Consider the following 72,089-nt stretch of genomic DNA (forward strand, 5'->3'; position numbering starts at 1 on the left):
GTCCACAACGCCCACGAGTGATTAATCTCACAGTCCGCCCTGTGAAAATGAGAACATTGCATTTCATCGTTATAATGTCTTTGTTTCAGACCATTATATGACGATCTTAATAATAAACTTCATTAAATCATAGGTCAGCCATTTCTGTTTTGTCCCTATGTATTTTTCTTGGCTTGATAAAGATTTCAGTGTTCAAAAATATCAGGGGTACTCGTATGGTAGGATATTATTTAATACACATCCTAATTATTTGGCTGCTCCACATTTTTATCATCTGGGCAAAGAAAAAGAACTTTCAATTAACTTTTAAAAAACCGCTCTAAATCTGTTAAGCACGATTGGAACTTAACTGCAGAGGTGAAGTTTCTGTAGGTAACCTTTGTAGCTGACGGATACTGTTGCGTTAGAGATGCACTGGATAATGGATTTTGTTACTAATCCCTCTGATTTAGTTACAAATGTCCTCCACACTCATTGCCAGGGGTTAGCTTTTAATACACTGTAAAGTACCGTAACAGTATATTGGAAATTATGAGCCAGTTCACTTCTGGAAACACTGGTGCCTCACAGTCTCCTATTGAACAATGAACAAAGACTGGTTGTTAATATCCGTAAAGGTGTTTTAAGTATAGTATTGTTTATCTTAGTATAATTCTAGGTTCATCAATACGACAAAAGTGTTTTTTTTCTTCTTCTTACGCAGCTGCGAATATGTAAGCCACTAAGTGGTAGAAGGGAAGGTGGCCGCTGGCTGGTGTGGTGAGAGGGGAGGGGGAGGAATTAACTAGGTGGTGTGGTGAGAGGGGAGGGGGAGATGTTCACTGGCCATAAAAAGGGCGCAAAAGACCACTCTCCTCTCAGTGCTCAGCTGCTGCTTCACGCTGTTAGTCCCATACTAGTCTCACCTGCACCCCCACACCCTGACGGTGAGTCATGTGGCACAGTGCTGTGTAACCATAAGCAGTAGGTCTGTGTTAATAATCTCTCTCGCATTTACACTTCTGCGTAGCTTACTTTTCCGAATGAGATCGTCTATGATCATTATCGGACGAATGATTCACAATTATGCATTCTAGTTCCCAAAGATAGCAGATGTCTGCTAAACTTAGACACTGAAGAATAATTTAGTCCAATAATAAATGCAAACCAGTCGTTAAAGAGGTTTATTAGCTGCGATGCGATAAAGATAACAAAAAAAAGTCACTATATATTGCACTATAGATATTGGCCAGTTCCCATAATTAGATAATTATCAACCAATTACTGGGGAAAACATACCGTACCATAACAGTTGTGAAACCCTCGCTTGGCTCGTATAATTATGAGGAACTTCATGCACAAGAGATAATATTCAAGGAAACTGAGAGCTTTAATTTCTTTCTGTAATTATTTTTCAAAAACTTTGATTGTAGTGACAAAAGAATGTGTAAATAGAAAGGATGGTGGGGGAGAGCTCAATTACAGTATTTTAATTGGGCATTTTATAGCACAGCGGAATATGCCAAATACTTGATGAGATTGTGTCCTATCGTAGGGGAGAGTGAAACGTGAGGTTGCTACCAGCTGCCATCCAATATTCAGTTAGGCAGTATCCTGATGCCATTACACAACTGACTGGAAAACTAATGCATTCGGATGGATTCATATTTTGGCTGTTGACTGGAACACGTTCACGAATTCGTCATGTTATAAAAAGGTCTAACTAAATATTTAACATTACATACCACAGCGGCCAAAACTGGTAGATAACTGGGTCTGGTGAGTAAGGCCCAAGATCGAAACCACCAACGGCCACCTGGTTTGTTTCACCCCTGGGGGTAGGGGGGCTTCAAGAATACTCCCCCAGTATCCCTGCTTGTCGTACGAGGCGACTAAAAGGGATGGTGGTGGGTTAGTGCCCCACCCCGTAAAAAGAACTAACTAAAAAAGCAAACAAAGCGCCTCGGACCCGGATGGACCAAACGTTGACGACTAAGGAACGGACGAAGGACATTCTTAGGGTGGGAACGTGGAATGTGAGAGGAGTGAATGATGAAGTGAAAGAGAGAGAGATTGTTCAGGTGCTTGAGGATGCAAAAGTGGATATATGTGGATTGACTGAAACTAAATGGAAAAGTGAAAGGGTGAGAGAATGGGAATATGGTTTTGGTATATGTGCGGGAGTCAATGAAAATGAGAGGGCAAGAGAGGGAGTATGTCTGATGATAAGCAAGAAGTGGAAGGGGAATATAAGAGAGCATGGAACAGTGGGTGCAAGGATTGTATGGGTGAGGATGAAAGTAGGTATACAAGCGTGGGCGATTGTATGTGTGTATGCCCCGACAGAGGATCGAGTGGCATGAGTGAAAGATGAGTTTTGGGCGAGTGTAGAAGAGTGTATGGACAAGTTTGAGAGGAGCGAGAGAGTGCTGTTGACTGGAGACATGAATGGCAAAGTTGGGAATGTACGAGTGGATGGAGTGGTTGGCCAGTGGGGTGTGCCAGCTGACGTAGATGGGAATGGAAGTGCTTTGGTGGACATCTGTGCTGGAAAGGGGTTGGCAATAGCCAACACCTACTTTCGGCATAAGATGATCCACCGGTATACATGAAGAGTAATGAGGAGGATGGATGGTGAACTTGTTGAACGAAAGGCAATGATAGACTACGTGTGTGTGGATGAGCGAATGAGAAGACAAGTGTTGGATGCAAGAGCGTGGAGAGGGTGGGGGAATGGAGTCTCGGACCATCACTTAGTGATGGCCAAGGTAGAGCTGCAGAGAAAGTGGTTGAGGAGACGAAGGGGAAGACAGGAGGAAGCAACTCCTGTGAGAAGAGTGGAGAAATTGCAAGATAGTGAGAAAACGACAGAGTACAAGAGCATAGTGGAAGAAAGACTGGGAAGGTATAAGCTAGAGCAGATGGAAGGGGTGGAAGACGTATGTAAGATATTCACGGAAGAGATAGGCGCAGCGTGTGAGGCGGTTTGTGGAGTGAGGAGGAGATGCAAGGGTGTGCAAGGGACAGCATGGTGGAATGATGAGGTGAAACGAGCTGTGGAACGAAAGAAGAAGGCATATAGTGAATGGTTAGCGAGTAGAGGTAGGGGAGAAGATGAGAGAGAGAAGAGAGAGGTATATGTGAGCAGGAGAAGGGAGGTTAAGAGACTGGTGAAGGAGAGTAAAAAGAAAGTGGACGAGGAGTTTAGGAGGAATCTGAGTGTGAAATGGAGGGAGAGTAAGAAATTGTTTTGGAAGGAGGTAAAGAAAGTAAGGCGGTATGAAAGGGGAAATAGTAGGGGAGTGAAAGATAGGAATAATAGATTGTTGGTGGAGAAGAGAGAGAAACTGAGGAGATGGAAGGAGCACTTTGAGGATTTGTTGAATGTGGAGAGTGAGAGCAATGCGAGTATAAGTGGTTGGGGAATGGCTGGGAGAAGAAGAGATGAGAGGAGGGAGGAAGAGATCAGTAGGTCGGAAGTAGTGGAAGCGATGAAGAATATTAAGTTGGGAAAGGCCCCAGGAATTGATGGAGTGTGTGGTGAAATGCTTAGGTATGGGGGTGAGATTGTTGTGGAGTGGATATGGAAGTTGTGTAGATTGGCTTGGGAAGAGGGAAGGGTTCCAGAGGACTGGAAATCAGGTATAATTGTTCCTTTATACAAAAGGAAAGGAGAGAGAGAAGTATGTGGTAACCTTAAGGGTATTTGCCTACTTAGTGTGACTGGTAAAATATATGGTAGAATACTCATTGATAGGGTTAGGCATATGACAGAGGAGCTAGTTGGAGAAGAACAAGGGGGATTTAGGAAGGGAAAAGGGTGTGTAGATCAGATATTTGTTCTAAGATGTTTAGTGGAGAAGTATCTAGAGAAGGGAAGGAAAGTGTATGCTGTCTTCATGGACTTGGAGAAAGCTTATGACAGAATAGATAGGCAAGGTATGTGGAAGGTATTGATAATATATGGAGTGGAGGGGAAATTGTTGAGTGCTGTGAAGAGTATGTACGAGGGAGCTAGGGTTACGGTGCGAGTGGATGGTGAGCTGAGTGAGTTCTTTGATCTCAATGTGGGACTGAAACAGGGTTGTGTGATGTCTCCATGGCTGTTTGATATATACATGGATGAGGTTGTAAAGGAGGTGCAGGGTAGGGCAGTGGATGTGGGGGTGGCTCTAATGAATGAAGGTGAGATTTGGAAGCTTCCGGTGTTGCTGTTTGCTGATGATACAGTATTGTTGAGTGAAGATGAATGGGAGTTGCAAGGTTTGGTGAATGAATTTGAGACAGTGTGTAGGAGGAGGAATCTGAAAGTTAATATGAACAAAAGTTAAGTTATGGTGTTTGAGAGGAATGAAGTCACAGAGTGTGCAGTGAGGTTGGATGGTGAGGATATGGAGAATGTGAGTACATTCAAGTACTTGGGTAGTGTGATGAGTAAGGATGGAACTTTGGGGGAAGAAGTGCGTGAAAGGGTACAGCAGGGAAGAAAGGTTGTTCGTACACTGAAAGCAGTGATGAGAAATAGGGAGGTGAGTATGGAAGTTAAGAAGTCACTGCATGATGGTATTGTGATCCCTACCCTGACGTATGGAAGCGAGGCATGGACCTTGCAAGAGGGGAACAAGTCAAGAGTGAGAGCAGTGGAAATGAGTTACTTGAGAGGAGCATGTGGAGTGACATGGAGGGACAGGTTGACGAATGAAGAAGTGAAGGAACGCTGTGGGGTGGATGTGGATGTGGTTGAGAAGATTAAGAGAAATACACTGAGGTGGTTTGGACATGTGAAGAGAATGGAGAATGAAAGACTGACAAAGAGGGTGTATGTAGGTGAGGTGGAGGGAGGGAGAGGGAGAGGTAGACCGAGGATGAGGTGGAGGGATGGAGTTGAGAGGTATATGAGGGAGGGGGGGTGAGCTGGGGGGAGGGTAGTCAAATGGTGGGTGACAGAGCGACTTGGAGGTGTTTTGTCTGCGGCCACCCTTTGCAGGATTAGGGCGTCGGGCTATAGATAGATAGATAGATAGACATACCTTCTCTCTCTCCTTTAACACTCAAACTGTAGTATCTTGCATACTACACTAGACACGGCGATTTGGTCTGAAGTGCAATTGTGGAAGTCCTTCAATGGTAACAAGATTTTATATGAAGGCCATTTTAGTAGTATATTCTATAGCCGTGCGATATATCAGTATGGTCATCGGTGTAGAAAGGATGTATATTTTGTTGAACAATTTTCAGAACATGGGAGTACAGCGGCCATCACGATCAACTTCCCTGACAGAACGCAGCAGCTTTATCTGGATGTGGGTGGGGGGCCTGTCAGCTCGTGCCATAGGTAGGTTGGCCGGGTGTAGCGCAACCACTGTCTGCAGGTGGCTCAATCGGTGGAAGCAGGAGGGACACGTTGAGGACAGGCCGCGCACAGGCAGACCTAGAAAGGAAGGTCTCTTCATTACCAATCATAACCGTATCAAAACATATCGTCCTATAGCACTTCACCCTGATGAGTTACGTGTGTTTGATATGAATCGCAGAACAGCACATACAGGGTTTCAGCATAACTGTGGATGCATTGAATACCCTAATCTTCGTTTTGACTGAGCTTAACACAATGCCGAAATGACGCACGGTTTGGTAGAAAAATAGTTCTATCCATAGTTAACTTTGCAGACTTCTAGAGTTTTGAAATACCCTTGCCAACAGAATTAATCTGACAGTGTGTTACTCTAACGTGGACCTCATATTCCAAGAGAGCAGTACTGGGTAGAAACGTAGTTCCTCGTTGACATTTGGTGAAAAATAATGTATCCACGGTAGGAACACTTAAGTACAAGACAAGAGAACGGTATCAAAATGTACACTGTAGTAACTTTCGCTTACGTTAATAAAGGGCTGATTTGTCTTTCGTTTGATCTGAATGTATATAGAATCACCAGCAAATGGGCTGTACTCACTCTCACAGACTTTAACAAGATTAACCATTTATGTTGTGAATTCCATCCATCCATTGCCAGACGCCACGTATCCCAAACAGGGTGGTCAAGGGCTTAGAGTTAATTGTTTTACAGGGAGGGGCACTAATCCTCCACCAACCCCACTTGACACGTAGGGATGCCAACAGCATCTGGTGTTCCCAGGCGGTCACCCATCCAAGTACTAACCAGACCCAACGTTGCTTAAGTTAAGATATATTATTTAAGCTTATAATTTGGAAAAATTAGTTACATTTGTCTTTATATATCACTGGTAAGATGTATTGGTCAAACAATACTTCTCCTTTTACTTGACCAGCTTACTGTCTTGAAAATTTATGTTTTCGATTTCTTGCAAGGACGCGTCCTTGAATATCATGCTTGGTTAAGAAAGCAATGCACGCTTTGTAGTTTGTGGTTTGCCAGAATCGTTATTCTCGATGTTCATTATGACTTGCCACGCTTTAAACTTACATTTCATTTTTTTTTTTTTTTGGATAAAAATAAATACTAAAGAAGCCGCAACGTGACTTTCATTCAACTATAACATTACATCAAAATACCATTTCCCTCACTTAATACCAAATAGATTATCTTACACCAAGGTAGAAGTGGCTTGGGAGGAGCTAGACAGGATTAACAAATACATCTTACAATGTATTCATGTATTCATGCAAACAAACGTGCTACATTCATATCACTTCACGCCTGGTGTTGTGCTAGTCAGAACGCCCACTTGGAGTGAAGGCTCTACCGGAATAAAAGGGATCAGTCAAAATGTAATTGGGATTTTATAAGTGTATAAGGGTAACCTAAATGTGTAATGGACTTCGTTGGCTTTGCCTTGGTTCCGTGCTCCCCAAAGGAGTAATATGGGATTGGCTATTCCAGGACTCTAATCACTAATTATCTAAGCCCCTGAAGGGACACTGGCACTAGCCGTTACCCATTTATACTGTAGATGATAATCTTAAAATGTTACCAACATCATGGCCTGCCACCCAGATTGTTGAGAAAACAATAGTCAGATTTGTCACGCATTCTTTTAAGAGTAAGTGAAAATGAACAGTTCTTGCCTTCAGGAAGTAGCTGTTAAACATAAAATCATAAAACTGGGGTCACATTTGAAACTCAGTGGTGTATGTTTCTTATGACTACATACGAGTCATTGATGAAATAAGCATAATATTAGTGATAATATTAGCTGCAGCTAAGGCATGAAATTTCTTTACACCTTCCAAACACATAAAATAACCTTGTTAAAATAACCAATAATAATATGGCATATTTCTGAGTTTAGTCTCCCACTTGTAAGAAAGACTGCACAACAGTTCAGTGCTTAGTACACAATGGGTATCTTATTGATACCTGTCTGTCTTATATTTTAAAAAGAATGCATATCCTTAACATGCAGTAACTGAAGAAAACATACACCATTTACACACAGTAATTCTTATCCAAAGTTCGTGGTGGTGTGATGGCGGCTGCTGCAATGAGACTGTGGCTTAGTCTGGGAGTTACCTGCCTTCTGGTACATGCCCACCTGCTTCATACCTCAGGCAAGTTGGCCCTTGTTGTAATTAATGGGAATCGATGAAATTAATAATTTCAGAATTTTCATCTTAGCATACCTCTTGTGTATCATCAAAATACTAGTCATATCTGGATTGTATATAATTATTTACAATCATCTAATACAAATAAACCTGCTCTTCTTGACCTGTATTCTGTAGAAAAAAAAATGTTTTTAATCTGTGACAAAATTAAGGATAATGAAAATTAGGTATAAGAAATGTGCGACATCTCAGGTAATACCATTTTTATAACATTTGCTTTTCCATACCTAAGTTGCGTAATTAACTGCAGTCTAATGCCAGATCAAGCATAAAATACATACCCTAACCTCGACGAACTGAAGTATGTGTACTACTTTCAAAAATCAGTTGCACGACATTTCAGTGGATAAAAGAGGACGTTATTTGTTGTGTATGTACCAGTATAGATAATTCTACACATTACAAAGTTATTTCTTAACATTTACTTGGGAGACAGATGCTTTGGTGTATTTTTCGAGGGGTCAGAATAGCTCAGTGGTGGCGCTCCCGTTTCACGACCAGTGGCTGTTCGAGCCCAGACCATGGTACCGTATTTTTAGTGAGGGATGTACTGGAGAGATGTATAGTCCACTGGTCCTAGTTCGGGAGATTCGCTTTCTGGCGATAATCTAAAAATTATGGCAAGCATCTACACTTTTTGAGGATCAAGATCAGCTAATAATACCAATCAAACAGAGGTACCGTCTTACCCTACACAGTGCCCCACATCGATACTTACTGTAAACTCTTCTCTGTATCTATCAGATAAAACTCGAAGATCGCTGGAGAGTCGCCGAGCACTGGGTATCATGTTGGCCACAGAGCAGAGTTCCCGCTCCTCAGTCATCCTGGTGAAAGACGACTCTCCATGGGCGTTCTCTATGATGCAAGTGCGTCAGTGTTAGCATAAAGCATAACTTGGGCATTCCTAAAATGGATTAGGGAAGTTAGATTAGAATATACTAGTATAGTAAAAATATGATCTGTCCTTACGATATACAGTATTATGACAGGTAATTCACTCATTCTCCTGCACAGATCTGAAGAACAGACTGAATCTCAAATCTGCTTAGCAGTTGACTGTTGCAGACCTATGGAAGTACTACCATGGAACTGTAAAGCTCTAAATTACATTAAGACAGTTATTGTGGAATATGTTTTCCAGTACAGGAACCCACAAAAATCTCCTCTCCAAAGAAGAGTAGTCAAATTCAAGAGCCATTCATTGTTTCACGCTTTACTTTCACTGGAATCAGTGGCGTTAAATGGGTACAAACCACCATGCTTTCTGTTTCAGGATTTAACTGACTTACAGGCTCCGTGGGGAGTCGGAGTGTTTGAGGTGACAAATAATGAACAAAATACCAACATGACCCATGAAAAACTCTCCCAGGTTATCTCCACTGCTCGACAGGTAGGTAGCTACAGCATATCAAAGCCAATAAAATAGCTTTGAGACATGGACTGAGGACACTTGTGTGTGTGTGTGTGTGTAAGTGTGTGTGTGTGTGTGTGTGTGTGTGTGTGTGTGTGTGTGTGTGTGTGTGTGTGTGTGTGTGTGTGTGTGTGTGTGTGTGTGTGTGTGTGTGTGTGTGTGTGTGTGTGTGTGTGTGTGTGTGTGTGTACTTGCAAAAACAGATTAAAAACATGCCTATGTAAGTAATGAGCTTAAAGCTGAAACGGTGTTTTGATTACTTATTCTGCCATTAGCTTCGTGAAGTGTTGTGGTGGGTGACGGTGGTGGTAGTGAGCGAGGACCCAACCTTCCTCTCCACCTTCGCTGAGTCCTCCTTGAAGAACCACCTCCTGTCCGTGCACACAGTGAGGCTGCTCGTCTTCACTCCCCTCCCTCATCATCGCCTCCACACCCACCACCACCTTTACAAGACTCTATCACGCACCAACTCTCTACTCGTTGTTGTCGACGATGCATCACCAGTCCTGAGGTAGTAGATATTTTCTATGGACAAGAGCACACATACGAGGTGATATTCCTAACTTTGATACATTGGCTTTATTTATATCTACTTACTTTCTCGTTTCATTTTTTTCTCAACAGGACCAGAGTGCTCTCGTGGCTACCCTTCACTGATCCAGAAACTCGGCCATTACCGGTTGCATCGTGGACTACTGACCAAAGTCTAAGTCTAGTCTACCCACCAAATCTTTTTCCAAAGAAATTTTTACGGTAAGCTCTTGTTGTCTGTAACTCTCGACGATCCTTAAAATAGTTTGTGAATGTTTTTATCATTTGGTCTTTGTTCAAAATATAGCAGTGTTTATCATTTTTCACTTGACGAGGGTGTGGATGGGGTTAGCTTGTATAGTGGGCAATATAGCGTCTATAATATACCTTGCATAATTTGAACGCTAGAACACAAGATGAAAAGCAACCGACCTTTTTCACTGAACCAGTTTGATTAGCAGGTGCTTAGTTTATTTTAATGTATGCCCGAATTATTTTGAAGTTAGTCCATGGCCTCGTCAGACTACACCCTCTTGCTGCAGGTTCCCCCACCGACCCCATGTGATGGTGACAGCCGAGGAGTTCCCTTCGCAGTCTGCGGTCATGGTTGACGACCCAACGAAGCCTGGCGGCAAGCGGCTTATTTTTAAGGGTATAGCGGAGAATGTTATGGAAATACTGTCCACGGCTGTGAACTTTACGTGAGCTTAAGGTTACATACATTCTTAATTACACAGCTGTTTTCTTCGATGCCTTACGAGTAAAAGACTTCAAAGCACTTCTTCCTTACTGACATGTTGTATATCACGGTTTAGCATTCTTATGTTTAATATATATTAATTTTATGTGGATATAGTTTTCATCAGATATGTACAATTAGATTTTCAGGTGTAGTGTTCTGAAGAAATCACAAAGGAGGTGATCTGATTATCTACAAAGTCACTTACAGCATGCCCCATAATTCGAATTAACGAAAGTATGCAGCGAAGAGCTAATGGTAAATCAAATATTTTGCTGTAACTGCTTTCAAAACTCTCTGACAGATACACGTACTTGAGAGCCCCTGACAAAAGCTGGGGCCGGCAGAACAGTGATGGAACCTGGACTGGCATGATGGGACTCATCACACGTGAGGTGAGTTACTACATCTATTCAGCTATAAAAACTTACTGAGTAGTCTTTTCTAAATTTGATAAAACCATCTGGCAGAACAAGGATCAGAGTCAAATGATAAGTTAGTCGTGTGTCGAGTGCTTCTTCAAAGAACTGCTCCGTCCATTGTTTTAAGAAAATGAAATTATATTCACACCCGGTGAGGTATGCCAGTTTCTGCCAATTAGATCTTGCTAGGGTAATTCATAAAACAATATGTATATTTATCATTCATTCTTTAATACACATTTTTTATTCATGTGTGGAACCTATGCCTTGCAAAGAAAGTCTTTTTTCTCTTCTTTTTTTAAAGTTCAGTGAACACTGAAGACAGCATGGTGAAGATTAAGCCATGTTACTTCTGAAACTATCTCCACTAAACTCATCACCCTTAATCCCTCAATATCGTGTACTGATATTACATGAAGTGGTCTGTAAGTGGCTTGCACTAAGTAACATACTGTACTGTTGTGTCCAGGAATTACGTGGAGTAGTTGAAATATTTACTGGCAACTCTGATGAGGCTGTGGAGCTGCCGCGAGTTAATCTGTGTGGTTCCTGTCAATCGCCTCCTAGTTGTCTAAAAGGGAAGGCTGTTGCCCAGTGGTCTCTCCCTGGTCTGTATCGTGGTAGCTACTGCCATATTCAGTAATACATATGTCTCTACTTTTGGAAGTTTCCATGACCATTGTAGATGAAGTCTGGTCGATAATTTTGTCCAGTCCTAGCTTAAAAGCAGTACAACATATTCGCAAGCAAAACTCCAACCTACCCAACTAAACTGTCCCACTTGCTAACCGTGACATACAATAAAGAATGCCCACTTTAGCTATTTCTTTTCTACATAACTTTGTACGCTGGTATTTGGAATTTGTATAAGTACTATCTTCATGCTGAAGGTATGGACTCGGTAAAGTCGCACCATAAGACGGTCAAGAGTTGGCAGAGAGTAGACTTCCTGATGGTATATCCTCTCAGGTATCCTACATATTCTTGGATATAATTTCCTCGATAAATCATTGCAGGAAGTGGAGTTTTCCACTGGACCTTTTTCCCTGGATTTCACCAGAAGCCAGTGGACGGAATACTCTGCATATATTTTCATGGGTGGGTACCAAGTTCTAGCTGCTCGTGGTCATCCTAAGCCCGACCCATGGTGTTTCCTAGTGCCTCTTGCGCCAGTAGTTTGGGCAACACTGTTAATAGCATTGTTGGCCGTGTGCTCAGTGATGTTGCTCCTGCCTTTCTGTTTTCCTGCCCACATACAAGAACCAGGCAGCGTAGATGCCAACATCTTTAACTGTGTGCGCGTTCTCCTGCAAGAAGGTGATTAGTTTAGCCTTTTCAAGTTATTAAGTGATTTGTCATTAACTTGCTGAAATCAAAGTTAACTTAAGATGTTTAACTTAATGCTTATACATGGTTCAGTTATGTTAGTGCACTGGTAACATCTGAAGTAGATAATTTCTTATAAGCATGAAAAAAAAAACACACACACACTTTTTTTGTTTTCGTTTATTATCCCCACTTACTTTGATAAAGATAAACTTTTCAGGTGCTTTATAAACTTACAGGGGAAAGGCTGTCATTAATAAATACGGCAGGCCCTCAACTGCTATCGGAATCTCTATTATTTATTACTAAATTCCCTTTTGTCTTAACAGATATAAAGAGTACTAAAAGTCTGTGGTGGTGGGATCGTGTGATGTTGGGGGTGTGGATGCTGATGATGGTGGTGCTGACACAGAGCTACGTCGGCAACCTCATGTCCCTCCTGGCAGTCAGATACATCGACGAGCCCTATCAGAGACTTGATGACGTTCTTGACAACTCTGGTGTTGGGATAATTCTTGTTCCGAACAGTTTTGCCACCCATTATCTTAAAGTGAGCAGTTGTTCTTTTGGTGTCATTGGAAATCACGTACAATAAACCCTCTCTATCCTGGACCATTTGAGGAGAAACCCAATCCGATGAAGCTGACAATCTGCTGAGTCCGATAGTCCCCGCCTAAAAGGGGAGTTCAAGCACAAAAGGGAAAAAAAGAGTAAAATGGCATATTCAAATACAAAATATGAAAACTATCCATTATACACTTACTTGGACAATATTCACACCCGTGTCATAGCACTTCTTCATTATTCGCCCAACTGGGTGGGAAAAACCGACTCCAGCTTTGCTAACTGCTTTCTGAGCCTCCCTACGCACGGGAAACGATTCGGTTTAATCTGATAGGCCAAAGTTTTGTGGAAGGTCTGTGTGGTTTCTCCCATTTACCGACTGCCGGTATCCGGTATGTACGACTGTTCTACCAGAGACCTTCAAGTGTTCATTAATCTTTTATCTGGTCTAGCGGGGTATGGTATGGCAAAGGTTTACTGTACCATTATTTGTTTAATGCCAAAGAATTTTTAGGCTGTCAACACATGCCATTAAGGTTATGTATAGACAAACCAGTGCAGCATGAAATAGTGTTTAATCACTCATGCAGCATTCCATGAGTTTCTCACATTTTTCATTGATAACAGAATACCATACGTTTAAGACCATTCTTCCAATCAGGAAGCTATTGGCAAAACGGTTTTTTATCAGCCCATCAATACTTGTAGAGCAAGCACTTAATTTACAGTTGCACAATGTTCTGAAAAGCTAATTGATTTGTCAGTCCTAATCACCAGTTATCTTCACAGCATGCCATACAAATAATTATCTGGTAAAACTTCACAACTACTATGTGCTATGGAGTCAGTTATTTTTCCTAAGTTTCATCTATTTGTTTAATCGAAAGCTTTCACTGCAGCTGAGTATTACTGACAGCCTTCTTCGTTTCAGATAGCCGAGTCAGGTCCACTCCGCGAGCTGGGGAAGCTGATGGGCACAGAACGAGTAGCTTACAGATCGTACGCAGAATTACCCCAAAGCCTGGATACCATTGTGCGGGATGGCAGTCATGTCGTGTTTGAGTTGGACATCATCTATAATCAGGGTCTGCGAGAGATCTTTTCTCTCACAGGTTACAATGTGGTTGCCACGTTTAGTGGAATTATTTATGGTCATACCTTTCTACTAATCTGTGCTATATAATGGTGTATATCTGTACTTAATCTCATGTTAGTGAGGAAAGGGGCTCATTCGGTTTGGTTAATTGAAAGGATTTTAAATATGAATCACTGCCCTGGCGTTTGACAAATGACATCTTGTAAGTCTTTGCAAGAACGACTTCCTTATTCTAATTAGCTGTATAATATCCCTGTCACTATATCATCAGTATATATTTTGACAGGTAGTTGTGATTTTTATTTGTCCCGGAGCAGCTACTTCAACACTCCTCTAGGCATGCTGGCTCAGAAGAACAGCCCCTTCATGCCAGCGTTAAATCAGCTGTAAGTACCGAATAGTTTGACAGTATCTAAATAATATAAGAATCAGTGGTTATGTGTCTTTGTTCTTTCTCGTAAGAAAGTGAAAATACTTCATATCTATATCTCAGTCGAAAAGGGCACGAGGAATAATTATTATGGCATATTATTTACTGGTGTGTCGAACAAAATACTAAAGACAGTTGTATTTTCCTCGATAGGGCTTATACATTAGTGGAATCTGGTATATATGACATATGGGCAAAGTTCTCACATCCCAACTCCAGTCGCTGCAAGAACCCTCCCAGGATCGTCACCGTCACCTCTGCCTTCTCACTCAGCAACTTGTGGGTAGGTCCTGCCTCGGATTTCTTGGATGGCCTGGAAAACAACTAGACAAAACTTCCGTACGTGTTTGAAGACTCTCTTAAAAATATAATTTTAAATCTCTCCTGTAAATTTCCCATGAATGTCATTAATCACGTACATTAAATATCTCACATCATCCCTAGGCAGGATTTAGTTTACTGATGTTAGTAGAATATTGTAGGCTAGTTGATAAAGGAAAGGATTACGGCATTATATGTCATGTTGCTCATTTTCAGGGCATGTTCGTGGTGTTGGGGGTTGGATTCGAAGTGGCTGTTGTGGTGCTGGTGATGGAGCAGATGTGGTGGGGCCAGATGGGGAAAGCAGGGCCAGGTGGACACCCATGACACACACACCACCATCACCACCATCACCTCTGACCACGCACATCATTAACACTGACCACGAGCTTCACATGAAATTCATACTTCACTTTAAGCTTTCAAATTTATAACACTGCATAGGCTATAAATATGTTAGTTAATAAATAAATACACAGTTATATCAATATAAACGATAAATCCTTGCTGTGTCATATTACCGTGTGTTTTTTTTTTTTCCATGGATGTTTACATTTATCTTGCATCATTTCTGCGAACAAATATGTTAATAAATATTTGAAGTAGGATGACTAGTTACAGGTAGAGTACAATCTGCCTGACCAGTTTCCTACAGAGTAGAAATGGAATGATAGATATGGAAATTTTTGTTGCCAGTTACCCAAAGATAAAATAATTGAAAGTTTGGTGAAAGTGCATAACCCATTGACTGAAGTGAACAAACTTTTCTGGTACTAGCTTAAATGAAATTCGTAGCCGTAACAGGGCTAGCTGACATATTTTACAAAGCTTTTTGAATACTAGGCAAAAAACAATAATTGTACATACCTGTACTTCTTAACATTATTTTGTACACATTGTAGCTTCGTATCACCATAATCATCATCATCTCAGTGCCTTGATATCACAGTGTCAGGATGTGTTCTGATGGTCTTGGGGGCTGGGTGGCTCGGTGATAAAGTGCCTGACTCAAGATCGAAGGGTTGAGAATTCGCTCTCCGTCAGGGTAGCTGCCCTGCTGGGAGAGGCAACACTCTCCCGCTACCAAACAGTTATTGTAACAGCCGTGATTCAGTGGGTTAGAGAGCTACGCTCTGGTGAAAGGGTAGCAAATTGGAGTCCACCCAAGGGTCACTGATAAATGTCAGGAAAGGCATTTGGTCATAAAGTTCTACACGCTCCAAACCTAACTCCATTACCCAGGGGCAACGCCTTAGCCCTTATCGAAAAAAGGAGACATGGCGTAATACTAAAAAAAATGTAATAATAATAATATCAAGTGACAAACAATAATTACATTAGCTTTCTAAAATACTGGCTACATATATGATGGCTTTACGGATTTGCAAAAGTGGTGCCAGCAACTATTAACACGACAGAAATTTCGCCATGTGAAGAATTACTGTGGACAATTATTATTTCATGGTATGGGCCACAGTTGAAGTTGTGATAGAAATATCTTACATCACCATTTCTACAGCAGACAGTGTTTTATATAGTAAAAAAAACACACACACACACTTTTGCTGATTCTGTTTTAGAGTTTAATAATTTCGTGAAATAGATTGGTGAAATAGATGTGCACTAGCTGAAGTGGTGAGAGGGTAGGGGAAGGTGTTCATTGGCGTGACGAGAAGGGAGGGGGAGGTATTAACTGGATGGTGTGGTGAGAGGGGAGGGGGAGGAGTTCACTGGCCATAAAAGGGTCGCAAAAGACCAGTCTCCACTCAGTGCTCAGCCGCTGCTTCACCCTCTTAGTCCCATTCCAGTCTCACCTGCACCCCCACATCCTGACCGTGAGTTATGTGGCACAGTGTTGAGTAACCATAAGCAGTAGGTCGGTGTTATTAATCTCTGCCGCATTTACACTACAGTGTAGCTTACTTTTCCAAATGTGATCCTCTATGATCACAATCGTTTCGGTGACTCACAGTTGTAGCTTCTAGTTCGCAGGGATAACTGGCGTTTGCTAAACTTAGACATTGACGAGTAATTTTTAGTTCCACTATGAATGCAGACCAGTCGTCAAAGTAGTTCATTAGCTGCGGATCATTAAAGAAAACGGACAGGGAGATTCCACTATCGATAACTGAGGAAAACGTACCGTACTGAAACAGTTACGAAACCTCCACTTGGCTCGTATTATTGTGAGAAACATAAAACGCAAGAGGTACTGCTGAAGGATGCCTAGATTTTTTTGTGCTTGCCTCAGTTATTTTTCAGAAGCTTAGATTGTGGTGTCAAAGGAATGTGTAATTTAAAAAGGCTCAAGTTCAGTATTCTGACTAAGCATTTTATAGGACAGAGGAAAACGCATATGCCTTCTACATAATAAGACTGTGTACTTTCGAAGGGGAGAGTGAAACATCTTTGCTACAAAACTGCAATGTGAAATTCAATACAGCAATCTCCAGGTGCTATTATTACAATTGACCGGAAATCTAATGAATTCATATATTGGCTGTCGCTTGGAGTAAGTTCATGATTTTGTGCATTATAAAACAGTTCTAACTGAGTATTCAACATCACGTGTAGCTTCTCTCCTCCACTCCTCGTTGACACTCAAACTTCAGTATCTGGCGTAACTCAGCAATCACGATGATTTGCCTAAAATGGAATTATGGGTGTCCTTCAATGGTAACATACAGTTTTATGTGAAAGTCATTTTAACAATATTCCTATCATCCTAGAAAAAATATTTAAGGTCATCGATGAAGTGGGGTTCCATATTTTGTTGAACAATTTTCAGAACATGGGAGTACAGCGGCCATCCCGATCAACCTCCCTGACAGAACGCAGCAACTTTATCTGGATGTGGGTGGGGGGCCTGTCAGCTCGTGCCATAGGTAGGTTGGCCGGGTGTAGCGTCACCACTGTCTGCAGGTGGCTCAATCGGTGGAAGCAGGAGGGACACGTTGAGGACAGGCCGAGCACAGGCAGACCTAGAAAGGAAGGTCTCTTCATTACCAGTCACAACCGTATCAAAACATATCGTCCTATGGCACTCCACCCTGATGAGTTACGTGTGTTTGATATGAATCGCAGAACAGCACATACAGGGTTTCAGCATAACTGTGGATGCATTGAATACCCTATTCTTCGTTATGACTGAGCTTAACACAATGCCGAAATGACGCACGGTTTGGTAGAAAAATTGTTCTATCCATAGTTAACTTTGCAGACTGCTAAAGTTTGAAATACCCTTGCCAACAGAATTAATCTGACAGGCTGTTACCCTAACGTGGACCTCATATTCCAAGAAAACATTACTGGGTAGAATCGTAGTTCCTCGCTGACATTTGTAGAAAAATTATGTATCCACGGTAGGAATACTCAAGAAGGGAGGCAAGAGAACGGTATCAAAATGTAAACTATAGTAGCTTTCGCTTCCGTTAATAAAGGGCTGATTTGTCTTTCGTTTGATCTGAATGTATATAGAATCACCAGGAAATAGGTTGTACTCAGTTTGTCTTACACACTTTAACAAGATTAACCATTTATGTTGTGAATTAAGATATATTACTTAAGCTTATAATTTGGAAAAATTAGTTAAATTTGTCTTTATATACCACTGGTAAGATGTATTGGTCAAACAATGCTTCGGCGTTTACTTGACCAGCTTACTGTCTTGAAAATTTATGTTTCGATTTCTTGCAAGGACGCGTCCTTGAATATCATGCTTGGTTAAGAAAGCAATGCACGCTTTGTAGTTTGTGGTTTGCCAGAATCGTTATTTTCGATGTTCATTATGACTTGCCACGCTTTAAACTTATATTTCATTTTTTTTTTTTTTAGTGATAAAAATAAACACTAAAGAAGCCGCAACGTGACTTTCATTCAGGTATAACATCACATCAAAATACCTTTTCCCTCACTTCATACCAAATAGATTATCTTACACCAAGGTAGAAGTGGCTTGGGAGGAGCTAGACAGGATTAACAAATACATCTTACAATGTATTCATCCAACCAAACATGCTACATTCATATCACTTCACGCCTAGTGTTGTGCTAGTCAGAACGCCCACTTGGAGTGAAGGCTGTGCCGGAATAAAAGGGATCAGTCGTCAAAATGTAACTGGGATTTTATAAGTGTATTGCAACGAAGGGTAACCTAAATGTGTAATGGACTTCGTTAGTTTAGACTTGGTTCCATACACCCGAAAGGAATAATGTGGGACTGGCTGTTAACCCAGAACTCTAATCACTTATTATCTAAGCACCTGAAAGAGACAATGGCACTAGCCCTTACGCATTTATAGATGATAGTCTTAAAATGTTCTCACATCATGGCCTCCCACCCAGATTGTTGAGACAACAATAGTCAGATTTTTCACGCATTCTTTTAGGATTAAGTGAAAATGAACATTTCTTGCCTTCAGGAAGTAGCTGTTAAACATAAAATCATAAAACTGGGGTCACATTTGAAACTCAGTGGTGTATGTTTCTTATGACTACATACGAGTCACTGATGAAATAAGCATACTATTAGTGATAATATTAGCTGCAGCTAAGGCATGAAATTTCTTTACACCTTCTAAACACATAAAATAACCTTGTTAAAATAACCAATAATAATATGGCATATTTCTGAGTTTAGTCTCCCACTTGTAAGAAAGGCTGCACAACAGTTCAGTGCTTAGTACACAATGGGTATCTTATTGATACCTGTCTGCCTTATATTTTAAAAAGAATGCATATCCTTAACATGCAGTAACTGAAGAAAACATACACCATTTACACACAATAATTCTTATCCAAAGTTTGTGGTGGTGTGATGGCGGCTGCTGCAGTGAGACTGTGGCTTAGTCTGGGAGTTACCTGCCTTCTGATACACGCCCACCTGCCTCATACCTCAGGCAAGTTGGCCCTTGTTGTAATCAATGGGAAACGATTAAATTAATAATTTCAGAATTTTCATCTTAGCTTTCCTGAATGTGTACCATCAAAATACTAGTCATATCTGGATTGTATGTAATTATTTACAAACATATAATACAAATAAACCTGCTCTTCTTGACCTGTATTCCGTAAAAAAAAAAAATGTTTTTGAGCTGTGACAAAAATGAAGGATAATGATATTTTGGCGTAAAAGAAGTGCGATATTTCAGGCAATATAATTTTTATAACATTTGCTTTCCTATACCTATGTAATTAACTGCAGTCTAATGACAGATCAAACATAAAATACATACCCTAACCTCGATTAATTGAAGTATGTGTAGTTCTTTCAAACTTCTGTTGCACATTTCAGTGGATAAAAGAGAATGTTATTTGTTGTAAAAATACAAGTATTGATAATTCTACATACGAGTATGACGAAGTTCTTCATTAATATTTCTTGGGAAACAGGTGCATTTCAGTGTGTTTTTCGAGGGGCCAGACTAGCTCAGTGGTGGTGCTCCCATTTCACGACCAATGGCTGTTCGAGCCTTGACCATGGTACCGTATTTCTAATGAGGGATATAGCGCTCTCTCCAAAGATCTCTCCTTCCCCTCCAAAGATGTATAGTCCACTGGTTCTAGTTTGGAAGATTCGCTTTCTGGCTATAATCTTAAAACTATATCTAGCATTTACAACCCTTTTAAAGTTCAAGATCAGCTAATAATACCAATTAAATAGAGGTACCGTCTTATCCTACACAGTGCCCCACATCAATACTTACTGTCAGTTCTTCTCTGTATTTATCAGATAAAACTCGAAGATCGCTGGAGAGTCGCCGAGCACTGGATATCATGTTGGTCACAGAGCAGTGTTCCCGCTCCTCAGTCATCCTGGTGACAGACTGCTCTCCATGGGCGTTCTCTATGATGCAAGTGCGTCAGTGTTAGCATAAAGCATTACTTGGGCATTCCTAAAATGTATTAAGGAAGTTAGATTAGAATATACTCGTATGGTAAAAAATATGATCTGTCCTTACGATATATCATGATAGGTAATTCACTCATTCTCTTGCACAGATCTGAAGAACAGACTGAATCGTCAAATCTGCTTAGCAAGTGAAAGTGGCAGGCCTATGGAAGTGCTACTATGGAACTGGAAAGCTCTAAATTATATTAAAAAGACATTTTCTAGGATAGGAACCTGCAAAAATCTCCTCTCCAAAGAATGAAGTCAAATACATGATCCATTCATTGTTTCACGCTTTACTTTCACTGGAGTCAGTGGCGTTAAATGGGTACAAACCATCACCATGCTTTCTGTTTCAGGATCTAACTGACTTACAGGCTCCATGGGGAGTTGGAGTGTTTGAGGTGACAAATAATGAACAAAGCACCAACATGACCCATGAAAAACTCTCCCAGGCTATCGCCGCTGCTAAACGGGTAAGTGGGTACAGTATGTCAAGGTCGATAAAATAGCTTTGAGCGGGGAACTGAGGACACTGTGTGTGTGTGTGTGTGTGTGTGTGTGTGTGTGTGTGTGTGTGTGTGTGTGTGTGTGTGTGTGTGTGTGTGTGTGTGTGTGTGTGTGTGTGTGTGTGTGTGTGTGTAATTGCCAAAACAGATTAAAAGCATGCCTATGTAGAGTAATGAGCTTAAAACTGATACTATGTTTTCATTACCTTTTTTGCCATTAGCTTCGTGAAGTGTCGTGGTGGGTGACGGTGGTGGTAGTGAGCGAGGACCCAACCTTCCTTTCCACCTTCGCTGAGTCCTCCTTCAAGAACCACCTCCTGTCCGTGCACACAGTGAGGCTGCTCGTCTTCACTCCCTTCCCTCATCATCGCCTCGACATCCTCCAGCACCTTCACAAGACTCTATCACGCACCAACGCTCTTCTCGTTGTTGTCGACGATTCATCACCAGTCCTAAAGTAGTAGATAATATTTTCTATGGACAAGAGCACACATATGAGGTGATATTCCTCACTTTGATACATTGGCTTTATTTATACTTACATAGCTTTTCAGTTCATGTTTTTTGTCAACAGGACCAGGGTGCTTTCATGGCTACCCTTCACTGATCCAGAAACTCGGCCATTACCGGTTGCATCGTGGACTACTGACCAAAGTCTAAGTCTAGTCTACCCACCAAATCTTTTTCCAAAGAAATTTTTACGGTAAGCTCTTGTTGTCTGTAACTCTCGACGATCCTTAAAATAGTATGTGAATGTTTTTATCATTTGGTCTTCGTTCAAAATATAGCAGTGTTTATCATTTTTCACTTGACGAGGGTGTGGATGGGGTTAGCTTGTATAGTGGGCAATATAGTGTCTGTAATATACCTTACATAATTTGAGCGCTAGAACACAAGATGAAAAGCAACCGACCTTTTTCAAACCAGTTTGATTAGCCGGTGCTTAGTTTATTTTAAGGTATGCCCGATTTACTGTAAGGGAAGTCCATGGCCTCGTCAGACTACACCCTCTTGCTGCAGGTTCCCCCACCGACCCCATGTGATGGTGACAGCCGAGGAGTTCCCTTCGCAGTCTGCGGTCATGGTTGATGACCCAACGAAGCCTGGCGGCAAGCGGCTTATTTTTAAGGGTATAGCGGAGTATGTCCTGGAAATACTTTCCACGGCTATGAACTTTACGTGAGCTTAAGGTTACACACATTCTTATATACACAACTCATTTCTTGGATGCCTTAAAAGACTTCAAAGCACTTCTTCCTTATTGACATGGAAAATCACCGTTTAGCATTCTTATGTTTAATATATATTAATTTTATATAGAAATAGTTTTCATCAATTACATATAATGAGATTTTCAGGTGTAGTGTTGAGAAGAAATCGCAAAGGAGGTGTTCTGATTATCTACAAAGCCACTTACAGCATGCTTCATAATTTGATTTAACGACAGTAAGCAGCGAGGAGCTAATGGTAAATTAAATATTTTGTTTTAACTGCTTTCAAAACTCTCTGACAGGTACACATACTTGAGAGCCCCTGACAGAAGCTGGGGTGTACCAAAGAGTGATGGGACCTGGTCTGGCATGATGGGACTCATCACACGTGAGGTGAGTTACTGCATCTATTCAACTATATAAACTTATTGAGTGGTCTTTCCTAAACTGAATAAAGCCATCTGGCAGAGCAAGGATCAGATTCAAATGATAAGTCAGTCTTCTCTTCAGTGCATCCTCAAAGAACAGTTCCGCCCATTGTTTTAAGAAACTGAACTTATGTTCACACCCAATCAGATATGCTAGTTTCTGCCAGTTTGGTCTGCCAGGGTAATTCATAAAGCAATTTGCATATTTTTCATTCGTTCATTCATTATAGACACTTGAATAAAATGTTATTCATGTGTGGAACCTACGCCTTGCAAACAAACTTTTTTTTTTTTTTTTTTTTTTTTTTGATATTTCAGTGAACACTAAAGACAGCATGATGAAGATTAAGCCATGAGACTTCAGAAATCTGTCTCCACTAAACTCATCACCCTTAACCCCTCAATATCGTGTACTGATATTACATGAAGTGGTCTGTAAGTGGCTTGCACTAAGTAACATACTGTATTGTTGTGTCCAGGAATTACGTGGAGTAGTTGAAATATTTACTGGCAACTCTGATGAGGCTGTGGAGCTGCCGCCAGTGAATCTGTGTGGTTCCTGTCAATCGCCTCCTAGTTGTCTAAAAGGGAAGGCTGTTGCCCAGTGGTCTTTCCCTGGTCTGTATCGTGGTAGCTACTGCCATATTCAATCATACATATGTCTCTACTTTTGGAATTTTTCCATGACCATTGTAGTTGAAGTATAGCTGATAATTTTGTTCAGTCCTAGCTTATAAGCAGTACAACATATTCGCAAGCAAAACTCCAGCCTACCCAACTAAACTGTCCCACTTGCTAACCGTGACATACCCAAAAGAATACGCACTTCATACTTCTGTTCTTTAGTTTCTTCTGTTCTACATAACATTGTAAGCTGAGAACTGTTTGTCTGGTGTTTGGTATATGTATAAGTATTATCTTCATGTTGAAGGTATGGACTCGGTAAAGTCGCACCATAAAGAGGGTTAAGATTTGGCAGAGATTAAACTTGTTGATGGTACATCTGTCAGGACTCTAAAATATCATAATGCAACACATAATGGCTGGTAGCGTACATATGTAATGTGGAGCTTAAAAGCCATGGCTAGGGCTGAAGGAAATGGCGTTCGCACATTGTCTCAGGAATGCCATAGACAGCACCTCGTGACGCCTGATTGGAAAGTCCCCAGGATTGAGAACTATCCACTCATCCATGCCATACACGTGACACAATCTCTCATATACGGGAGAGAAGGAGTTAAGAGGCAGAAGGAGTTAGGAGTCCTCTCTCTAGACCCTCTTCTCGCTGTCTGCGAGAAGAGAGTCTAGAGAGAGGTACGATGGGGCAAAAAAGGGCAGGCGCGTGAAATTAGCAAGAATAAAACGCTCTTTCCTCAACATGCTCTTATGAGACATACTCAGTATTAACTCTGAGATATGCCTTTTAAAAAAATAAATTACAATCAAACTTCAGTACTCATCTTTATCTTTCTCCTGACATCGACGACAAGTACAACTAACATTATCTCCTACAACTCAACCACTGTCGTAACAGCTCGGCTACGACTACTGTATAATTACCTACAAGCAAGGTATATCCTGGCACATATTCTATTCTTCTTGGTTATATTTACCTCGACAAATCATTACAGGAAGTGGAGTTTTCCCCTGGACCTTTTTCATTGGATCTCACCAGAAGCCAGTGGACGGAATACTCTGCATATATTTTCATGAGTGGATACCAAGTTCTAGCTGCTCGTGGTCATCCTAAGCCGGACCCATGGTGTTTCCTAGTGCCTCTTGCACCAGTTGTTTGGGCAACTTTGTTAATAGCATTGTTGGCTGTGTGCTCAGTGATGTTGCTCCTGCCTTTCTGTTTTCCTGCCCACATACAAGAACCAGGCAGCGTAGATGCCAACATCTTTAACTGTGTGCGCGTTCTCCTGCAAGAAGGTGATTAGTTTAGCCTTTTCAGGCTAATAGGTGATTTGTCATTAACTTGCTGAAATCAAAGTTAGCTTAGAATGTTTAACATAACGCATATACATGGTTCAGTTATGTTAGTGCACTTGTAACGTTCGAAGTAGGTAATTTCATATAGGCATAGAAAAAAAGCCCATTTTATGTTTTTGTAAAATAACCCCCACTTAGTTTGATAAACTTTATCAGAAGCTTTATAAACTTACAGGGGAAAGGCTGTCATTATTAAATAAGGCAGCCATAAACCACTATCGAGATCTGTATTATGTATTACTAAATTTCCTTTTGTCTTACCAGATATAAAGAGCATAATAAGTCTGTGGTGGTGGGATCGTGTGATGCTGGGGGTGTGGATGCTGATGATGGTAGTGCTGACACAGAGCTACGGCGGCAACCTCATGTCCCTCCTGGCAGTCAGATACATCGACGAACCCTACCAGAGACTTGATGACGTTCTTAACAACTCTGATATTGGGATAATTATTGTTCAGAACACTGTGATCATCCACTATCTTAAAGTGAGCAATTGTTTTTGTGGTGTAATTGGAAAACATGTACAGTAAGCCCTCTCTGTCCTGGAGCATTTGAGGAGAAACCTATTCCAATAAAACTGATACTCTGCTGAGTCCGATAGTCCCCGCCTAAAGGGGGATTTCAAGCACAAAGGGAAAAAAAGGAGAAAAATGGCATATTCAAATACAAAATATGAAAACTATCCATTATACACTTACTTGGACAATATTCACACCCGTGTCATAGCACTTCTTCATTATTCGCCCAACTGGGTGGGAAAAACCGACTCCAGCTTTGCTAACTGCTTTCTGAGCCTCCCTACGCACGGGAAACGATCCGGTTTGATCTGATAGGCCAAAGTTTTGTGGAAGGTCTGTGTGGTTTCTCCCATTTACCGACTGCCGGTATCCGGTATGTACGACTGTTCTACCAGAGACCTTCAAATGTTCAATAAATCCTTTATCTGGTCTAGCGGGGTATGGTATGGCAAAGGTTTACTGTACCATTATTTGTTTAATGCCAAAGAATTCTTGGGTTGTCAACACATGCTACCCAGGTTATGTATAGACAAACCAGTGCAGCATGAAATAGTGTTTAATCACTCATGCAGCATTCCATGAGTTTCTCACATTTTTCATTGATTACAGAATACCATACGTTTAAGACCATTCTTCTAATCAGGAAGCTATTGGCAAAACGGTTTTTTATCAGCCCATCAGTATTTGTAGAGCAAGCAGTTAATTTACAGTTGCACAATGTTCTGAAAAGCTAATTGATTTGTCAGTCCTAATCACCAGTTATCTTCACAGTATGCCATACAAATAATTATCTGGTAAAACTTCACAACTACTATGTGCTATGGAGTCAGTTATTTTTCCTAAGTTTCATCTATTTGTTTAATCGAAAGCTTTCAGTACGGCTGAGTATTACTGACAGCCTTCTCCGTTTCAGACGGCCAAGTCGGGTCCACTCCGCGAGCTAGGAAACCTGATGGGCACAGAACGAGTAGCTTACAGATCGTTCGCTGAATTACCCCAAAGCATGGATACCATTGTGCGGGATGGCAGTCATGTCGTGTTTGAGAGGGACATCATCTATAATCAGGGTCTGCGAGAGATCTTTTCTCTCACAGGTTACAATGTGGTTGCCATGTTCAGTGGAATTATTTATGGTCATACCTTTCTAGTAATCTGTACTATATAATGGTGTATATCTGTACTTAATCTCATGTTAGTGAGGAAAGGGGCTCATTCGGTTTGGTTAACTGAAAGGATTTTAAATATAAATCACTGCCCTGGCGTTTAACAAATGACATCTTGTAAGTCTTTGCAAGAACGACTTCCTTATTCTAATTAGCTGTATAATATCCCTGTCACTATATCATTAGTATACATTTTGACAGGTAGTTGTGATTTTTATTTGTCCCGGAGCAGCTACCTCAACACTCCTCTAGGCATGCTGGCTCAGAAGAACAGCCCCTTCATGCCAGCGTTAAATCAGCTGTAAGTACCGAATAGTTTGACAGTAACTAAATAATATAAGAAACAGTGGTCATGTGTCTTTGTTCTTTTTTCGTAAGAAAGTGAAAATACTTCATATCTATATCTCAGTCGAAAAGGGCACGAGGAATAATTATTATGGCATATATTTACTGGTGTGTAGAACAAAATACTAAAGACAGTTGTATTTTCCTCGATAGGGCTTATACATTAGTGGAATCTGGTATATATGATATATGGGCAAAGTTCTCACATCCCAACTCCAGTCGCTGCAAGAACCCTCCCAGGATCGTCACCGTCACCTCTTCCTTCTCACTCAGCAACCTGTGGGTAGGTCCTGCCACGGATTTCTTGGATGGCCTGGAAAACAACTAGACAAAACTTCCGTACGTGTTTGAAGACTCTCTTAAATATATAATTATAAATCTCTCCTGTAAATTTCCCATGAATGTCATTAATCACGTACATTAAATATCTCACATCATCCCTAGCCTGGATTTAGTTTACTGATGTTAGTAGAATACTGTAGGCTAGTTGATAAAGGAAAGGATTACGGCATTATATGTCATGTTGCTCATTTTCAGGGCATGTTCGTGGTGTTGGGGGTTGGATTCGAAGTGGCCGTTGTGGTGCTGGTGATGGAGCAGATGTGTGGTGGGGCCAGATGGGGAGAGCAGGGCCAGGTGGACACCCATGACACACACACCACTATCACCACCACCACCTCTGACCACGCACATCATTAATACTGACCACGAGCTTCACATGAAATTCATACTTCACTTTAAGCTTTCAAATTTATAACATTGCATAGGCTATAAATATGTTAGTTAATAAATAAATACACAGTTATATCAATATAAACGATAAATCCTTGCTGTGTCATATTACCGTGTTTTTTTTTTCCATGGGTTTAATATGTTAATAAATATTTGAAGTAGGATGACTAGTTGCAGGTAGAGTATAATCTGCCTGACCAGTTACCTACAGAATAGAAATAGAATGATAGATATGGAAATTTTTGTTGCCAGTTACCCAAAGATAAAATAATTGAAAGTTTGGTGAAAGTGCATAACCCATTGACTGAAGTGAACAAACTTTTCTGGTACTAGCTTAAATGAAATTCGTAGCCGTAACAGGGCTAGCTGACATATTTTACAAAGCTTTTTGAATACTAGGCAAAAAACAATAATTGTACATACCTGTACTTCTTAACATTATTTTGTACACATTGTAGCTTCATATCACCATAATCATCATCATCTCAGTGCCTTGATATCACAGTGTCAGGATGTGTTCTGATGGTCTTGGGGGCTGGGTGGCTCGGTGATAAAGTGCCTGACTCAAGATCGAAGGGTCGAGAATTCGCTCTCCGTCAGGGTAGCTGCCCTGCTGGGAGAGGCAACACTCTCCCGCTACCAAACAGTTATTGTAACAGCCGTGATTCAGTGGGTTAGAGAGCTCCGCTCTGGTGAAAGGGTAGCAAGTTCGAGTCCACCCAAGGGTCACTGATAAATGTCAGGAAAGGCATTTGGTCATAAAGTTCTACACGTTCCAAACCTAACTCCATTACCCAGGGGCAACGCCTTAGCCCTTATCGAAAAAAGGAGACATGGCGTAATACTAAAAAAAATATAATAATAATAATATCAAGTGACAAACAATAATTACATTAGCTTTCTAAAATACTGGCTACATATATGATGGCTTTACGGATTTGCAAAAGTGGTGCCAGCAACTATTAACACGACAGAAATTTCGCCATGTGAAGAATTACTGTGGACAATTATTATTTCATGGTATGGGCCACAATTGAAGTTGTGATAGAAATATCTTACATCACCATTTCTACAGCAGACAGTGTTTTATATAGTAAAAAAAAAAAAAACACTGTTTTGCTGATTCTGTTTTAGAGTTTAATAATTTCGTGAAATAGATTGGTGAAATAGATGTGCACTAGCTGAAGTGGTGAGAGGGGAGGGGAAGGTGTTCACTGGCGTGATGAGAAGGGAGGGGGAGGTATTAACTGGATGGTGTGGTGAGAGGGGAGGGGGAGGAGTTCACTGGCCATAAAAGGGTCGCAAAAGACCAGTCTCCACTCAGTGCTCAGCGCTGCTTCACCCTGTTAGTCCCATTCCAGTCTCACCTGCACCCCCACATCCTGACCGTGAGTCATGTGGCACAGTGTTGAGTAACCATAAGCAGTAGGTCGGTATTATTAATCTCTGCCGCATTTACACTACAGTGTAGCTTACTTTTCCAAATGTGATCCTCTATGATCACAATCGCTTCGGTGACTCACAGTTGTAGCTTCCAGTTAGCAGGGATAACTGGCGTTTGCGAAACTTAAACATTGACGAGTAATTTTTAGTTCCACTATGAATGCAAACCAGTCGTCAAAGTAGTTCATTAGCTGCGGATCATTAAAGAAAACGGACAGGGAGATTCCACTATCGATAACTGAGGAAAACGTACCGTACTGAAACAGTTACGAAACCTCCACTTGGCTCGTATTATTGTGAGAAACATAAAACGCAAGAGGTACTGCTGAAGGATGCCTAGATTTTTTTGTGCTTGCCTCAGTTATTTTTCAGAAGCTTCGATTGTGGTGTCAAAGGAATGTGTAATTTAAAAAGGCTCAAGTTCAGTATTCTGACTAAGCATTTTATAGGACAGAGGAAAACGCATATGCCTTCTACATAATAAGACTGTACTTTCGAAGGGGAGAGTGAAACATCTTTGCTACACAACTGCAGTGTAAAATTCAGTACAGCAATCTCCAGGTGCTATTATTACAAATGACCGGAAATCTAATGAATTCATATATTGGCTGTCGCTTGGAGTAAGTTCATGATTTTGTGCATTATAAAACAGTTCTAACTGAGTATTCAACATCACGTGTAGCTTCTCTCCTACACTCCTCGTTGACACTCAAACTTCAGTATCTGGCGTAACTCAGCAATCACGATGATTTGCCTAAAATGGAATTATGGATGTCCCTCAATGGTAACATACAGTTTTATGTGAAAGTCATTTTAACACTATTCCTATCATCCCAGGAAAAATATTTAAGGTCACTGATGAAGTGGGGTTCCATATTTTGTTGAACAATTTTCAGAACATGGGAGTACAGCGGCCATCCCGATCAACCTCCCTGACAGAACGCAGCAGCTTTATCTGGATGTGGGTGGGGGGCCTGTCAGCTCGTGCCATAGGCAGGGTGGCCGGGTGTAGCGTCACCACTGTCTGCAGGTGGCTCAATCGGTGGAAGCAGGAGGGACACGTTGAGGACAGGCCGCGCACAGGCAGACCTAGAAAGGAAGGTCTCTTCATTACCAGTCACAACCGTATCAAAACATATCGTCCTATGGCACTCCACCCTGATGAGTTACGTGTGTTTGATATGAATCGCAGAACAGCACATACAGGGTTTCAGCATAACTGTGGATGCATTGAATACCCTATTCTTCGTTATGACTGAGCTTAACACAGTACCGAAATGACGCACGGTTTGGTAGAAAAATTGTTCTATCCATAGTTAACTTTGCAGACTGCTAAAGTTTGAAATACCCTTGCCAACAGAATTAATCTGACAGGCTGTTACACTAAGGTGGACCTCATATTCCAAGAGAGCAGTACTGGGTAGAATCGTAGTTCCTCGCTGACATTTGTAGAAAAATTATGTATCCACGGTAGGAATACTCAAGAAGGAAGGTAAGAGAACGGTATCAAAATGTAAACTATAGTAGCTTTCGCTTCCGTTAATAAAGGGCTGATTTCTCTTTCGTTTGATCTGAATGATATAGAATCACCAGGAAATAGGTTGTACTCAGTTTGTCTTACAGACTTTAACAAGATTAACCATTTATGTTGTGAATTAAGATATATTATTTAAGCTAATAATTTGGAAAAATTACATTTGTCTTTATATACCACTGGTAAGATGTATTGGTCAAACAATGCTTCGGCGTTTACTTGACCAGCTTACTGTCTTGAAAATTTATGTTTCGATTTCTTGCAAGGACGCGTCCTTGAATATCATGCTTGGTTAAGAAAGCAATGCACGCTTTGTAGTTTGTGGTTTGCCAGAATCGTTAATCTCGATGTTCATTATGACTTGCCACGCTTTAAACTTATATTTCATTTTTTTTTTTTTTTTTTGTGATAAAAATAAATACTAAAGAAGCCGCAACGTGACTTTCATTCAACTATAACATTACATCAAAATACCTTTTCCCTCCCTTCATACCAAATAGATTATCTTACACCAAGGTAGAAGTGGCTTAGGAGGAGCTAGACAGGATTAACAAATACATCTTACAATGTATTCATGTATTCATGCAACCAAACATGCTACATTCATATCACTTCACGCCTGGTGTTGTGCTAGTCAGAACGCCCACTTGGAGTGAAGGCTGTGCCGGAATAAAAGGGATTAGTCGTCAAAATGTAACTGGGATTTTATAAGTGTATTGCAACGAAGGGTAACCTAAATGTGTAATGGACTTCGTTAGTTTAGACTTGGTTCCATACACCCGAAAGGAATAATGTGGGACTGGCTGTTAACCCAGAACTCTAATCACTTATTATCTAAGCACCTGAAAGAGACAATGGCACTAGCCCTTACGCATTTATAGATGATAGTCTTAAAATGTTCTCACATCATGGCCTCTCACCCAGATTGTTGAGACAACAAAAGTCAGATTTTTCACGTATTCTTTTAAGATTAAGTGAAAATGAACATTTCTTGCCTTCAGGAAGTAGCTGTTAAACATAAAATCATAAAACTGGGGTCACATTTAAAACTCAGTGGTGTATGTTTCTTATGACTACATACGAGTCACTGATGAAATAAGCATACTATTAGTGATAATATTAGCTGCAGCTAAGGCATGAAATTTCTTAACACTTTCTAAGCACATAAAATAACCTTGTTAAAATAACCAATAATAATATGGTGTGTTTCTGAGTTTCGTCTCCCACTTGTATGACAGACTGCACAACAGTTCAGTGCTTTGTAAACCATGGGTATCTTATTGATACCTGTCTGTCTTATATTTTGAAAAGAATGCATATCCTTAACATGCAGTAACTGAAGAAAACATACACCATTTACACACAGTAATTCTTATCCAAAGTTTGTGGTGGTGTGATGGCGGCTGCTGCAATGAGACTGTGGCTTAGTCTTGGAGTTACCTGTCTTCTGGCACACGCCCACCTGCCTCATACCTCAGGCAAGTTGGCCCTTGTTGTAATTAATGGGAATCGATGAAATTAATAATTTCAGAATTTTCATCTTAGCTTTCCTGAATGTGTACCATCAAAATATTAGTCATATCTGGATTGTATATAATTATTTACAAACATCTAATACAAATAAACCTGCTCTTCTTGACCTGTATTCCGTAAAAAAAAAAAATGTTTTTGAGCTGTGACAAAAATGAAGTATAATGAAATTTTGGCATAAAAGAAGTGCGATATTTCAGGCAATATAATTTTTATAATATTTGCTTTTCCATACCTACGTAATTAACTGCAGTCTAATGCCAGGTCAAACATAAAATACATACCCTAACCTCGATTAATTAAAGTATGTGTAATTCTTTCAAACTTCTGTTGCACATTTCAGTGGATAACAGAGAATGTTATTTGTTGTAAAAATACAAGTATTGATAATTCTACATACGAGTATTACGAAGTTCTTCATTAGTATTTCTTGGGAAACAGGTGCATTTCAGTGTGTTTTTCGAGGGGCCAGAATAGCTCAGTGGTGGCGCTCCCGTTTCACGACCAGTGGCTGTTCGAGCCTTGACCATGGTACCGTATTTCTAGTGAGGGATGTAGCGATCTCTCCAAAGATCTCTCCTTCCCCTCCAGAGATGTATAGTCCACTGCTCCTAGTTCGGCAGATTCGCTTTCTGGCTATAATCTAAAAACTATATCTAGCATTTACAACCCTTTTAAAGTTCAAGATCAGCTAATAATACCAATTAAACAGAGGTACCGTCTTATCCTACACAGTGCCCCACATCAATACTTACTATCAGTTCTTCTCTGTATTTATCAGATAAAACTCGAAGATCGCTGGAAAGTCGCCGAGCACTGGATATCATGTTGGTCACAGAGCAGTGTTCCCGCTCCTCAGTCATCCTGGTGACAGACTGCTCTCCATGGGCATTCTCTATGATGCAAGTGCGTCAGTGTTAGCATAAAGCATTACTTGGGCATTCCTAAAATGTATTAAGGAAGTTAGATTAGTATATACTCGTATAGTAAAAAATATGATCTGTCCTTACGATATATCATGATAGGTAATTCACTCATTCTCTTGCACAAATCTGAAGAACAGACTCAATCGTCAAATCTGCTTAGCAAGTGAAAGTGGCAGGCCTATGGAAGCGCTACTATGGAACTGGAAAGCTCTAAATTATATTAAAACGATATTTTCTAGGATAGGAACCTGCAAAAATCTCCTCTCCAAAGAATGAAGTCAAATACATGATCCATTCATTGTTTCACGTTTTACTTTCACTGGAGTCAGTGGCGTTAAATGGGTACAAACCATCACCATGCTTTCTGTTTCAGGATCTAACTGACTTACAGGCTCCATGGGGAGTTGGAGTGTTTGGGGTGACAAATAATGAACAAAGCACCAACATGACCCATGAAAAACTCTCCCAGGCTATCGCCACTGCTAAACGGGTAAGTGTGTACAGTATGTCAATGTCGATAAAATAGCTTTGAGCGGGTAACTGAGGACACGTGTGTGTGTGTCTGTGTGTGTGTGTGTGTGTGTGTGTGTGTGTGTGTGTGTGTGTGTGTGTGTGTGTGTGTGTGTGTGTGTGTGTCTGTGTGTGTGTGTGTGTAATTGCCAAAACAGATTAAAAGCATGCCTATGCAGAGTAATGAGCTTAAAACTGATACTATGTTTTCATTACCTTTTTTGCCATTAGCTTCGTGAAGTGTCGTGGTGGGTGACGGTGGTGGTAGTGAGCGAGGACCCAACCTTCCTCTCCACCTTTGCTGAGTCCTCCTTCAAGAACCACCTCCTGTCCGTGCACACAGTGAGGCTGCTCGTCTTCACTCCCTTCCCTCATCATCGCCTCCACACCCTCCACCACCTTCACAAGACTCTGTCACGCACCAACGCTCTACTCGTTGTCGACGATTCATCACCAGTCCTAAAGTAGTAGATATTTTCTATGGACAAGAACACACATATGAGGTGATATTCTTCACTTTGATACATTGGCTTTATTTATACTTACATAGCTTTTCAGTTCATGTTTTTTGTCAACAGGACCAGAGTGCTCTCGTGGCTACCCTTCACTGATCCAGAAACTCGGCCATTACCGGTTGCATCGTGGACTACTGACCAAAGTCTAAGTCTAGTCTACCCACCAAATCTTTTTCCAAAGAAATTTTTACGGTAAGCTCTTGTTGTCTGTAACTCTCGACGATCCTTAAAATAGTTTATGAATGTTTTTATCATTTGGTCTTTGTTCAAAATATAGCAGTGTTTATCATTTTTCACTTGACGAGGGTGTGGATGGGGTTAGCTGATATAGTGGGCAATATTGCGTCTGTAATATACCTTACATAATTTGAACGCTAGAACACAAGATGAAAAGCAACCAACCTTTTTCACTGAACCAGTTTGATTAGCAGGTGCTTAGTTTATTTTAAGGTATGCCCGATTTACTGTAAGGGAAGTCCATGGCCTCGTCAGACTACACCCTCTTGCTGCAGGTTCCCCCACCGACCCCATGTGATGGTGACAGCCGAGGAGTTCCCTTCGCAGTCTGCGGTCATGGTTGACGACCCAACGAAGCCTGGCGGCAAGCGGCTTATTTTTAAGGGTATAGCGGAGTATGTCCTGGAAATACTGTCCACGGCTATGAACTTTACGTAAGCTTAAAGTTACATACATTTTTAATTACACAGCTGTTTTTTTCGATGCCTTAAAAGACTTCAAAGCACTTCTTCCTTATTGACATGGAAAATCATCGTTTAGCATTCTTATGTTTAAAATATATTAATTTTATATGGAAATAGTTTTCATCAATTACATATAATGAGATTTTCAGGTGTAGCGTTCAAAAGAAATCGCAAAGGAGGTGTTCTGATTATCTACAAAGCCACTTACAGCATGCTCCATAATTTGATTTAACGACAGTTAGCAGCGAGGAGCTAATGGTAAATTAAATATTTTGTTTTAACTGCTTTCAAAACTCTCTGACAGATACACATACTTGAGAGCCCCTGACAGAAGCTGGGGTGTACCAAAGAGTGATGGGACCTGGTCTGGCATGATGGGACTCATCACACGTGAGGTGAGTTACTGCATCTATTCAACTATAAAAACTTATTGAGTGGTCTTTCCTAAACTGAATAAAGCCATATGGCAGAACAAGGATCAGATTCAAATGATAAGTCAGTCTTCTCTTCAGTGCATCCTCAAAGAACAGCTCCGCCCATTGTTTTAAGAAACTGAACTTATGTTCACACCCAATCAGATATGCCAGTTTCTGCCAGTTTGGTCTGCCAGGGTAATTCATAAAGCAATTTGCATATTTTTCATTCGTTCATTCATTATAGACACTTGAATAAAATGTTATTCATGTGTGGAACCTACGCCTTGCAAACTTTTTTTTTTTTTTTTTTTATTTCAGTGAACACTAAAGACAGCATGATGAAGATTAAGCCATGAGACTTCAGAAATCTGTCTCCACTAAACTTATCACCCTTAACCCCTCAATATCGTGTACTGGTATTACATGAAGTGGTCTGTAAGTGGCTTGCACTAAGTAACATACTGTACTGCTGTGTCCAGGAATTACGTGGAGTAGTTGAAATATTTACTGGCAACTCTGATGAGGCTGTGGAGCTGCCGCGAGTGAATCTGTGTGGTTCCTGTCAATCGCCTCCTAGTTGTCTAAAAGGGAAGGCTGTTGGCCAGGGGTCTCTCCCTGGTCTGTATCGTGGTAGCTACTGCCATATTCAATCATACATATGTCTCTACTTTTAGAAATTTCCATGACCATTGTAGTTGAAGTATAGCTGATAATTTTGTTCAGTCCTAGCTTATAAGCAGTACAACATATTCGCAAGCAAAACTCCAGCCTACCCAACTAAACTGTCCCACTTGCTAACCGTGACATACCCAAAAGAATACGCAATTAATACTTATGTTCTTTAGTTTCTTCTGTTCTACATAACATTGTAAGCTGAAAACTGTTTGTCTGGTGTTTGGTATATGTATAAGTATTATCTTCATGTTGAAGGTATGGACTCGGTAAAGTCGCACCATAAAGAGGGTTAAGATTTGGCAGAGATTAGACTTGATGGTACATCTGTCAGGACTCTAAAATATCATAATGCAACACATAATGGCTGGTAGCGTACATATGTAATGTGGAGCTTAAAAGCCATGGCTAGGGCTGAAGGAAATGGCGTTCGCACATTCTCTCAGGAATGCCATAGACAGCTCCTCGTGACGCCTGATTGGAAAGTCCCCAGGATTGAGAACTATCCACTCATGCATGCCATACACGTGACACAATCTCTCATATACGGGAGAGAAGGAGTTAAGAGGCAGAAGGAGTTGGGAGTCCTCTCTCTAGACCCTTCTCTCGCTCTCTGCGAGAAGAGAGTCTAGAGAGAGGTATGATGGGGCAAAAAAGGGCAGGCGCGTGATATTAGCAAGAATAAAACGCTCTTTCCTCAACATGCTCTTATGAGACATACTCAGTATTAACTCTGAGATATTCCTTTTAAAAAAATAAATTACAATCAAACCCCAGTACTCATCTTTATCTTTCTCCTGACATCGAAGACAAGTACAACTAACATTATCTCCTACAAATCAACCACTGTCGTAACAGCTCGGCTACGACTATGGTATAATTACCTACAAGCACGATATATCCTGGCACATACTCTATTCTTCTTGGTTATATTTACCTCGACAAATCATTACAGGAAGTGGAGTTTTCCCCTGGACCTTTTTCCTTGGATCTCACCAGAAGTCAGTGGACGGAATACTCTGCATATATTTTCATGAGTGGATACCAAGTTCTAGCTGCTCGTGGTCATCCTAAGCCGGACCCGTGGTGTTTCCTAGTGCCTCTTGCACCAGTTGTTTGGGCAACTTTGTTAATAGCATTGTTGGCTGTGTGCTCAGTGATTTTGCTCCTGCCTTTCTGTTTTCCTGCCCACATACAAGAACCAGGCAGCGTAGATGCCAACATCTTTAACTGTGTGCGCGTTCTCCTGCAAGAAGGTGATTGGTTTAGCCTTTTCAGTCTATTAGGTGATTTGTCATTAACTTGCTGAAATCAAAGTTAGCTTAGAATGTTTAACATAACGCATATACATGGTTCAGTTATGTTAGAGCACTTGTAACGTTCGAAGTAGGTAATTTCTTATAGGCATGGAAAAAAGCCCGTTTTTTGTTTTTGTAAAATAACCCCCACTTAGTTTGATAAACTTTATCAGAAGCTTTATAAACTAACAGGGGAAAGGCTGTCATTATTAAATAAGGCAGCCATAAACCACTATCGAGATCTGTATTATGTATTACTAAATTCCCTTTTGTCTTAACAGATATAAAGAGTACTAAAAGTCTGTGGTGGTGGGATCGTGTGATGCTGGGGGTGTGGATGCTGATGATGGTGGTGCTGACACAGAGCTACGGCGGCAACCTCATGTCCCTCCTGGCAGTCAGATACATCGACGAACCCTACCAGAGACTTGATGACGTTCTTAACAACTCTGATATTGGGATAATTATTGTTCAGAACACTGTGATCGTCCACTATCTTAAAGTGAGCAATTGTTTTTGTGGTGTAATTGTAAAATATGTACAGTAAGCCCTCTCTGTCCTGGAGCATTTGAGGAGAAACCTATTCCAATAAAACTGATACTCTGCTGAGTCCGATAGTCGCCGCCTAAAGGAGGATTTCAAGCACAAAGGGAAAACAAGGAGTAAAATGGCATATTCAAATACAAAAAATGAAAACTATACCCATTATACACTTACTTGGACAATATTCACACCCGTGTCATAGCACTTCTTCATTATTCGCCCAACTGGGTGGGAAAAACCGACTCCAGCTTTGCTAACTGCTTTCTGAGCCTCCCTACGCACGGGACACGATCTGGTTTAATCTGATAGTTTTGTGGAAGGTCTGTGTGGTTTTTCCCATTTACCGACTGCTGGTATCCGGTATGTACGACTGTTCTACCAGAGACCTTCAAATGTTCAATAAACCTTTTATCTGGTCTAGCGGGGTATGGTATGGCAAAGGTTTACTGTACCATTTTTTGTTTAATGCCAAAGAATTCTTGGGTTGTCAACACATGCTACTAAGGTTATGTATAGACAAACCAGTGCAACATGAAACAGTGTTTAATCACTCCTGCAGCATTCCATGAGTTTCTCACATTTTTCATTGATTACAGAATACCATACGTTTAAGACCATTCTTCCAGTCAGGAAGCTATTGACAAAACGTTTTTTTTTTTTTTATCAGCCCATCAGTATTTGTAGAGCAAGCAGTTAATTTACTTTTTTGCACACTCTGAAAAACTAATTGACTTGTCAGTCCTAATCACCAGTTATCTTCACAGTATGCCATACAAATTATTATCTGGTAAAACTTCACGACTACTATGTGTTATAGAGTCAATTATTTTTCCTAGGTTTCATCTATTTGTTTAATCGGAAACTTTCAGTGCAGCTGAGTATTACTGACAGCCTTCTCCGTTTCAGATAGCCGAGTCAGGTCCACTCCGCGAGCTAGGAAACCTGATGGACACAGAACGAGTGACTTACAGATCGTTCGCAGAATTACCCCAAAGCATGGATACCATTGTGCGGGATGGCAGTCATGTCGTGTTTGAGATGGACATCATCTATAATCAGGGTCTGCGAGAGATCTTTTCTCTCACAGGTTACAATGTGGTTGCCATGTTCAATCGAATTATTTATGGTTATACCTTTCTAGTAATCTGTGCTATATAATGGTGTATATCTCTACTTAATCTCATGTTAGTGAGGAAAGGGGCTCATTCAGTTTGGTTAACTGAAAGGATTTTAAATATAAATCACTGCCCTGGCGTTTAAAAATGACATCTTGTATCTTTGCAAGAACGACTTCCTTATTCTAGTTAGCTGTATAATATCCCTGTCACTATATCATCAGTATATATTTTGACAGGTAGTTGTGATTTTTATTTGTCCCGGAGCAGCTACCTCAACACTCCTCTAGGCATGCTGGCTCAGAAGAACAGCCCCTTCATGCCAGCGTTAAATCAGCTGTAAGTACTGATCATTTTGTCAGTACCTAAATGATATAGAAAACAGTTGTCATGTGTGTTTGTTCTTCCGCATAAGAAAGTGAAAATGCTTCATACTTACATCATAGTCGAATAGGGCACGAGGAATAACTATTATATGGCATATCCTTCCTGGTGTGTCGAACAAGATACTAAAGACAGTTGTATTTTTCTCGATAGGGCTTATGCATTAGTGGAATCTGGTATATATGATATATGGGCAAAGTTCTCACATCCCAACTCCAGCCGCTGCAAGAACCCTCCCAGGATCGTCACCGTCACCTCTGCTTTCACACTCAGCAACCTGTGGGTAGGTCCTGCCACTGATTTCATGGATGGCCTGGAAAACCACTAGTTTGTTAGGTTTTACTTTTTAATTCCATACGTGTTTGGAAGCTTGTGTTAATTATATAAGTATAAATCTTGTTTGTAAGTTTACCAAGAGTGTCATTAATCATCTGCATTAAGCATGTCATTTCATCCCTAGGTAGGATTTAGTTACTGATGTTAATAAAATATCGTATGTTAGTTGATAAAGGAAAGGATTACGGTATTATGTGTCATGTTGCTCATTTTCAGGGCATGTTCGTGGTGGTAGGATGTGGGTGTACATTGGCCGTGGTATTGCTGGTGATGGAGCAGATGTGTGGTGGAGCCATGTGGGAAGAGCAAGGCCAGGCGAACACTCAAGACACACACCACCTTCACCACCACCATCACCACCAATGACCACGCACTCCATCAGTAATGACGACGAGCTTCACACGAAATTCATACTTCACTTCACTTTAAGCTTCCAAATTTGTAACAACGCAGAAATACCAAATTTATGGGTTAATTAATAAATATATAATGATATTAATACAAAGCATGACAGATCTTTTGCAGGGTCATTCTCTGTAATTTTTATTTTTTCATGGATGTCTGCATTCACCTTTCAGTATTTCTGTAAGTAAATATATTAAGAAATCTGAAGTAAATTCAGTGATCTGGCGTGTACACTTCCTGAGTATGATAACTAGTTGCAAGAGGAGTATAATCTGTCAGACCATTAAATTATGAAACAAAAATGAGAAAATGGATGTGAAAATATCTGATGCCAATGACCCAAAGATAAAATCGCTGAAAGTTTGGTGAAAGTGCATAACTCACTAGCTCTTGACTGAACAAAATTGCCTGGGACGAGCTTAAATGAAATTCTTAGCCGTATCAGGGTCACTTGACATAATATCTGAAGTTTTTGAATGCTAATGTTTCTCTCAGGCGAACTATATCCGTCTTTCCTGGACATGAAAGAATGCGTGTTTGTGCTTATTCTATTATTTTGTACATACCTCCTACAGACAAACAATTATCACATAAGCTTTCTAATATACTGGCTACATGTATGACAGCTTTACGCTACTTAAGAATTACTATGAAAAATGGCAATTTTATGGTATGATTACTGCCACTGACGGAGTTGTGCTTGTGAAATATCTTAGATCACCATTTCATCAGCCTAACTTTTAAATGGCGCAAAAGAAACATGATTACCAATTCTGTTGTACAGTTTAATAATTTGGAGAAAGGTCGATAAGACAGATGTACAATGACTGGTGCGGTGTGAGGGGAGAGGGAGATGTTCACTAGTGTGGTCTGAGGGGAGGGGGAGGTGTTCAATGATTGGTGTGATGAGAGGGGAGAGGGAGGTGTTCACTGATTGGTGTGGTGTCAGGGGAGGGGTCGGTATAGACTAGGTGTCAGTGGTTATAAAAGGGCTGCAGGAGCCACTCAACCTTCAGTGTTCATCTGCTGTTCTGGGCTGTAAGAGAACTGTTTTGACCATATTTGACCCAGCACCTTTACCGTGAGTCATGTGGCACTGTGTTGTTGTCAGATTTGTGGCACTCTGCTATTGTCAGTCACGGCAACTTATCCCTACACACTTACACACTTTGTTGTTACTCAAGAAGCTGTCGGCCTCTATTAATAACTTATGCCACAATATACAGCTGTATCATTTGCAGTTTAGTTTCCAAATGTGTATTTTTAAACTCATTTTTCACTGAATATCTCTCGGTCAACATCAGAAAATTCCCAAAAACATTTCTTGGCTAGAGGCAATGGTATCTTTTGTCTTAAGACTAGTTTATGTCATTTTTCTGTTGTTACAGGACTTTTTAAATTGTTTTACAACACATTTTTATTTTCACATGCTTCATGTTGGGGAGAACGATCTTTTATTGCTTTAGACTTACTTTTCTTGTTTAACATTTGTTTTTTCTTGAATAACCAGTTTGTTTGATAAGGACCTGTTTGTTTTTTATTAGTTTTTATTGTTCCTTAGACATATTTTCATTGCTTCGGCAGTTGATGGGGACAGTTCATATCTCCAAAGAATAAGTGATGTTTGTGGTACCCATGGAACATTTTCCCTTCATAACCCGTAACAGAGCCTGTGAGTGTGTGATAAAGCAGCCAGGTCGTGCCAGCTAGCATGTCTCTTAGTACCAACCTGTCTCTTGATTAGATATTTGTTTCTGTTGCTTGGAGGTTTGTTACTGTTGACCTGAGGTTACTTTCTGTTGCGTAGATTTTTTCTGTTGGTTAGAAGTTTGTTTCTGTTACTTAGAGATTTATTTTTGTTGCTTAGAAACTTGATTCTGTTGCTTTGAGGTTTGTTTCTCTTACTTAGAGTATTGTTTCTGTTGCCTTGAGGTTTGTTTCCTTTGTTTGATTTTTAAGGGGGATGCTTAGAGAATTGTTTTTGTTGTTTAAAGACTTGTATAAGGACTTGTTACTGTCGTCTTTTGACAAATTTCGATCCACTATTGTTGTTAACAACCTATTGCTGTTTTATGCTCATTCTTCATTAAATTGTTACAAATTCCCACACCTTTAACGGGGTGGAGAGATTACTAGTTTGCTTCGTGGGTCTTTTTCGGGATATGAAGCAGAAAACCAGTGAATATCTAGGCACAGTTCATCCTAGGCAGGCTTCAAGTTACTACCTATATGGCAGACTTTTTTTTTTTAAATCGATGGACCTCATTACAGCAAATATATTATGGACTGAAAAAAATTGCCGAACACTGGCTATGAATGAAAGATATGACTCACCTCTTGCCGTCCAGTACCCAGAATTTACTACCAGTATCCAAACTTGCCTCAAAATATCCAGAGACAGTTCAGGATTTTTATATGTTTTCCCAACATTCAGAAGGTATTTAACTCAGAAGAGGTTTATCAAACTGAATGAGTTTTACAAACAACCCTCACCAAACAGTTTACTAATAATCTGGTACTTAATCAAATATCCAGTAGCAACAGGAGTTCAGTGAAAATAATGTCCCGTTTGCGAAGGACTTAAACAAAAGTAACTACTAGTTGTACGTCCTACATATGATGCAAAGTAACAAGGAGAACAAATTCTATTATATATTTAATTGTTGAATGTCTCTCTTAGGCGGAACATGGAAACACAACGGCCCTCACGCCCAACCTCCCTGACAGAACGCAGCAACTTCATCTGGTTGTGGGTGCGGGGCCTGTCAGCTCGTGCCATAGCTTGGGTAACAGGGTCCAGCGTCACCACTGTCTGCAGGTGGATCAGGCGGTGGAAACAGGAGGGACACGTTAAGAATAGGCATCGCACTGGCCGGTCTAGTAAAGCGAAATATTGCAAAGCAATTTACAGCCGTATTAAAGCGTTCCATCCCATTGCATTGCACAATGATAAGTTCTACTTATCTGAAATGAATCTCAGAGCAATACAAACAGATTTCCGTTATCACTATGGACATACTAAATGCTTCGATCTGTACAGGCATTATTGAGTTTCACGTAAACGTAAAGTTGAAGCAGTCATAAACAACTTCATTCAAAGTAACTTTGCAAACTCATTCAGTTTTGAAATATTCCCTGCCACACCAAACAGATGCTACCCAGACAGACACTTTATATTTGAAAGGCGGGTGAACTGGTTCTATGTATGAAGATTATGAATTGCCAACTCATCACGTGCCATAGTTTTGTTGCCGTTCGTAGAGTAAAACTAGCAACAGCCAAGGAAGAGGTAAAGGTCCCTTTCATGTACATTCATCTTCGTCTAATTATAAACGGGCAAAAGCAGAAAGTGTGATATCTGTTCTAAATATTGTTTTTGTTACCCAAAACTGAGCCTAGCAAACAGCTGACTGAAATGAGGGAAGAGATGTGAGATCTCATTTGTGCTCTCAGTTAAGTGAGCTCTCAGTTAAGTAAGAATTTAAATCCCAAAGCCACCATTACGTTGAGATTTTCAAGACACCACGTATTTAATAAGTACATGGCATAATATCTTTAACAGATATTTAAGTCTCATTTCGTACTGAAAAGATATTGTCCATCTCTTTCAGACCGATAATGTATGTTGTCCAAGGTTAGGAAAATTATGATCAATCTGTATTTCATGTGTCATACCAAACGTTCTTGTATTAGATTTTTTCCTCCTCGGAAAATTGGTATTACAGGCTCCAGACTTCCTTGTGCTTCTTCGTTAGGTGATAAACTATTTTTTGTACTTGGGTAGAATGTTTAACCAGGCTATCTCACTTGCTTCATATTTAAAAGGTTTCCCAGACGAAAGTGATGTAATGTACACGAAGTTAACGGAATAAAAACATATTGCTTAACAGTGTAAGTATTTTTGTTACATAATGGTATAGGAGCTATATGCAGTGGTATATATAATAATGTGTACTGAAAATCATACTAAAAATGCAATATCGAATAAAATCCATTTTCCTTCGAATATCATGTCATGAAGCTTATCAGACACCCTGACGTATGTGTTGGTAACAGTGCTTGGAAGATAAGGGAAGTGGGAGTTTCGCGTGACAATTTTGTGGTTTTAGATAAAATTGAATTAAAAAACAAAAAAACTAAGCAACGTTCCTCATCCATAAAATGTACACCAACAAGGAAAATATAACGGTGAACTTGCACATACCACAGATTAATTTTGCTTTCTGGATATTAGTCAGGATTTGACTTCACAAACTCATAATCAACTCCCTCTCGTAACTGGGATTTGCCTTTGCAGCATATATTACAGTTTCTTCCCTCTCTCTAGTTCTTTCAGAAAAACAAATCTGTAAGTCATGAGAGAAAAATTATGGTCTTTTTTTGTTTTTTCAAGAACGGATACAGAAAGAAGAGTGCCGTCTCATGTTTGTTAGTGCTAATGAAAAATATATATCTTGAGTTACGAGGAGGAGCAGATTTACAGTTTCTTAATGAAACGGGCCCAAGGAGTGTTATGGAGGAGGTTTGTTTAAGAAATAAATGTGGTGGTGGTGGAGCCGTGCCATAGTGATCGTAACATATTCCAACAGTGGTAGAGGCATTACGTAGTGGTCGTGAAGTGTGGTGGTGGCGGAGGTGTGCTGTGGTGGTCGTGACGTGTGGTGGTGGCGGAGGTGTGCGGTTGTGGTGGTGGCATGATGTCGACTATTGCGGGGATACTATGGCTCGGCCTGGGGGTCACCTGCCTCCTGGTCCATGCCCGCCTACATCACATCACAGGCACGTAGACTGTAGTAAAAGGAAATCAATCAATCAATCAATCATTTCCTGTGGCACCCTCGGGGATGCATAGGGCCTCAATGAACTCACACCACCACATCCTATCTTGTGCTAACTCCTCAAGATCTCCCCAACACTCATCTCCAGCTTCTCGTCTCATTGTCCTCACCCACGTCTCTTTTGGCCTTCCTCTACCTCTCCTACCAAGTGCCACCCACCCTGGTGTACCTCGTACTATTCCCTGTCTCCTATACACATGTCCTAGCCACTTCCATCGTGAGAATCTAACATATTCATCGATCTGCTGCACTCCCGTTATTTCTCTAATTCTACTATTTGGTATCCTTTCCCACCACTTAACTCCTAATATTCTTCTAAGTGCTTTATTTTCAAACACCAAGAATTTATTTTCCATAGTCACTGTGCTGTACCAAGACTCGTGTCCATAAATTAAGATACTCCTAACCATTACCTTATAAAGTTTGATTTTTGTATGCACAGAAAAATTGTTATTATTCCAAATATTTTTAAGCATTCCCATTGCCTGATTAGCCTTCTTTAACCTTTCCTCGAATTCAAAGTTCAAAGAACCATCCTTGGCTAAATAAGTACCTAAATATTTAAACCTATCAACTTGCTTTACAACCATACCTCCAATTACACATTCCTGCGCATTTTCCATATTCATATTGATTATTTCAGTTTTTCCACAATTAATAACCAAACCCACCTTACGACCTTCACTCACCAAACAGTCCAACACTCTCTGCATCTCTTCTGGCCCATCACAAATCAAAACTATATCATCTGCATAATCTAAATCCAAAAGTTTCCTGTTCTCTCCCCAAAGTATACCTGCACCGGTTTCTGTTCCAACGCGTTTCATAATGTAATCAATGACCAATATAAATAGTAAAGGCGATAGAACACCACCTTGAATTACTCCGGACTTGACTTCAAACGAATCACTCAGACAACCATCAACCATCACTTTACAAAATGTGTCCTCATGCATGTTCATAATGACCCTCACAAACTCCTCTGGTATTCCATAATGTCTCATGATCTTCCCCATAGTCTCTCTCGAAACACTATCAAAAGCCTTTTCAAAATCAACAAAACAAAGACTTAACGGTACTCTCATTTCATTAACTTGCTGCATCAAATGCCTAACTATAAAGATATGATCATTGCAACCACGTCCCTTTCTAAAACCAGCCTGTTCATCCCTCAGAATACCCTCAACCACCGGCTCCAACCTATTTAACAACACTCTACTGAAAACTTTCAAAGCTATCGGTGACAAAGAGATTCCCCTCCAATTACCACATTCACTCAGGTCTCCTTCTTCGGAACTTTAACAATTACACCATTCTTCCAAACTGATGGTAGTAACCCCGTCACCCATATCTTATTGAATAGCTTGGTCAAGATCATTATTAATCTATCCCCCTCCACTTTAAACATTTCCGGAAATAAACCATCCTCCCCTGGTGCCTTATTATTCTTTAACTGTTTTACTGCTTTCTCCACTTCTGCAAGCCTCAACTCTCCTGTTTCTATATTTAAATCTTCCTGAGCAGACGGTATATCCTCTTCTGGTGGTATTGGTCTATTAAGAACTGTCTCAAAATGCTCTTTCCATCTATTTTTAATATCTCCATCTTTGGTCAATAAATTTCCTTCCCTGTCTCTAACTGGTATTTCCTTGCGTTTACCTGCATTACCACTCAATTCTCTAATCGATTCATATGCTATTCTTTGACTCTGTCCATCATTTTTGTTTATTAAGATTTCAGTCTCTGCAACCTTTTCATCCACACATCTTCTTTTATCTCTCCTAGCTAACCTTCTTACTTCTGAATTCAAACTCCAGTACGCAGCTCTTGCTAATTCAATCTCTTGTTCATCAACGCATTGCATCTCACTCCTCAATTTAGCCTCACCTCTCTTTTTTATCATATCCCACGTTTCCTCTGACATCCATTTCTTTCTCCTAAATCTATGTAAAAGGAAAGCTCTACAAAATAAAGAACGAAAGGAAAAAAAAAATAGGAAAAAGGCTTGTTTCATTTTAATCTAGACTGTTATACATGTATCACCAAATATCAAGTTATTTTCTTGTATTTAATTATTTCAGCTCCTTGCTTTTTACGATATCAAAAAAGAAGTACACAGAATTCAGATTAATGATGGGTTATCGGGTGTTTCAAGCCATTGCAACTCTAGGGAGCTATGTCTTTTTTTTTTCTTTCCTGAAGGTTTGGTTATGCATAACTGCACAGCTACTCGTAGTTAGAGTCTTTGATTTAACTGAGCTATAATATACAATGAACATTAACTATGGAACCTAACATCGCCAATTAGCAATCACTGACTGACTGAACATGAATCTTTCGGTGCTTTTCGCTGTGTTACTTTTGGTATAATAGTTTGGCTACAGGCAGTTTTAAGTAGCAGAGAGAAGACATTGGTAGATGAAGGGTTGATTTTGGTGCATATTGCCAAACAAATACTCCAGCACTTGTCCTAAAAACAGTGCTGTACAAGTGTACTTTTATCCACCTTCGTTTATTTCAGACACGACCATAGCATCAATGGACAGCCTCCTACCACTGGATGACATGTTGGCCACAGACCTGTGTTCTTACTTTTCTGTCCTAGTGCTGACAGATGGTTCCTCATGGGCGATCTCCATGACGCAGGTAAGTAAGCAACACAGTAATGTAAAAACTGCTTAGAGTTGCAACAGAAGAGCCTGATAGGGTCAAGTTAATCATTAGGTCAGATCTTACTACTGTGCGATACAAGTAATTCACATTTTCGACTTTAATCCTTTGTAGTACTGAATGAACTAGATAAGCCAAAGTTTGTCCAAAGTTAATCAAAATTATAATACTTGCAGCAAATATGATTAACTTATTGTTCTAGTTATCCTTATTCTTGCTTCAATTGTGAAAAACAGGAAAAAATTTCTCATTATGTGTTCTCTTTCAGGACTTAGCACACTTACATGCTCCTTGGGGAGTCGGAGTGTTTGAGGTGAAGACTAGTGAACAAAACACCAGCATGATCTACGAACAGCTCTCACAGAGTATAGCCGCAGCTCGACAGGTATGTGGCCACGGCATGTAAATGAATTAGGGTGAAGAAACTGAAGTCTAGAGACAATAACTCAGAGTTCTTTTAAATTTTCTCGAATAAAAATACACGACTGATTAATATTATTCGCGTAGCCGTCTTTCTGTCCTCTTTTGCTTGCTGTAGCCGGCATGAAAAACAGAAAGACGTCTACAGGCTGATGGAACCAGACATAAAACAGTTTAGTTAAGTTTTTCATGAGTTAGCATTCTGTAATCGGGAGTATACTTGGCCCACAACCGAGAGATCCCTGTTTCAGTTCCTGGACCACCGACGAGAACTTAGGGCGAGGACACACCAGTGACTTAAGCAAAAACCGGGATTGTCAGAATATTCGATGGGTGTGAATCGAACTCAGGGGGAGTATTGGGGTCCTTTCGTTGTAAAAAGATTATTCATGTTGGCACCATTAGTTTCGTGATGATATTCTTTGTTGGAATTTGGTTCCTGATATTTATGTTGGTAAGATTAGTTTTGTGATATTATACGTATTGGCACTGTTGGGCTCGTGATATTTTTTATGTTAGCACCATTAGCTTTGTTATATAATTTATATTAGCATAATTAGTTTCATGAAATTATTCATGTTGGCACAATTAGCTTGGTGATGGATTGTGGTGCGTGACGATGGTGGTGTTGAGCGATGACCCAGCTTTCCTCGCCGCCTTTGCTGAGTCCTCCTTCAAGAGCCACCTCCTGCTGGTCCAGAAAACAAAGCTGCTCGTATTCACTCGCATCCCTCTCCTCCAACTCCAGACCCTTCCCCACCTTCACAGGACTCTCTCACGAACCACTTCTCTCGTTGCTGTTATGGACGATACCTTGCCAGTCTTCAGGTAACGAGAATAATCCGTATACAGTTGCCAACATAAATACTGATCCATTGTAAGCATCGAGGCTTTAAACAATGAATTTTGAAACCCAGTGAAATGGTCTGAGTCTTTAAAGTTTTTCACATTATTATTTAACATCTTCATACATTACTGACCTTGTGATACTACTGGTTGGAACCGTACAGGAACACAAAGTAAATCGTTGATATTAATTTTGAGTTTTAATTAATGGACAGGTTGTTTTTTCATCAACAGAACCAAAGTGTTCTCATGGCTGCCGTTCACCGACCCAGAATCCCTACCATTACAAGTGGCATCATGGACTTTCGATCAACGTCTAACTTTCACCCATCCACCAGATCTATTCCCGCAGAAGTTCTTACGGTAAATTTTCTGTGTCGACAACGCTCCTTTAAGATACTGATAAACACAGAGACACTGAGCTGCATACATGAGAGATCTTGAATGGTAACTTGTGTGATATTATTATTGCATTCTCGCAAATTAACGACTCGCACAGTACATAAGAAATGGTGCCAGATCTCATGATTTCTACAGGGGAAGAGAAAATATTCTCAATGGATGAATTTACCAAAATGGGACTAATTTAACCTGAATTCGTGTATCTGGACCTAAATGACACTGAACCAACGAGAGCGACCTATATGGTCTTGATGGACTGAAGTGTGCATGTTTATACAGTAACTACTTTTTTTTTTTTTTTACCATAACTATGATCGGTTTTTCGTCCTTTGCAGCTTATTTCACATAAGTCGGTTGCCGAAAAAGACAATACTACGGCTCTACATCCTTCCCATAAAACCTCTGCATGACTAGCATCATATACGAGTGTTGATCTGTTGTAATTCACCATTCAAGATCAGCAGATGAGAGTTTTAGGACAGAGTTTTAGATTTAAAAAAAAAAGTATAGATAGTAACTTACCCAACTATATATAAACAACTTTCTAAAATCTAAATTAACTTAACTGAGCATGAATCTTAATGATTCTGAACGATCTGGTTATGCCACCATTACACAACAACATGGTCCATCACAGCGGTTGTTTTCTTTAACTGAAGAAAGTTAGCACAACTGACACTGGAAAACAAAAGCTTATAATGTCCAGGTTCTGATTGTGTGTAATACGTATAATCATACTCTGAGGATGAAAAATGCATTGCCTGAGAGTACATATTAATTCATGTGACATTACTAGTCAACACTATACAATACACCATCTTGCGGCAGGTTCCCGCACAGGCCACACGTGCTAGTGACAGCGGAGGAGATGGTGGCACAGGTGGCATATACAGTTGATGACCCCACGGCACCAGAGGGCAAACGACTCACCTTCGGAGGGGGAGCGGGGAACATTACTGAGATGCTGTCCACGATCATGAACTTCACGTGAACCATTAATGCACACTTGCTTTAATACACTCTTATGTTTTACTGGAAATATTTGGGTTTGATAAAAAAAAAAAAAAAAAAAAAAAAAAAAAAAAAGCTCTGGTTGATTGCACAACTTGCCCTAAGTTAGCAAAAATGAAATATGAATGTGAACGTACCTTCTCGACTTATTTTTTGCTATGGAAAAGGTTACAAAATCATCAAAGGTGCGTAAATCATGTCCCTCTGACAGATACACGTACGTGAGATCCCCTGACAGGACCTGGGGCTTACTGCACAGCAATGGGACTTGGACAGGCATGATGGGACTCATTACACGTGAGGTCAGTTCTATAGTTCTTTTACCTCAACTTGGCTCAGACTTTCTTCCTTTTGCAGATTCTACTACGAAACTCGATGGCAGAAAAAGACAAAGTTACCCCCTCCCTTCTTTTCATAAGACTATCACTAACTTCCTTTTCTATTGCTAATCTTTTACTACTGAAAAATTCTCAATATGGAATGGCAATTTCAGGCGTTAGAACAAGAGGATATATAGCATAGGGTTGCCATACTTCCGGATTTTCCTGAACGTGTCCGGCATAGGTGTCAAAATCTTTGTCCAGGAGGAATTCTAAAACTTCTCCAAAAGTCCGGAATTTAAGCTTCCACCACTTTTTCTCGAAAAATGTAATATACCACTAAACTCTGTAATAACGAGAGAGAGAGAGAGAGAGAGAGAGAGAGAGAGCGACCTTAGTTGTTTTTGTCAGCTGGTAGGTGTTGTCATCGTGACTGGTTTAGCGCTGGTAGGTAGCTGAAATGTCCTGCATTTTCCTCTTGTTCAACCACGAGCTTTTTTTATCCGTACTTAGTGCTGTTAAAAACTAATGGCAATTGCACACAATTATTGGCCTAGTTTTCATTTTTACAGTATAGCATTTGTTATTCTCGTGATCGTATCCTGCATCTAAGGCGCTTAAGCATTTTTCAGTCATAAACCAGCCAATTCTGTACTTTGCCTGGTGTTCATTATGCTGTAGAAAGATTAAAGATTGTGGTACAACAGTACTGGTACATATATATATATATATATATATATATATATATATATATATATATATATATATATATATATATATATATATAATATTCAAGTGCTCGTGGGCCCTTTAGGCTTTGTCACACTTGCTCCTGTGGAGAGTTCTCGCGCTGCGCGCTGGGAATCTCATGCTTTGCACTCGTTTCCTAGTGCTTCTCACTCGTTTCCTCGAGCTTCGCGCACGCTTTGCAGTCATTTCAGGTACTCCGAGTCACGTATATGTGCTGTTCTAGTCTAACGTTGTCACTCTCGGCTATGAAGGCGACATTGAAGGGCCCATGACGGTCCGTTTATGTGCGCTTCTAGTCTAACGTTGTCACTTGGATTTTTTGCAGCTAACCAATTAATCGTGTTATTAGCAGCTTCGGGATTGGAACCCAAGTTGTCCGAACGCAAGTACGAAATACACACATAGGTACACGGCTACTGCTATAGTATATTTGATGTAACTATGGGCAAAAAATTCTACGGAGATCCTATGCCGGGCACCGGGAGCGGCGTTTTTTGGTCAAAATGTGCTTGCTCATTAAATATAGCAAAAGATTTTCAATCGCGATGGGACAAAGTGTTTTCGCATCAGCAAATTTTTTGTGATTTTTTTGCTAATTTTGGTGCCATTTGAATGTGTAGTTTCGGTTGCCCAAAATGCTGTACACACACGCGGCCACTGCTATAGTATATTATATATCTATATCTATATTTATCTATCAGTCTATCAATTTATCTATATATATATATATATATATATATATATATATATATATATATATATATATATATATATATATATATATATATATATATATATATATATATATATAGATATATATAGATATACATTTGAACGTGAGTTGTGGGTGTTTGTGAGTGCATATGGGCCTGGTAGTGAAAGGGATGAACAAGAGAGGGAGTCTTTCTGGAATGATGTTGATGAGTGTCTGCAGAGTTTTGGAGCGAATGTGAATGTGGTAATGATGGGAGATCTGAATGCTAGAGTGGGAAATGTAGCAGTTGAAGGCGTAGTTGGTATGCATGGTGTGCCTGGAAGAAATGAAAATGGGGAACGAATGATAGCGATGTGTGTTGAGCGAGAGATGGTGATTGGGAATACGCTGTTTAAGAAGAAAGATATTTATAAGTATACATGGGTGAGACAGGAGGGTGGAAGGGTTGTTGATAGAGCCTTGATGGACTATGTGGTTGTGTCTAGGAATGTTATAGGAAGATTGTTGGATGTGAGAGTTCTGAGAGGGGAGGGTGGAGGTATGTCTGACCACTACCTGGTGGAGGGAAAGTTAAGAGTAGGTAAGAGATGGGTGAGAGCTAGGAGAGTTAGGTGTGGCAGAGAGGTTTTGAAAGTGAGTGAGTTGGATAAAAGAGAGAAAAAGATAGAGTATCAGGAGAAATTGAAAGATGAGTGGAACGCAGTGAAAGATCGGGAAAATGGCAGCGTGGAGGAGGAATGGCAGTTGTTTAAGAGTGCTGTGGTGGGGCATGCAGAAGAGGTGTGTGGTGTGAGACGTGTGGGTGGTGGTGTAAGAAAAGGAAGTGAATGGTGGTGCGAGGAAGTAAGTATGGCTGTGGCTGAGAAGAGACGTGCATATGAAGTGTGGCTGCAGAGGAAGGATGAGATGTCATATGAAAGGTATAAGGAAAAGAGGAATAGAGCGAGAAGGGCTGTGCGTGATGCTAAAGTGGCAGCAGATGAGAGGTGGGGTAGGCGGCTGACAGAGAATTTTCAACAGAATAAGAAAATGTTTTGGAAGGAGGTGAAAAGGGTGCGAAAGGGAGAGTCTGGGAAGGAAGAACGAGTAAAAGCAGAGGATGGAAGGATGTTAACTGAGACGGATGCAGTAAGGAAGAGATGGGCAGAGTATTTTGAAAGATTGTTAAATGTAGAGGAGGAAAGGGTGGCTGAGATTGTGGCGGATAGAAGGGTGCAAGGAATAAATGTGTTGGGAGAGTTGAATGATTCTTTGATCACGAAGGAGGAAGTGGAGAAGGCAGTAAAGGAGATGAAAACAGGGAAAGCTGCAGGTATGGATGGGTGTGCTGTGGAATGCCTGAAGGGTGGTGGAGTGACTATTGTTGACTGGTTAGTAAGATTGTTGAATGTGTGCTTTGAGAAAGGTATGGTGCCAATTGACTGGGCAAGTGCTTGTGTGGTCCCGTTGTATAAAGGCAAGGGTGATAAGTATGAATGTACTAGCTTTAGGGGTATAAGTCTGTTGAGTGTTGTAGGTAAAGTGTATGGTAGAGTGTTAATTATGAGAGTTAGAGAGGGTACAGAGGGAGTGATTAGTGATGAGCAGTGTGGCTTTAGGAGAGGGAGGGGATGCGTTGATCAGGTGTTTGCTGTGAGACAAGTGTGTGAAAAGTATTTAGCAAAAGGCAAGGATGTGTTTTGGACATTTATGGATTTAGAGAAAGCGTATGATAGAATTGATAGGGAGGCTTTGTGGACTGTTTTAAGATTGTATGGACTTGATGGTAGGTTACTAAAAGGGGTGAAAAGTTTTTATGTAAATAGTAGAGCGTGTGTAAGAGTGGGAAACGCTGTGAGTGATTGGTTTCCCGTGAGAGTGAGGCTGCGACAGGGATGTGTGATGTCGCCTTGGTTGTTTAATATTTACATGGATGGTGTTGTAAGGGAGGTGATGGCAAGAGTTTTAGGTGGTCTGAGTCTGGTAAATGTTGATGGAGGAGAGTGGAATCTGAAGCAGCTGCTGTTTGCAGATGATACTGCACTGGTGACTGATTCAGAGGAGAGATTGAGACAGTTGGTAGAGGAGTTTGGAAGGGTGTGTGAAAGGAGGAAATTGAAAGTAAATGAGAATAAGAGTAAAGTGATGAAGTGTACGAGGTTGATAGATGGTAGGGGGATGAATATAGTTTTGAATGGTGAGTTGCTTGAGGAGGTAGATTGTTTTAAATATCTAGGGTCACATGTTGCTGTGGATGGAAGAATAGATGCAGAAGTGAAGTTTAGAATAAATGAAGTAGGAAAGGTGCTGGGAGGAATGAAAAAAGTGTTTAAATGTCGTTCGCTTAGAATGGATGTAAAGAGAAGGCTGTATGAGGGTGTTGTGGTACTGACTGCATTATATGGGTCTGAAACATGGAATATGGGTGTAGCAGAGAGGAAAAGTTTGAATGTAATGGAGATGAGATGTCTGAGGAGTATGTGTGGAGTGACGCATATGGATCGAATGCGAAATGATGAAGTGCGAAGGAGAACTGGAGTTGTTCGGGAGATGGTTGGTAGAGTTGAGCAGAGGGTGTTGCAATGGTTTGGGCATATGGAGAGAATGGATAATGAGCGACTGGTGAAAAAGATAACTAGATCTGATGTGAGAGGTGTAAGGCTGAGAGGAAGACCACGAATAGGATGGATGGACAGTGTGAAGAGAGCGCTGGATGCGAGAGGGATGTCTGTTGAGCAAGGAAGAGTGGCTTTGCGTGACAGAAATAAATGGAGAGAAATTGTGAATGAATAAGTGATGACGCAGCCCTGAGGGGATATTCTCCCGCATTTGGTCTGATCAGCTAGTCAGGTCAGGTGCGGGTAAGGGGATGGGTCTGTTATGATGTGGCAGGGGTAAACCAGTTCTGCTGTCGGGTCCTGCTGCGGATGTCACTGATTGCATTGCGCAGTTGACCCTTGTGCGGTGTGATGCGGTGAGGATCTGTCCGTTCTCCCCTTTGGAGCTAAGATGCGAATGAATGTGTTTGAATGGATGAGTAAATGGAGAGTGAGTCGTCCTGTCTCGGCTACCTCCCTTTCCTTGGGGGAAGCAGCCTAGGTATATAGATAGATAGATAGATATATATAAAGGTTTCAAAACGTCAAAGGCCCAAACTGTGTGTGTTGGGGGGGCGGGGTGGGGGGAGCATGGGTTTCAGAGGAGGAGGCTTCCTGTATTTTGACTGTTCACATATGGCAACCCAAATATTGCATTTGTGCATCTAATGCTCTTTGGCTTGGGGCTCGTCTTTTTCTCAGCTATATATTTTGAACATTTTCTTTTTAACATTATTTTTGCTAAGCCTTTTTTTTTTTTAGTTGTCATTAAAACCAGTTTGTGTTGACCTGCCGTATATGTGATTTCATTATTATTTTTACAAGCAGCCGTATCTTAGGAAAATTCCTTAGTTTAATTTTCCTCCTACAGATTTTAGCATTACCACGTAGTTGTATTTCCCGGATATAAAATTCGATTATCTTGTTTCTCATATACATCATCTGAACATACATTTTTTGTTAGTTTCTCTTTCAGGTATTTAGCTCGGGAACAACTTTTCTTGAAATAACAAGTCGTGATCAATACAGTAAATATATTAAGTCAAGCAAACGACCTGTGAACCTCCCCACGAATTACTCATCATAGTATATTGTGGTAAAAGTTAATCATCTATGAAATATATCCCGACATACATTATTCTACTGTTCGTTATATTTTACAAAAACGCATTTCAGGAAGTGGAGTTTAGTCCGGGACCATTTTACGTGGAGATAACCAGAAGCCAATGGATAGACTATTCTCCATTTGTGTTTATGGTAAATTATCTAATTCTCGCTACCCGCGGTCGACCTGAGGTGGACCCGTGGGGCTTCCTGCTGCCTCTTAGACCAAAGGTTTGGGTGGCTTTGCTGACAGCACTGTTGGTAGTATGCGCTGTGATGCTGCTTCTGTCTTTTTGCGTTCCCAGTTATATGCACGAACCACGCATGGCAGATACCAACACCTTCAACTGTGTGCGAATTCTTTTCCAAGAAGGTAACTTGTGTTTACCATGTTGTGGTTTACAATGAGTACTTTTACATTATCTTTAGAGGGACTCTGAGGGATGAGATTAAGTGGTAACGGCTGAGTTAGTGCAGGCAGCATCCAGGCTTATTACCTTCCGAACTAGTCAATTTTTCTCTGTGAGAATACCAAAAGAGCATACCAAAAGAGCCAATTGTTTCGCCCACATAGTTTCACTATGCTCAACCATTGTCTTGTGTTAGATGATGCTTAATTTAATCTCGCTAATGACATCTTACTGTAAACACTACCTGCCAGAAACAGGCCATCAAATACTTTCGTGATCCATATCTTTTGTTTGACATCATTTTGTGTTCCAGACATAAAGAGAACTAAGAGTCGGTGGTGGTGGGAGCGTGTGATGCTGGGGGTGTGGATGCTGATGTTGGTGGTGCTGACACAGGGCTACGTCGGCAACCTCATGTCCCTCCTGGCAGTCAGATACATCGACGAACCCTACCAGAGACTTGGGGACGTCCTTGACAACTCTGATATTGGGATAATTGTTGCTCCAAACAGTATTATCATTAAAATAATTGAAGTGAGTGGTTGTTTCTTCAGGATAATAAAAAATTAAGAGAATCTAATTGGCTGTCTATAATGCGATGCCTTAACTGATATGCTGTTAGTTAATCATGGCATCAAAATATAATAATCATACAGTTTTGCCTGAAATAATGGTTAAACTGTTCATGGAATTCATATCATAGTAACACGCTGGCCTAAGATTAGTGTAATTTGTCTTTTTTTTCTTTTTTTTTTTTTTTTGCCATGTACAATTTCTCAAACACTATAAAGCAGCAAATTAATTTATGAGTTGGATCAATGATTTGGATAGGTAATTAAGTTTCTGATGCTATTTTCAGTCATTAACTCATGGGTCATCGGTAATTTTCATAAGTTTGATTAATAACCATAATTTTCTGCCAGACATTTACACGTACATTTCTCTTTCGAATTAATAAAACCTCATGTTTCCAAATCCCATAAACATATACCTTATAGTAGACAACTTCTGACAGCCTTATTCCTTTCAGACTGCCCCGTCAGGTCCACTTCATGAACTGGGGAAACTGATTGGGACAAAACGGGTCGCCTACAGCAGGTTCGCCGAATTACAAAACAGCATGGAGACCGTCGTGCGCGCTGCCACTCACGTCATTTTTGATCTGGACCTCAACTATGTCAACTTGTTGGCCAAAAGCTTTTCTCTCACAGGTTGTAATATAATTATTAAAGTTACTGAAATTATGTATGTTTAATATATTTTTAGTTATCTGTATTACAGAATGTATCAGTGTATCATAGCAGTACCAAGCCAACAACATATTTATATTTAATTGGTGTCATTCTAAAATAGCATGAACGCACGCACACACACACACACATACACACACACACACACACACACACACACACACACACACACACACACACACACACACACACACACACACACAAGCTGTTATTGAAATGGCCATGTCACCTTAGTCATAAGATATATACTAGCTTTTACTAAGACTTTTTTGTACTAAGTAAAAGAGTCAGGTTATTTAAATTATCAGAACGATTCTTTAGGACTTACACCTATCATAAATGAATATTCTCACTACGGATTGAATATTTCACTAGGGGAAGCTTTATGAACTCCCCTTCCGTTCCCAGTCGTCTGTCATCATTTAGAATAAATTAAATATTATCAGGGTTACTGCGCCTGACAAACTGGTTAGTTCAAGGACAATATAGAGGGAGAAAAAAAAAATGGTTTCCCTCTAGATGGTGCTATTATTAAAATAAACAATATGAGTGGTGCTGGAACAGTCAAGATGTTACAACTCCTCTTGTTACAAATTCCACTTGTAATTATTGTCAGGTAGCAGAGAAAGACACTGACACTAATGCATAATACCAGAAATGAGGATTTCAGGGACATATGACTGTTGACAAGAGGCAAGGTGGAAATTAAGTAAGAGCGATTGTTGGACAAATGTAAAACACTGGTCTAGTATTTCAAAATAATAAACATCTTGTAAGTCAGAAAGGGAACACTTCAGTAGTTTTCTAATGGTATATCTACGTTTTTATATTGATAATATATAGTAATTTTTTTCGCAGGTCGTTGTGATTTTTACCTTTCAAGGAGCGTCTACGCAACCAACCCTCTGGCCATGGTGGCTCAGAAGAACAGCCTCTTTATACCGATAATGAATAAGTTGTAAGTGGCCAAGTTTAGTAAAATGAGCAATAATGCACTACGAATAACACTAGTTTCAGTATAAGCCTTAAAAAAAATAAACATAACAAATATTTATAATATGGTCCGTTTCACAGGAGGGCTTTGGGTATATGATAAATTTACATATATACCTACATACACACCCTGAGATGTCTATGAAGAACAGACGAGAGCTCAGTATTTCACCTTTCATTTTTCAGTGCGAGATATTCTTCCCATACAGACATGTAAGTGTCTCTTCTTGTGTTTAGATCCTACACGTTGGTGGAATCAGGGTTGTACGATAAATGGATGAAGTACTCAGAGCCTAACTCCAGCATGTGCAAGAACCCACCCAGGATCATCACCGTCAACACCATTCTCTCACTCACCAGTCTTTGGGTAAGCCATGATAATAATTTCCTTCATTCCTGAAAATAGGATATATTTACCTCATTGTACCTTTCATCTCCCTCAGTCTGATATTGCATTTTATCGTTACAATTTTATTCGGTTCACGAGAGATTTTTGGACCTGTGGGCTAAACAAAGCTTTCATTAACCCATTACATCGAGAGTGAATAAGGTATATAATAAATGAAGTAGAAAACTACTTGAACGGAGTGAAGCTGTGAAAAACTTGGGCGTATGTAATCGAGTAATGAGCATCTTTTAATATCTCGTAGGTAAATATGTACTGTGTAACGTTTAATTATGCAGGTATGTATTTCGGACAAAAATAAAAGACCACAGTAAAGCCTGCCTATTATAATTACAAATCTATCCACGCATTTTGGACACAACCCCCCGCCCCCATCTTCCCATGGAATATTTTTGGATCATAGTGAACTTGACCTCATATCTGGTACATTTGAAGTACGGTATGTTGAAGTGTTAGGGCAGTTGTCGTGGGTGTTGAAGAGACACATGAGTTATGGACAAAGTTTATGAATCTCCATATCGTCCTCCGAGAACTAGTTTGCAGTATACTGATATCTGAGTGTAAGGCTAGATTAATCGTCATGGCTATACAAGAATATGGGATAGTAGAAAATAATTTTATCCTTACCGTGGCCTCAAGATCATTCCGAAGTAAATGTTGTAATAAGGCTTCTATAGACATATGAGTGACGTTGTAAGAACTGACTACGCATGTGAAACGGGGTATTATTAGTTTGGTCCATTAATGAAAGGATTACTGCCCAACATCCCGTGTTATCCATTTACAGGGCATGTTTGCGGCGCTTGGGTATGGGTTCACAATGGCTGTGGTGGTGCTGGTGATGGAGCTGGTGTGTGGTGGAGCCAGGTGGGGCCACAAGGGTCAGGTGGCCACTTAAGACACACACGACTATCACCATCACTGACCACACACATCACCGTTACCTTCACATGAATTACTTACTTCATTTTAAGGTTGATAAGGAGAGAGGTACATACCAACCAAATAAATGAATGCATAAATAATTTAGAATTATATGTAAATTATACCAATGACAAAGTATAAGAGTTGCTTCTAGTATCACTCATCGCAGTGTATTCTCATGGGTATCACGGTTACCGTTTGTGTAAGGATATATGTTAATAAATTTTGGAAGTTAGTTGAACTTTTGTTTTTTATAATCCACTGCCTATGGAGTAAACTTAGTGACGTAAGTATACACGTGCAGCAACATTATATTCTGCGCCACAGTATCTTGTACCAACGAGGGTAGGGATATGTAGTCACCTTTGTCTGTCTGTGTCTGTTTCTCCAGGGAAATATATAACACTAATGGGAGGATCATCATGAATCTATGTGGACACGTCCCTAGTAACCCAGTTGACCTATTTGTTTTAGTTGATCTGTCTAGTTGATCTCTTGGAGTAGGTAAATTGTCATGGGATAGTGAGAGTGGAGGGGGATGTGTTCACTAACTGATGTGATGAGAGGGGTGGGGGGGGTTTACTGGGTGGTGCAGTGAGAGGGGAGGGGAAGGTACTCACTGGCTGGTGTAGTGAGAGGGGAGGGAAAGGTGTTACACTGTTTATATAAGAGTCCCAGGAGGCGAGTCAGCTCTCAGAGCTCAGATGTTGCCCCAGGCTGTTGGAGATCATATTCCAGGCTCACCTTCCCCTACACTTTGATCGTGAGTCATGTGGCACTGTGTTGCTGTTAGACATATGGTACCGTGTTAGTCATATGGTGTAGTGTTGTTGTTAGTGACATGGTACCACGTTAATGTTAGTGATATAGCACCGTGTTGCTATTGGTGATATCATACTGTACCGTGTTACTGCAAGTGATATTGTACTGTGTTGCAGTTAGTGACATCTTACCGTATTGTTATTAGTCATATGGTGCCGTGTTGTTATTAGTCATGATGTAACGCGTTCCTGTTAGTCATGTTGTATCTCCATTGACAGAGCATATATCTTTAACGGGGAGACGTTTATTCATCCTTTACCACCTTATACTTACAGCTATAAATCAAGACAGTTTCCACCTTTTTTATATTCTCTGTTGCATAAGCTTCAGACAACGAACATGAAAGCACAGCGATCGTCACAACCAACGTCTCTAACCGAACGAAACATCTTTGCGCGAAGGTAATTAGTAACTTTTATTAACTTATGACAACAGTTCTAGATGAAGAAACTTTCGACGTTTTGGGTGTTTACAGATAATTAAATTTCAGACAGCATGAAAACACACCAATTATCTGTCGGTCAATAGGAAATTAGCAAAAAAAAAAAAAAAAAAAAGGAAGGCTAGCAATAACGGTATCTTTTGTTTTAAGATTAGTTTATGGCATTTTTATGTTGCTCTCTGACTAGCTGTAATTGTTTGAAGACCCATTTTTCTTTTCACACGCTTCATTTTGAAAGGGGACAATCTTTTTTTGCTGTTGTTGTTGTTGTTGCTTCAGACTTACTTTTCTTGCTTAAAATTTGTTTGTTGTTGAATAACCTTTCTGTTTTATAAGGACTTGTTTGCTCATTTTTTATTTTTATTGCTCCATAGACATACTTCCTTGCTTTGGCATTTGGTGAGGACAGTTCATTTCTCCACAGAGTAAGCGATTTTTGTGGTACCCATGGACCATTTTACCTTCACAACAATAACACGGAGCCTGAAAGTGCGTGATAACCCAGCCCAGTCGTGCGATCTAACTTGTCTTTAAGTACCAACCTGTCTCTTGCAAAGACATTTGTTTCAGTTGCTTAGAGGTTTGTTTCTGTTGATTTGAAGTTTATTTCTGTTGCTTAGATTTCTTTCTGTTGCTTAGAAGTTTGTTTCTGTTACTTAGAGATTTCTTTCTGTTGCTTAGAAATTTGATTCTGTTGTTTTGGGGTTTGTTTCTTTTGATTAATTTTTCTGAGGGGATACTTAGAATTGTTTTTGTTGTTTAAAGACTTGTATAAGGAATTGTTGCTGTTGTTTCTTAACCAATTTCGCTCCACTGTTGATGTGTATAACCTGTTGCTGTTATATGCTCATTGTTCACTAACCTGCTACAGTTTCCCACACCTTTTATGGGGTGGAGAGTTACTAGTTTGCTTCATGGGTCTTTTTCGGTATATGAAGCAGAGGACCAGTGACGTTCTAGACACAGTCCATCCTAGGTAGGCTTCAAGTTACGATCTATATGGCAGACTTCATTTTTTTTTTTTTTAATCGATGGACCTGATTACAGCGAATATGTTATGAATTTAAAAAAAATGCCGACCACTGCCTATAAACGAAAGATATTACACGCCTCTTGTTGTCCAGTACCCAAAATTTACTACCAGTATTCAAAATGGCCTCCCAATATCCAATGATAGCTAGGGATTTTTATGTATTGTCCCAACACTCAGAAGGTATTTAAATCAGATGAGGTTTTTCGAACTAAATGACATATAAATAGCCTACACCAAACAGTTTACTAATAATCTGGTACTTAATAAAATATCCAGTAGCAACAGTTAAGTGAAAGTAATATCCCGTTTGCGAAGGACTTAAACAAAAGTAACTACAAGTCGTACGTCCTACACATGATGCAAAGTAACAAGAAGAACAAATTCTATTATATATTTAATTGTTGAATATCTCTCTTAGACAGAACATGGAAACACAGCGGCCCTCACGCCCAACTTCCCTGACAGAACGCAGCAACTTCATCTGGTTGTGGGTGCGGGGCCTGTCAGCTCGTGCCATAGCTTGGGTAACCGGGTCCAGCGTCACCACTGTCTGCAGGTGGCTCAGGCGGTGGAAACAGGAGGGACACGTTGAGAATAGGCATCGCACTGGCCGGTCTAGTAAAGAGAAACATTGCAAAGCAATTTACAGCCGTATTAAAGCCTTCCATCCCATTCCACTGCATCCTGATAAGTTCTACTTATCTGAAATGAATCTCAGAGCAATACAAACAGATTTCCATTATGACTTTCTGTATACTAAATACCCAGATCTGTACATGTATTACTGAGTTTCACGTAAACATAAAGTTGAAGTACTCATAATCAACTTCAATGAAACTTTGCAAACTCCTTCAGTTCTGAAATATTCCCTGCCAAAAAAAACAGATGCTAACCAGACAGGCTTTTTATATATGACAACCGAGTGAACTGGTTCTATGAATCAAGATTATGAATTGCCAACGCATCAGGTGACATAGTTTTGTTGTCGTTCGTTGAGTAAAACTAGCAAGAGCCAAGGAAAAGATAAAGGTCCCTTTCATGTAAATTCATCTTCGTCTAATTATAAACGGGGAAAAGCAGAAAAGTGTGATATTTGTTCTAAATATGGTTTTTGTTACCCAAAACTGAGCCGAGCAAACAGCTGACTGAAATGAGGCAAGAGATGTGAGATCTCATTTGTGCTCTCAGTTAAGTGAGCTCTCAGTTAAGTAAGCATTTACATCCCAAAGCCATCATTTCATTGAGATTTTCAAGACACCACGTATTTAATAAGTACATGGCATAATATTTTAAACAGACATTTAAGTCTGATTTCGTACTGAAAAGCTATTGTCCATCGCTTTCAGACCGATAATGTATGTTGTCCAAGGTTAGGAAAGTTATGAACAATCTGTATTTCATGTGTCATACCAAACGTTCTTGTATTAGGTTTTTTCCCCTCGGAAAATTGGTATTACAGGCTTCAGACTTGCTTGTGCTTCTTCGTAAGGTGATAAACTATTTTTTGTACTTGACTAGAATGTTTAACCAGGCTCTCTCACCTGCGTCATATTTAAAAGGTTTCCCAGACGAAAATGAGTTAATGTAAACGAAATTAACGAAATAAAAACATATTTCTAAACAGTGTAAATATTTTTGTTACATAATAGTATAGGAGTAATATGCAGTGGTATATATATTAATATGTACTGAAAATCATACTAAAAATGCAATATCGAATAAAATCCATTTTCATAAAGCTTATCAGACACCCTGACGTATGTGTTGGTAACAGTGCTTGGAAGATAGGGAAAGTGTGAGTTTCGTATGACAATTTTGTGGTTTTAGATACAAATTAATAGAAACAAACAAAAAAAATCTAAGCAACGTTCCTCATCCAGAAAATGTACACCAACAAGGAAAATATAACGGTGAACTTGCACACACCACAGATTGATTTTGCTTTCTGGTTGTTAGTCAGGATTTAACTTCACAAACTGATGATCAACTCCCTCTTCTATCTGGGATTTCCCTTTCAGCATAATACAGTTTCTCCCCTCTCTCTAGTTCTTTCTGAAAAACAAATCTGTAAGTCATGAGAGAAAAATTATTATTTTTTTTCAAAGAATGGATACAGAAAGAAGAGTGCCATCTCATGTTTGTTAGTGCTAATGAAAAATATATACCTTGAGTTACGAGGAGGAGCAGATTTACAGTTTCTTAATGAAACGGGCCCAAGGAGTGTTATGGCGGAGGTTTGTTTAAGAAATAAATGTGGTGGTGGTGGAGCCGTGCCATAGTGATCGTAACATATTCCAACAGTGGTAGAGGCATTACGTAGTGGTCGTGAAGTGAGGTGGTGGCGGAGGTGTGCTGTGGTGGTCGTGACGTGTGGTGGTGGCGGAGGTGTGCGGTGGTGGTGGTGGCATGACGTCGACTACTGCGGGGATACTATGGCTCGGCCTGGGGGTCACCTGCCTCATGGTCCATGCCCGCCTACATCACATCACAGGCACGTAGACTGTAGTAAAAGGAAAAGTCTACAAAATAAAGAACGAAAGAAAAAAATAGAAGAAAGGCTTGTTTCATTTAGATCTAGACTGTTATACATGCATCACCAAATATCAAGTTATTTTCTTGTATTTCATTATTTCAGCTCCTTCCTTTTTAAGATATCAAAAAAGAGGTACACGGAATTCCGATTAATGATGGGTTATCGGATGTTTCAAGCCATTGCAACTTTAGGGAGCTATGTTTTTTTTTTCTTTCCTGAAGGTTTGGTTGTGCATAACTGCACAGCTACTCGTAGTTAGAGTCTTTGATTTAATTGAGCTATAATATACAACGAACATTAACTATGCAACTTAACATCGCCAATTAGCAATCACTGATTGACTGAATATAATTCTTTCGGTGCTTTTCGCTGTGTTACTTTTGGTATAATATTTTGGCTACAGGCAGTTTTAAGTAGCAGAGAGAAGACATTGGTAGATGAAGGGTTGATCTTGGTGCATATTGCCAAACAAATACTCCAGCACTTGTACTAAAAACAGTGCTGTACAAGAGTGCTTTTATCCGCCCTCGTTTATTTCAGACAAGACCATAGCATCAATGGACAGCCTCCTACCACTGGATGACATGTTGGCCACAGACCTGTGTTCTTACCTTTCTGTCCTAGTGCTGACAGATGGTTCCTCATGGGCGATCTCCATGACGCAGGCAAGTAAGCAACACAGTAATGTAAAAACTGCTTAGAGTTGCAACAGAAGAGCCTGATAGGGTCAAGTTAATCATTAGGTCAGTTCTTACTACTGTACGATACAAGTAATTCACATTTTCGACTTTAATCCTTTGTGGTACTGAATGAACTAGATAAGCCAAAGTTTGTCCAAAGTTAATCAAAATTGTGATACTTGCAGCTAATATGATTAACATATTGTTCTAGTTATCCTTATTCTTGTTTCAATTGTGAAAAACAGGAAAGATTTCTCATTATGTGTTCTCTTTCAGGACCTAGCACACTTACATGCTCCTTGGGGAGTCGGAGCGTTTGAAGTGAAGACTAGTGAACAAAACACCAGCATGACATACGAACAGCTCTCACAGACTATAGCCACAGCTCGACAGGTATGTGGCCACGGCATGTAAATGAATTAGGGTGAAGAAACTGAAGTCTAGAGACAATTACTCAGAGTTCTTTTAAATTTTCTCGAATAAAAATACACGACTGATTAATGTTATTCCTGTAGCCGTCTTTCTGTCATCTTATGCCTGCAGTAGCCGGCATGAAAAACAAAGACGTTATCAGTCTCAAGGATTCAGACATAAAACAGTGTAGTATATTAAGTATTCCTATGTGTTACCGCTATGTAATCAGAAGTATACTTGGCCCACAACCGAGAGATCCCTGTTTCAGTTCCTGGACCACCGACAAGAACTTAGGGCGAGGACACACCACTGACTTAAGCAAAAACCAGGATTGTACAGAATATTCGATAGGTGTAAATCGAACTCAGGGGGAGTATTGGGGTCCTTTCGTTGTAAAAAGATTATTCATGTTGGCACCATTAGTTTCGTGATAATATTGTTTGTTGGAATTAGGTTCCTGATATTTATGTTGGTATGATTAGTTTTGTGATATTATTCGTGTTGGCACCGTTAGGTTCTTCATATTTTTTATGTCAGCACCATTAGCTTTGTTATGTAATTTATATTAGCACTATTAGTTTCATGAAATTATTCATGTTGGCACCATTAGCTTCGTGATGGGCTGTGGTGCGTGACGATGGTGGTAGTGAGCGATGACCCAACCTTCCTCGCCGCCTTTGCTGAGTCCTCCTTCAAGAGCCACCTCCTGCTGGTCCAGAAAACAAAGCTGCTCGTATTCACTCACATCCCTCTCGTCCAACTCCAGACCCTTCCCCACCTTCACAGGACTCTCTCACGAACCACTTCTCTCGTTGCTGTTATGGACGATACCTTGCCAGTCTTCAGGTAACGAGAAGAATCCGTATACAGTTGCCAACATAAATAAGGATCTATTGTAAGCATCGAGGCTATAAACAATGAATTTTGAAACCCAGTGAAATGCTCTGAGTCTTTCAAGTTTTGCACATTATTATTTAACATCTTCAGACATTACTGACCTTGCGATACTACTGGTTCGAACCGTACAGGAACACTAAGTAAATCGTCGATAATTCTGAGTTTTAATTAATGGACGGATTGTTTTTTCATCAACAGAACCAAAGTGTTTTCATGGCTGCCGTTCACCGACCCAGAATCCCTACCATTACAAGTGGCATCATGGACTATCGATCAACGTCTAACTTTCACCCATCCACCAGATGTTTTCCCTCAGAAGTTCTTACGGTAAATTTTGTGTCGAAAACGGTCCTGTAAGATATTGCTAAACACAGACACTGAGCTGTATTCATGAGAGATCTTGCATGGTAACATGTATTATTATTATTATTGCATTCCCGCAAATTACCGACACGCACACTACAGAAGAGATGGCGCAAGATCTCGTGATTCCTACTGCTGTGGAAGAGACGAGAAATATATGAATAAATATTCTAACTTTATGATTTTACAAGAATGGGACTATTTTAACCTGAGTTCGTGTATCTGGACCTAAATGACACTGAACCAACAAGTGTGATCTATATGGTCTTGATGGACTGAAGTGTGCATGTATATACAGTAACGACTGTGCTTTTTTTTTTTTTTTTTTTTAACCATAACTATGATCAGTTTTTCGTCTCTTTGCAGCTTATTTCATATAAGTCGGTTGCCGAAAAAGACAATACTACGGCTCTACATCATTCCCATAAAACCTCTACATGACTAGCATCATATACGAGTGTTTATCTGCTGTTGTAATTCACCATTCAAGATGAGCAGATCAGAGTTTTAGGACAAGTTAGTGTAAAAAAAAAAGTATTGACAGTAACTTACCTAATTGTATATAAACAGCTTTCTCTAATCTGTTTTAACTTAACTGAGCCTAAATCTTAATCATCCTGGACGATCTGAATGGCCTTAGATTATGCCACCATTACGCAACAACATGGTCCTTCACAGCGGTTGTTTTCTTTAACTGAAGAAAGTTAGCACAACTGATACTGGACAACAGAAGCTTATAATGTCCTGGTTCTATTTTGTATGTAATAAATAAACATACAATCATAGTGTCAGAATGAAAAATGCATTGCCTGAGATTATATATTAATCCAAGTGATATTCAGTCCATCAAGACCAGTAAGGAAGAGACCAGTAAGGAAGAGATGGGCAGAGTATTTTGAAAGATTGTTAAATGTAGAGGAGGAAAGGGTGGCTGAGATTATGGCGGATGGAAGGGTGCAAGGAATAAATGTGTTGGGAGAGTTGAATGATTCTTTGATCACAAAGGAAGAAGTGGAGAAGGCAGTAAAGGATATGAAAACAGGGAAAGCTGCAGGTATGGATGGGTGTGCTGTGGAATGCCTGAAGGGTGGTGGAGTGACTATTGTTGACTGGTTAGTAAGATTGTTGAATGTGTGCTTTGAGAAAGGTATGGTGCCAATTGACTGGGCAAGTGCTTGTGTGGTCCCGTTGTATAAAGGCAAGGGTGATAAGTATGAATGTACAAGTTTTAGGGGCATAAGTCTGTTGAGTGTTGTAGGTAAAGTGTATGGTAGAGTGTTAATTATGAGAGTTAGAGAGGGTACAGAGGGAGTGATTAGTGATGAGCAGTGTGGCTTTAGGAGAGGGAGGGGATGCGTTGATCAGGTGTTTGCTGTGAGACAAGTGTGTGAAAAGTATTTAGCAAAAGGCAAGGATGTGTTTTGGGCATTTATGGATTTAGAGAAAGCGTATGATAGAATTGATAGGGAGGCTTTGTGGACTGTTTTAAGATTGTATGGACTTGATGGTAGGTTACTAAAAGGGGTGAAAAGTTTTTATGTAAATAGTAGAGCGTGTGTAAGAGTGGGAAATGCTGTGAGTGATTGGTTTCCCGTGAGAGTGGGGCTGCGACAGGGATGTGTGATGTCGCCTTGGTTGTTTAATATTTACATGGATGGTGTTGTAAGGGAGGTGAATGCAAGAGTTTTTGGTGGTCTGAGTCTGGTAAATGTTGATGGAGGAGAGTGGAATCTGAAGCAGCTGCTGTTTGCAGATGATACTGCACTGGTGACTGATTCAGAGGAGAGATTGAGACAGTTGGTAGAGGAGTTTGGAAGGGTGTGTGAAAGGAGGAAATTGAAAGTAAATGAGAATAAGAGTAAAGTAATGAAGTGTACGAGGTTGATAAATGGTAGGGGGATGAATATAGTTTTGAATGGTGAGTTGCTTGAGGAGGTAGATTGTTTTAAATATCTAGGGTCACATGTTGCTGTGGATGGAAGAATAGATGCAGAAGTGAAGTTTAGAATAAATGAAGTAGGAAAGGTGCTGGGAGGAATGAAAAAAGTGTTTAAATGTCGTTCGCTTAGAATGGATGTAAAGAGAAGGCTGTATGAGGGTGTTGTGGTACCAACTGCATTATATGGGGCTGAAACATGGAATGTGGGTGTAGCAGAGAGGAAAAGTTTGAATGTAATGGAGATGAGATGTCTGAGGAGTATGTGTGGAGTGACGCGTATGGATCGAGTGCGAAATGATGAAGTGCGAAGGAGAACTGGAGTTGTTCGGGAGATGGCTGGTAGAGTTGAGCAGAGGGTGTTGCAATGGTTTGGGCATATGGAGAGAATGGATAATGAACGGTTGGTGAAAAAGATAACTAGATCTGATGTGAGAGGTGTAAGGCTGAGAGGGAGACCACGAATAGGATGGATGGACAGTGTGAAGAGAGCGCTGGATGCGAGAGGGATGTCTGTTGAGCAAGGAAGAGTGGCTGTGCGTGACAGAAATAAATGGAGAGAAATTGTGAATGAATAAGTGATGACGCAGCCCTGAGGGGATATTCTCCCGCATTTGGTCTGATCAGCTAGTCAGGTCAGGTGCGGGTAAGGGGATGGGTCTGTTATGATGTGGCAGGGGTAAACCAGTTCTGCTGTCGGGCCCTGCTGCGGATGTCACTGATTGCATTGCGCAGTTGACCCTTGTGCGGTGTGATGCGGTGAGGATCTGTCCGTCCTCCCCTTTGGGGCTAAGATGCGAATGAATGTGTTTGAATGGATGAGTAAATGGAGAGTGAGTCGTCCTGTCTCGGCTACCTCCCTTTCCTTGGGAGAAGCAGCCTAGGTATATAGATAGATAGATAGATATTACTAGTCAACACTATACTGTACACCATCCTACCGCAGGTTCCCGCACCGGCCACACGTGCTAGTGACAGCAGAGGAGTTAGTGGCACAGGTGGCATTTACAGTTGATGACCCCACGGCACCAGAGGGCAAACGACTCACCTTCGGGGGAGCAGCGGGGAACATTATGGAGTGGCTGTCCACGGTCATGAACTTCACGTGAGCTATTAATGCACATTTGCTTTAATACGCTCCATGTTTAACTGGAAATATTTGGGTTTGATAAATAAACGCTGGTTGATTGCACAACTTGCCCTAAGTTAGCAAAAATAAATTATGAATGTGAAAGTACCCTCTCGACTTATTTTTTGCTGTGGAAAAGGTTACAATATCATCAAAATCATGTCCCTCTGACAGATACACGTACGTGAGATCCCCTGACAGGACCTGGGGCTTACTGCACAGCAATGGGACTTGGACAGGCATGATGGGACTCATTATACGTGAGGTCAGTTCCATAGTTCGTTTACCTCAACTTGGCTCAGACTTTCTTCCTTTTGCAGATTCTACTACGAAGCTCGATGGCAGAAGAAGACAATGTTACCCCCTCCCTCCTTTTCATAAGACTGCTCTATCACTAGCTTCCTTGTCCAGTGCCAATCTTTTACTGCTGCAAACTTATCATTATGGAATGGCAATTTTAGGCGTTAGAACAAGAGGATATATAGCATAGGGTTGCCATACTTCCGGATTTTGCTGAACGTGTCCGGCATTTAGGTATCAAAAGCTTCGTCCGGGAGGAATTCTAAAACTTCTCGAAAAGTCCGGAATTTCAGATTCCTTCACTTTTTCTCGAGAAATGTAATATACCATTAAACTCTGTAATGAGAGAGAGAGAGAGAGAGAGAGAGAGAGAGAGAGAGACCTTAGTTGTTTTCGTCAGCTGGTAGGTGTTGTCATCGTGACTGGTTTAGCGCTGGTAGGTAGCTGAAATGTCCTGCATTTTCCTCTTGTTCAACCACGAGCTTTTTTTTTTATCCGTATTTAATGCTGCTACAGCCTTAAAATGAATGGCAATTGCACACAATTATTGGCCTAGTTTTCATTTTTACACTATAACATTTGTTATTCTTGTAATCGTATCCTGCATCTAAGGCGCTTAAGCATTTTTCAGTCATAAACTAGCCAGTTCTGTACTTTGCCTGGTGTTCATTATGCTGTAGAAAGATTAAAGATTGTGGTACAACAGTACTGGTATATATATACTGTATGTATATATATATATATATATATATATATATATATATATATATATATATATATATATATATATATATATATATATATAGATTTCAAAACGTCAAAGGCCTAAACTGTGAGTGTTGGGGGAGCGGGGCGGGGGACGAATGTGTAACTTGCAATACTTTGGGGGGTACACATGGGTTTCAGAGGAGGCTTCCTGTATTTTGACTGTTCATTTATGGCAACCCAAATATTGCGTCTGTGCACCTAATACTCTTTGGCATGGGGCTCATCTCTTTCTCAGCTATATAATTTGAACATTTCTCTTTAACATTAAATTTTGCTTAGTCTTTTTTTTTTAGTTGTCGTTAAAACCAGTTTGTGTTGACCTGCTGTTTATGTGATTTCATTATTATTTTTACAAGCAGCCGTACCTTAGGTAGATTATTTAGTTTAATTATCCTCCTACAGATTTTAGCATTGCTAAGTAGCTGTATTTTCCCGCACATAAAATTCGATCATCATGTTTCTCATATACATCATCTGAACATTTTTTTTTTTTTTTTGTCAGTTTCTCTTTCAGGTATTTAGCTCGGGAACAACTTCTCTTGAAATAACAAGTCGTGATCAATACAGTAAATATATTAAGTCAAGAAAACAACTTGTGAACCTTTCCACGAGTTACTCATCATAGTATATTGTGGTAAAGGTTAATCTTCTATGATATATATCCCGACATACATTATTCTACTGGTCTTCATTATATTTTACAAAAACGCATTTCAGGAAGTGGAGTTTAGTCCGGGACCATTTTACGTGGATATAACCAGAAGCCAGTGGATAGACTATTCTCCATTTGTGTTTATGGGACATTATCTAATTCTCGCTGCCCGTGGTCGACCTGAGGTGGACCCATGGGGCTTCCTGCTGCCTCTTAGACCAAAGGTTTGGGTGGCTGTACTGACAGCACTGTTGTCAGTATGCGTTGTGATGCTGCTTCTGTCTTTCTGTCTTCCCACTCATATGCACGAACCAGGCATGGCAGATACCAACACCTTCAACTGCGTGCGAGTTCTTTTGCAAGAAGGTAAATAGTGTTAGCCATGTTGTGGTTTACACTGAGTAATTTTAGATTAACTTTGAAGGGACTCTGAGAGATTAGATTAAGTCGTAACGGCTGAGTTAGTGTAGACAGCATCCAGGCATATTAACTTCCGAACTACTCAATTTTTCTCTGTGAGAATGCCAAAAGACCCACATAGTTTCACTATGCACAACGTAGTGTTGTGTTAAATGATGCTTAATTTCATCTCACAAGTGGCAGCTTACTATAAACACTACCTGCCAGAAACAGGCCATCAAATATTCTGATGATCCATAAGTTTTGCTTGAATACATTTTGTCTTCCAGACATAAAGAGAACTAAGAGTCGGTGGTGGTGGGAGCGTGTGATGCTGGGGGTGTGGATGCTGATGATGGTGGTGCTGACACAGGGCTACGTCGGCAATCTCATGTCCCTCCTGGCAGTCAGATACATCGACGAACCCTACCAGAGCCTTGAGGACGTCCTTGACAACTCTAATGTTGCGATAATTGTTGCTCCAAACAGTATTATCATTAAGAATATTGAAGTGAGTGGTTGTTTCTTCAGGATAGTAAAAAATTAAGAGAATCTAATTG

General features: G+C 40.2%; 3 protein-coding genes and 3 long non-coding RNA genes across 6 annotated transcripts; all 6 read left to right on the top strand.

Moving 5' to 3' along the window:
• The first annotated feature begins 31,571 nt into the window (after nucleotides 1-31,571).
• LOC145391005 (uncharacterized) lies at nucleotides 31,572-36,605 on the top strand. The gene is made up of 9 exons (XM_080265737.1): nucleotides 31,572-31,653; nucleotides 32,487-32,611; nucleotides 33,005-33,121; nucleotides 33,373-33,605; nucleotides 33,720-33,848; nucleotides 34,169-34,327; nucleotides 34,662-34,752; nucleotides 36,401-36,541; nucleotides 36,582-36,605. Exons 1-9 carry the CDS (start codon nucleotides 31,572-31,574, stop codon nucleotides 36,603-36,605), a joined length of 1,101 nt encoding a protein of 366 aa, XP_080121863.1.
• A 3,949-nt stretch (nucleotides 36,606-40,554) lies between these two features.
• LOC145390909 (uncharacterized) lies at nucleotides 40,555-46,936 on the top strand. Its single transcript, XR_013895754.1, has 3 exons — nucleotides 40,555-40,607; nucleotides 44,116-44,305; nucleotides 46,886-46,936. It is a non-coding gene; the product is annotated as an uncharacterized LOC145390909 (long non-coding RNA).
• Nucleotides 46,937-48,580: 1,644 nt separating this feature from the next.
• On the top strand, nucleotides 48,581-49,952 carry LOC145390910 (uncharacterized). Its single transcript, XR_013895755.1, has 3 exons — nucleotides 48,581-48,663; nucleotides 49,531-49,689; nucleotides 49,925-49,952. It is a non-coding gene; the product is annotated as an uncharacterized LOC145390910 (long non-coding RNA).
• Nucleotides 49,953-55,502: 5,550 nt separating this feature from the next.
• Nucleotides 55,503-57,800, top strand: LOC145391006 (uncharacterized). Its single transcript, XM_080265738.1, has 4 exons — nucleotides 55,503-55,551; nucleotides 55,902-56,122; nucleotides 56,619-56,799; nucleotides 57,697-57,800. Exons 1-4 carry the CDS (start codon nucleotides 55,503-55,505, stop codon nucleotides 57,798-57,800), a joined length of 555 nt encoding a protein of 184 aa, XP_080121864.1.
• A 307-nt stretch (nucleotides 57,801-58,107) lies between these two features.
• LOC145391057 (uncharacterized) lies at nucleotides 58,108-59,171 on the top strand. Its single transcript, XR_013895762.1, has 2 exons — nucleotides 58,108-58,198; nucleotides 59,025-59,171. It is a non-coding gene; the product is annotated as an uncharacterized LOC145391057 (long non-coding RNA).
• A 10,455-nt stretch (nucleotides 59,172-69,626) lies between these two features.
• LOC145391007 (glutamate receptor ionotropic, kainate 4-like) lies at nucleotides 69,627-72,076 on the top strand. Its single transcript, XM_080265739.1, has 3 exons — nucleotides 69,627-69,675; nucleotides 71,196-71,496; nucleotides 71,820-72,076. The coding sequence occupies exons 1-3, from the start codon at nucleotides 69,652-69,654 to the stop codon at nucleotides 72,074-72,076; spliced, it is 582 nt and encodes a 193-aa protein (XP_080121865.1). The 5' UTR covers nucleotides 69,627-69,651.
• The last annotated feature ends 13 nt before the right edge of the window (nucleotides 72,077-72,089 follow it).

This window comes from Coenobita brevimanus, chromosome 16 (assembly GCF_032717465.1).
Source record: "Coenobita brevimanus isolate Jiangsu-jjx chromosome 16, ASM3271746v2, whole genome shotgun sequence".
Classification (NCBI taxonomy): domain Eukaryota; kingdom Metazoa; phylum Arthropoda; class Malacostraca; order Decapoda; family Coenobitidae; genus Coenobita; species Coenobita brevimanus.

Excerpts from the sequence above, each read along its gene's own strand:
- LOC145391007 (XM_080265739.1), top strand. The coding sequence starts at position 69,652 with ATGATGGGACTCATTATACGTGAG. Across the intron at positions 69,676-71,195 it reads TGGGACTCATTATACGTGAG|GAAGTGGAGTTTAGTCCGGG; the intron begins GTCAGTTCCATA and ends AACGCATTTCAG. Across the intron at positions 71,497-71,819 it reads GCGAGTTCTTTTGCAAGAAG|ACATAAAGAGAACTAAGAGT; the intron begins GTAAATAGTGTT and ends TTTGTCTTCCAG.
- LOC145391005 (XM_080265737.1), top strand. The coding sequence starts at position 31,572 with ATGGCGGCTGCTGCAATGAGACTGTGGCTTAGTCTTGGAGTTACCTGT. Across the intron at positions 31,654-32,486 it reads CCACCTGCCTCATACCTCAG|ATAAAACTCGAAGATCGCTG; the intron begins GCAAGTTGGCCC and ends TGTATTTATCAG. Across the intron at positions 36,542-36,581 it reads CGGACCCGTGGTGTTTCCTA|CATTGTTGGCTGTGTGCTCA; the intron begins GTGCCTCTTGCA and ends CTTTGTTAATAG.
- LOC145391006 (XM_080265738.1), top strand. The coding sequence starts at position 55,503 with ATGGCAGATACCAACACCTTCAACTGTGTGCGAATTCTTTTCCAAGAA. Across the intron at positions 56,123-56,618 it reads TTATCATTAAAATAATTGAA|ACTGCCCCGTCAGGTCCACT; the intron begins GTGAGTGGTTGT and ends TATTCCTTTCAG. Across the intron at positions 56,800-57,696 it reads CAAAAGCTTTTCTCTCACAG|GTCGTTGTGATTTTTACCTT; the intron begins GTTGTAATATAA and ends TTTTTTTCGCAG.